The following is a 71,816-nucleotide window of genomic DNA, read 5'->3' as shown; positions in this document are numbered from 1 at the left end:
AATCAAACCGGTTGCGTCTCTTCTAGAATGCACAAGTCATCGTGGTACAATAGGTGTTGGAGTGGGAATGGTTAACTGAATCTGTTTGCTCGAATACTAACTATTGTCTCGCTTATGGATTTACCGTCAGCTTCCAAGAATGTTAATTGTCACTCTGGAGGCTTTGCAACTTCCATTAATAAGTGATTTCTCTCAATCAATTATCACTTCGAGCAACCTGCGAATCGAGAGAGAGTAAGACGGGAGGTCAGTATCTGGGAGAGAAAATTGAATATAACACCAATAGAACGAATCTTTAGCACAACCCAAGAGCAGCTAGATAACAACACAGACGTCTATAGCTCAGATAGATTAACTGAATTACACTGGATCCCAGGAGCGACTCTCGCTCATGGAAGTCTTGCCATTTTCAAGTCGGCCTTCTTGACGTCCGTCAGTATGGGATCAGGTCTTGCTTCCAGGCTGGACGGGATTCGGTTCTAGGATTCCACGAGTAGGTTAGACTTGCAGGACGTTGGTAGACCCTTAGGTGTGGTGGGCTTGTGTTTGTTTCCACCAACAGGAGTCGAGTTTGTAGCTCATGGAAACTTTAAACCTTAAGGCAGATTTAAGAGAACATTGATAGTAATTCAGACAGACAAGGAATTACGCTTTAGAATCAATTTGAATAATTACTTTAAATAATTATAAAATAGTTTAAAGCATGGACGTAAACGATCTTCCCTAGTCAGCTCACAAAATGTCACCATGTTCCAGCACAGTCTTGAATGTGATTTATTATTGTGTAGTATGGTATGTAATTTAGTCATAGCAGTGTTAGGGGAGGCGATGTACAAAATCTTTCCAGCTGCTGCGTTTGCAGCGACAGCATGCATTCTTGGTAGTCATTAGACTTGGTGAGCTATTTCAGTGTGTGTATTGAGGGTTGTAATTACACAGTATCTTTGTCTGAAGCAAAACAAAAAAAGTGCAAGAATAGAGTCATAGAGCATCATAGAAGCTTCATAGAAGCTTCAGCAATGAAGACGACTTGAAAGAGAAATTGGAAGGATTGAAAGTTTCCTACCTGATGTGCTCTAGGTTCATCTTAAGACCCCACAAGAATTCAGAGAAGAGGATCTCTTACTCTTGATTGCTCCTGACTATTATGCATCCACGTTTACCTTGAGCTGCTACATCTTATTTGGCAATATGACTACTGCATGCAGGAAGGAAACTCATAATTTAAATCCAGGATTAATTACGCATTTTAAATGCATAATTTTGCCACCGTTGAGGCATCTGTTCAGTTAGGTAGGCATCACTCCCAGTAAATTGAAATTGTCGTCCAGAACGAAAATTTCGTTTCAACTAGAAAGAAATCAGCAACAATGTGTGGTGCCCAAAGTATTGTCCCATATTCCATGCTGATGGCAACAGGCAAATGTGTGAAATTATCCTCGAAAATGTATTGTAGACGTCTAAATGCGTTTCTTCTGCTCAGCGCAGACGCAGTTGGCCAAAGGACCTTCTCTGTTTTGTTGTTCTTCTTGACATTGTGACTATCGGCTAGCAGTAAATAAGTCCGTCATTATCTGAGGGACTGCACTGTCTGTCGTATGTCCCACATGTTCCACCTGAAATAGGGTAATGTTAGCGAAATCGTTGCCTCCTTTGTAATATCCTAAATTAAAGGTATGATGCCCAAACACCAATTATTGTGATGCATTCAATTCAGAATGTTGAGAGTTTGACTGTGACTGAACCATGCTTTGGAAGAGGGAATAATTCGAAATGACCCAATATGTGGTTGACAAATTTCACTATGACTCTGTTTAAAAGAAAGTGTTCTATTTTACATCCCAACATATTACTTTATAGAAATAGTCCCAGACAAAATTATTTTATCGCACGATATAAAACAGGAGCAAATGTAGTGATACCAAGAAATAGTGAATCAAAGTTGATGCAAAGTAACGTACAATTCCTCTTTTTTCTCCCCTAACAGTTAATATACTAACAGTTGTGATACTGAGTCGGCGAAAATGTGGTCTCTCCAAATGTACCATACGATACATCGTGGCTATGGCAGCGGCGGACCTACTTATTATTATCTTGGACTTGATATTAAGACATATTGTACTTGTCTATATTGAACAATATAGTGGGCGGCACGGTGGCCCAGTGGTTAGCACTGCTGCCTCACAGCGCCTGTAGACCCGGGTTCAATTCCCGACTCAGGCGACTGACTGTGTGGAGTTTGCACATTCTCCCCGTGTCTGCGTGGGTTTCCTCCGGGTGCTCCGGTTTCCTCCCACAGTCCAAAAGATGTGCGGGTCAGGTGAATTGGCCATGCTAAATTGCCCGTAGTGTTAGGTTAAAGGGGTAAAGATAGGGGTATGGATGGGTTGCGCTTCGGCGGGTCGGTGTGGACTTGTTGGGCCGAAGGGCCTGTTTCCACACTGTAAGTAATCTAATCTAATCTAAAAGTAATCTAATCTAATCTAAACATTTCCTTTTCCTACGGAACATCCCCATGTGTAATATACATGCTACATTGATAAATACGGCCACAGATGCATCCGTCTGGTTTACTGTTGCTTTTACTTTCGATCGATTTGTTACCATCTCTTCCAGGAAGTGGAGAAGTAAATATTGCACCATAAAGACGGCAGATATCGTTCTTGGAACACTTGGAGTACTATGCTGTTTAAAAAACGTCAGCTGATATTTCATGCTAACGGGTTCCTACAAAACGTGGAATACACCGTTGTTTTGTGTCATGAAAAAGGAAGTCCAATTCTCTTTCTTTGGGCAGCAATAGAGTTCTTGCATCACGTTCTATCACTGGTAGTTCCATTCGTGCTTATTGCACTGCTCTACGTTTTCACTATCAGACAGGTTTTAATGAGCAGACAAAACCGCAAAAGGCTGCAGGCTCATAGAATTTTGGAGGCTTATGGAGATTCAGAGGGGAAAAGTCGAAGGAAAGATATTATTTTCCTATTTGTTATCTCAGGAACTTTCGTTCTGCTCAGTGCTTTGACAACGCTGTTCTGTTTGTGGAAACGAATATACAAGTTGAATAGCAACATGATAAATATACCTTTCGTTGTACTTGAAGCAGGCTTCATTCTACAAATATCGGCCTGCTGCACAAACGCTTGTGTTTATACTGTCATCCAACCACAATTCAGAGGACATTTGAAGAATATGCTTATGTATCCATTTTCGACACTTCTGGATTTCATTCGACGATGCAAGTAACTGAACAATTGAACATTTAGAAGTTATTTTCATTTCATTTCACGTTGTGTGACATTGAGTTGGAAATTGCCATGGTATTGTGCATGTGGTGAAGCAAACGTACTTGTGAGGCTTTTCTCCATTAGCAAATGGGGGTCATTTTACAATCTCATTGCCATTGTGACCAGGTCATGTTCTGAGGACAGACACTTTGATGACGGCCATGTTGCCTGGCGTTTGTTCAATATCATGATATGTAATGACAGCAGAATGAGAGAGGAGGGGTACTGTTTCTTTTGTCTGCAAACATTACCAAACCATGAAAACCCAATAGAATTGATCATTGAGTTAGCATAAGCTTTGGCCAGCCCTCGCTGCCAGATGTGCCCTGTTGAACAAGAAAAGCGAACATTACTGGGGAAATGAATTATGAAAATGGAATTACGTTGTCATCACCTCTGTCTAACATGTACCGTCCTTGTACAGGGTAATTCACCTGAAAGGATTCCTCAAGGTTTTTTTTTGTTCTCTCCACAAGTCTGTACATTTTACATAGTAATTGAATATTTTCCGTTACTTTGACTTAAACTGCAATGGTTACACTTCCCAGATGGCCGTGTGGTATCGTGTTCTATTCTTCCACGAGAAAAAGTTTCATAATTTCTATAAGATTTTTATTTTCAATAATTTTACATTCACACCTTGTACTGCTGTAAATCGAGGCATTTTTACTAATTAGAATTCAAGTTTTCCATCCCTAAATTTCAGAATCCATACAGTGTGGAAACAGTCTTTTCGGCAGGAAAGAAACTCATAATTTAATCCCAGGATTAATTATGCACTGCACTGGGGGATCCCTGCACTGCCTTCCGGTTCCCTTTCCGTTCCCTGATGGTAACACATCTACCTTTATGTTTTGCCTGTGGTGTGACGACGTCCCTGTAACTCCTCTCAAAAACCCCCTCCGTCTCCCTAATGATCTGAAGTTCATTCAGCTCCAGCTTCCATTCCCTAACGCGGTTTCCGAAGAGTTTAAGTGCATCTGCACTTCCCATAGATACAGTCAGCAGGAACACTGCTGGTGACCCTTACCTCCTACATTCTGTGGGTGGAACATTCCTCTACCTCCTTCAGTAGTTTTGTGAAAACATTCACGTTTCCCTCCCTGAATGTCATTTATGAGCCTATTCAGTTTTAATGATCATCCACTAGTTTCCTTAAGTATCATCTCCACAAGTGACCAGATTAATTTCTCTTAGTTTCACACCCTATGTGTTTTTATGGTTTCTCCTAATACATTTGTTTTCTGTTTGACAGGTTGTTTTGCAATGAGAGATTTCAAACGAAACCACATCCAGATATGACAGTCACTCTGTAATAATCTAATTGTCTCACACTGGGAAAAAAAACATTCACTCATAGAGTCATACAGTCTATAAGCACAGAGACAGGCCCTTTGGCCCAAACTGGCCCATGTCAACCAAAATGCCTGTCCACGCTAACGCCATTTCCCATCATATGGCCCATATGCTTCTAATCCTTTCCTATCCATGCATTTGTCTAAATTACTTTTAAATGTTGTCATGCACCTCAACCACTTTCACTAGCGGCTCATTCCATATGTGTGCCATATGTATTACGCGCTGTCACACGCGCTGCAAAGCAGGAGAGGGAGAGAGAAACAACACACTTAACGATTCCAGTCCATAGAGTATCTTCTTCTGAACTCAGTGCCCAGGAGCTGCAGTCGACTGGGCGATAGCTTTTACAGTAACTTCACCCACAGGTGATATTTGCAACAAACAGCAGTCTACGTTAATCCCAGGATTTCTCTGGAGTGAATATCTTTAACGAACCTGTTCTCATGTGTTATGACCACATTTCTGGAACAGATGGGACTTCAGAATCCAGCCATCCTTAGCCAAAGTAGTTTTCCTCAGGGTCGAGTTCTTGGCCCAACTGTCTTCAGCTGCTTCATCAATAACATTCCCTTCTGAGTTAAAAATCACACAACACCAGGTCACCAAGTTCAACACCGGCATCTCCAAATCATTTCCCTTCAGAAGTAGGGATACTGGCTGAAGATTGCATCATTTGTGACTGCTCACACACTGAAGTAGTGCATATCCATAGATAGCAAGACCTGGACAGCAGACAGTGGGGAGAAACCATTCGTGTGCTCCGTGTGTGGGAAGGCTCGTTCATCCAGCCTCATGGCACATCACTGTGTTCACACTGACAAGAGATTAAATGCTCTGACTGTAGAAAAAGCTTTAAAAGCTCGAAAGATCTAATTCAACATTAACCTGATCACACAGGGAAGAAATCATTCAGCTGTTTTACAGTGGGAAGGAATTCACTTGGGGATTTAGCCTAATGTCACATAAATGTCTTCACCACAGGGAGAGAATCTTCATCTGCTCTGTGTGGGGGGAGGATACACTTCACGCTCCAGCCTAATGTTACGCAATCAAGTTCACAGTGAATAGAGACCATTCATCTGTTCTATGTGTGGGAGGAGATTCACTCGATCATCCATCCTAATGTCACACAGTCACATTCACACTGGAGAGAGAACTTTTAACTGCTCTGTGTGTGGGAGGGGATGCACATCATCATCTAGCCAAAGGTCACATAAGCCATCTCACACTGGACAGAGACCGTTTATCTGCTCTTAGTGTTGGAAGAGCTCCAGCCAGTTATCCAGCCTCACTAAACATCGACGTGTTCGCAGTGGGTGAAGCCATTCACTTGCTCCATGTGTGGGAATCGATTCACTTCTTCTTTCCACCTCACTTACCACAGGTGTGTTCACACAGGAGAGCGGTCTGCTCTGTGTGTGGGAAGGGTTTTATTAAATCAGCACAGCGTCAGATACACCAGCGTGGTCACACTGGGGAGAAACCTTTTACCTGCTCTGTGTGTGCGACGCGATTCACTCAATTTCCAATCTCAGCACAAACGGAGATATTCACACCGATGACAGAGCATTTAAGTGTTGTGAATGTGAGAAGATCTTTAGAAGCAGCAATGATTTGATGAAACACCAGCAAACTCATTCTCGGGAGAGTCGATTCACATGCTCTGTGTGTGGGTAAGGGATTCAATGTTTCTTCCATATGTCTGCGACACCAGCGAGGTCACGTGATTATATTCGGCTGGTACTACACCCAGGACTGAATCCTGATAGCTGGGGTTCACTCTGATAGCTAGGGTTTATTGCAGCGGATATGAATATTCTGTTTAATTGGACCTGTGTTGAATTGTCCTGCTATCAACCTCATCAGATACAGAGTTTGTGTCACTGATTTCTCTCAGATTAGAGGAGACTGAGAGATATGTTGCTACTGACCTTGTGAAGTGCAGTCACTGTTGTAGGAGATACAGCAGCTAAATTTTGTGCAACAAACTCTTGCAAACAGAAAGAAAAACATGCTAGAAATAATCAGCAGGTCAGGCAGCATGTGTAGGGAGCACAGTTGATAACAGAAAAATGACTATGACACGCACTCTGTTCAGGGGTGATTATTGAGGGATGCACATTGAGTAGCAAAACTGACAGACCTGCTCTGCTCTTTGAAATAGCTTCATTGGATCTTTCAAATCCACCTGTGAGGGCAGATGTGGGTCCAACTAAAGGTTCCCTCCGAAAGATAGGATCTCTGACAATGCAGTTCTTCCTCAGTCCTGCAGCACAATATCAGCCGGGATTTTACAGTGAAGATTCTGGATGGGGTGTTTGAGCTCACAAAATCCTGACACAGAGATAAACGTGGAACCACTGAACATTAACACCACATCATTAGTTAAGATTATTTCCGATCTGAAACTTTTGTATGACAGACTTTTTATGGTACAGAAGATGGCCATTCAACTCATCGTATTATTACTGACTGTTGGAGCTTTATTCTAGCTTTTACATCTTTGTTTATTCTCATGGCCACGTTCACCCATTGGGCTCTTGGTCAACACGAGGTAATGATTTGCAGAGCAACACAAGAGCTGATTCTGTGGCAGGAGTAGTGGAACATTTTATTAAATCATGAAGAAAACGACAGATATCAAACATTACAAACTGGTGCTGATAGGAACTAAAAAGGCTTAACCATTCAGGCTTTTTTTTACTTTAAAAATATATAAAGTTATTTTAAAAGACAAATGCAAGTATAAGAAACAAAAACGTAAATTTCAACCCAACTATTAACTATTAATCTACCCTACAAAATGAAACAAAACCAAACAATGTGCAAAATAACACTAATAATTACGTGAGTGACAGAAAAAAAAGAGAGCACACAACTCAGAATAACAATGTTTGGCACGTAGCTCCCAAACAAAAAATGGGAGCATTGTACATATACCTATATTCACTCAGGAGTCGCCCTTCCAGGGCCCAGAGCTCAGCAAACCTAACCATCCGATTTAAACAAACGCCCTAGTTGAGGTAGCAGACAAATCTGTATCCAAATAACTCAAAAATGGCCGCAATGTCTTATAAAAAAAGCTTTGTTTTGTGGTGCACCATATTCGTGAAACAATCCAAGGGAATTTGCTCCATAATTACTTTTTGCCATCCCAGCAAGCCCGACTGGTTCTCATACACCCAATTCATCAGGAATATTCTTCCGTGTACAGTAAGTAAGAATATTGAATAGTTTCTTCCCATGCCCGTCTAAAGATGATAAATTTGGTAGACCTAGAATGAGATGTCGTGTCTACTTTAACTTCAATCCTCAATACCCTCTCTATCTCTGTCGCCATAGCATTCCAATAAACATGGAGCCTGTGGCATGTCCAGAAGCAATGGGTAAGAGTACCTACAATTATTTAATATTTGGGGCACGTTGGAGGTTCGCCTTTTTAAAAACTTCACCAGATGGTCTGGTGCCAAATGAACCTTGTGTATAACTTTTAACTGCATAGCATTATGTCTTATTACAGATTGAGATCTTTTGTGTGTTCTTCCATATGTCCTCCTACGTTTCAGAAGAGATCTCCACTCGTGGCTCTTGATCCCAGACTTACATAGCTGATTAATATCTTGGCAGGCCCTACCACCCAGCGGGCGATAGAGAGCATTAACCAACTTGTGGCACATAACAACAATCTCTCTGTATCTGGCTTATAGGGATTAACAAGAAGCGTAGTCTTCTTCTGGATCAAATCCCTTACCTAAAAAAAATGAAAATAACTCTACTGGGCAGTCCGTATTTGTGGCTCAATTGCTTGAAGGACACCATAACCTCCCTCTCAAAAAAGTCTCCAAACTAGAAATCCCTCTCTCTACCCATAGTTTGAACCCTGAGTCCATCATCCCTGGTCGGGACCCTAACATACCAACCATGGGGGTGAGTGGCAAAGGCTTGGATAAACAATCTTCACTCTGATGCATTGCCCTCCATGCCTTGATCGTCCTAATAACAATAGGGTTCTGGCAATGGCCTATGTAAAGATGAGGCATGAAGGTTCAATTGGGGCGATTGAGAGTTATAAGGTAGACAGGAAGGATCTGAAGAGAGAACTAAGAGCAGCAAGGAGGGGACATGAAAAGTCCTTAGTTGGTCGGATTAGGGAAAACCCTAAGGCTTTCTATAGGTATGACAGGAATAAAATAATGACTAGGGTAGGAATAGGTCCAGTCAAGGATAGTAGTGGGAAGTTGAGTGTGGAGGCTGAAGAGATTGGGGAGACACTGAATGAATACTTTTCGTCAGTATTCACTCAGGAACAGGACATTGTTGCCGATGTGAATACTGAGTCACAATTAATTAGAATGGATGGCTTTGAGGTATGTAGGGAAGAGGTGTTGGAAATTCTGGAAAGGGTGAAAATAGATAAGACCCCTGGGCCTGGTGGCATTTATCCTAGGATTCTCTGTGAAGCAAGGGAGGAGATTGCAGAGCCATTGGCCTTGATTTTTATGTCCTCGTTGTCTACAGGAATAGTGCCAGAAGACTGGAGGACAGCAAATGTGGTTCCCTTGTTCAAGAGTGGGAGTAGGGATAACCCTAGTAACTATAGGCCGGTGAGTCTCACGGGCATTGGATAGGCATATGGAGGATAGTGGGCTAGTGTAGGTTAGGTGGGCTTGGATCGGTGCAACATCGAGGGCCAAAGGGCCTGTACTGCGCTGTATTTTTCTATGTTCTATGTTCTATAACTCTCCTTATCCATGAACAACAGGTTAATGAGAGAGCTCTTTTTCTGAGAAACCTCAATATCCAGTCACATTAAACCTGGATCGTTACCTGCCCAATCAAACAACAAAGGACAGCAGTGAACTCAATTGACATCTAACCATGGTTCTGAAATAGGTGGCATGAATCTCCCTGACGTTTCAGTGAAATCTCTGTAGAATGCAACCTCCATGTTTTGGCCCTATGCTTCAGGTATGTTGAGAAGTTCTCAGAGAGGTCAGTTAAGATTCAATCACATTGGTGTGGGTCTGGAGTCATACACAGGCAACACCAAGTATTGGCAACAGATATGCCTCAGAAACAAAAATGGAAATTGCTGGAAAAAGCTCAGCAGGTCTGGCAGCATTGAAGAGAAATGAGAGTTAATGTTTTAGATGCAATTAGCCTTCCTCTGAGGAAGTTTTTCCGGCAATTTCTGCTTTTGTTTCTGATTTCCAGCACCTGAAATTCTTTCAGGTTTTATTGGATATGACTCAGTGTTGGTCAGGGTCCTCAGTAGGAGCATGCTCAATATTCCCACCTGTCACAAGGGAGACTGGGATTTAATTCCCAACCAGGGAGAGTGCAGCATTTTTAGGAGCCTGTTGTGGTGCAGTGGCATTGGTAGTGTACCTGACCCTGAATTGAGAGGCCTAGGTACAACTGCCAGCTGTCCCAGAGATTTGGAACAACATCACCCAACAGACTCCTGGGAAAGAAACAATACAAGCTCATGGGGGCTTGCCAATTCATTGCCCCATTCCTCATTGTCTCCCATTGTCAGAAGACCATCCATTCCTGTTAGGTCTTCCAGCCACGCCCAGAGCCTCTAGGAACAGACTGACGTCAGGCCGCCAGTACACTTGGTAGCATGGAGCAGGACAGAGGTGGAGCCACCGGGTGTGGGAGAGGAATGGAACCGGTGGCTGGGCGGGAGAGGGCATCCCGCACCTACACCCTGGAAGGGTTTGTGAGACAAGATGGGAAGGTAAACTGGACGGGGGATAGGAGGAGGAGGGGGCTCAAGGAGGTTATAAACTCGAGCGGGAGACCTGAGGCTGCAGTGGGGTGAACTGGCCATCATCTTGGTGAGGGCAGGAATTCTTATCGGGTAACTGTCCGGCAACTCGGTATGAGGAAAAGGCGTGTCTGACTTTTGCGAAAATCCATGAGGCTGTGATCAAGAAGGAAACCCTCGAGGTAGGTAGGCCAGTGGGAGGATTTACCAACACCACTTGGAAACCCCAAACCCCAATCACACTCAGTGCTTTAATTTTCAGTTTGCAGCCAGAAGCTGGAGAACTGAATCCAGGATCAGGATAGAAAACTGGGAATGGGGAAAAGAGATTAGACTCCCTACAGTGTGGAAACAGGCCCTTCAGCCCAACAGATCCACACCAACCCTCCAAAGAGCAATCCACCCAGATCTATTCCCCTACATTTACCCCTTCACCTAACACTATAAGCAATTTAGCTCAGCCAATTCACCTAACCTGCACATCTTTGGACTGTGAGAGGAAACCAGAGGAAACCCACACAGACACAAGGAGAATGTACAAATTCCACACAGACAGTTGCCTGAGGTAGGAATTGAACTTAGGTCCCTGTGAGGCAGCAGTGCTAACCACTGCGCCACCTGCTGCTCTTGCTGTTGTTGATCACTTCCAAGATTGACAGTCTGACTGATTTGTTTCAATTTGATGTTACCACAACTATAACTCGCTAGAGTTTGGTAACCTGGATATGTTGCTGATTTTTGGGACTGCAGTGTCCCTTTTTAAAAGCACCAATGTTGATCCTGGATTCGAGATCTGTGTTTGGAGAGAGGAACACATATTCTGTGGAAGGGAAAAACAAAATCATCAATATTCCAACAGAAAGCTGACAAAGGAGATCACCAAAAACGCTTTATCTAACAAAGCTCCCAGGGCCAACTGCTCTGTTCATTGCCCTCTATTGCGCAGATTGACAGCATCATAATTTGTGATAGGAACTGGATGAAGAATGAAGTGAAATCGAGCTGTATCGGAGCCCCCACTTGGTTTTCCAATACATTCTCCATTCTCTTCACTTTGGCATTCTCCACTGATGTGGGGAAATTACTTGAATACCAGGTCAGAAGTCAACTCTACAATCAATCCAGACTGAAAACAAAGACAAAAATAAAGCATGTATTTAGTCAGAGAATTCCTCTACCTTACACCGTCGACAGTGCACTGATCACTCTCACAAACTGATTTACAATGAATCAATTGTAGATCAATTTTTCTGGGAAGCATGGAAGCAAGCAAGGGAGGAGATTGCAGAGCCATTGGCCTTGATTTTTTTGTCCTCGTTGTCTACAGGAGTAGTGCCAGAAGATTGGAGGCTAGCAAATGTGGTTCCCTTGTTCAAGAAGGGGAGTAGGGATAATCCTAGTAACTATAGGCCGGTGAGTCTCACTTCTGTTGTGGGCAAAGTCTAAGAGAGAATTGTAAGGGATAGGATTTATGAACATCTGGATAGGAATAATGTGATCAAGGATAGTCAGCATGGTTTTGTGAAGGGCAGGTCGTGCCTCACAAACCTTATTGAATTCTTTGAGAAGGTGACTAAGGAGGTGGACGAGGGGAAAGCGGTAGATGTGGTGTATATGGATTTTAGTAAGGCATTTGATAAGGTTCCCCATGGTAGACTACTGCAAAAAATACGGAGGTATGGCATTGAGGGTGAATTGGAGGTTTGGATTAGGAGTTGGCTGGATGGAAGAAGACAGAGGGTAGTAGTTGATGGCAAAGGTTCATCTTGGAGTGCCGTCACTAGCGGTGTTCCGCAAGGATCTGTTTTGGGACCATTGCTGTTTGTCATTTTTATAAATGACCTGGAGGAGGGGTTAGAAGTTTGGGTGAGCAAGTTTGCGGATGATACGAAAGTCGGAGGAGTTGTAGACAGTGAGGAAGGATGTGGCAGATTACAGCGGGATATAGATAAGCTGCAGAGCTGGGCAGAAAGGTGGCAAATGGAGTTCAATGTAGCTAAGTGTGAGGTGATTCACTTTGGTAAGAGTAACAAAAAGATGGGGTACTGGGCTAATGGTCGGATACTTGGTAGTGTGGATGAGCAGAGGGATCTTGGTGTCCATGTACATAGATCTTTGAAAGTTGCCACCAGGTAAATAGTGCGGTGAAGAAGGCATATGGCGTACTGGCTTTTATTGGTAGAGGAATTGAGTTCCGGAGTCCTGAGGTCATGTTGCAGTTCTATAAGACTCTGGTGCGGCCACATCTGGAGTATTGTGTGCAGTTTTGGTCGCTATACTATAGGAAGGATGTGGAGGCACTGGAACGGGTGCAGAGGAGGTTTACCAGGATGTTGCCTGGTATGGTAGGAAGATCGTATGAGGAAAGGCTGAGGCACTTGGGGTTGTTTTCATTGGAGAAAAGAAGGTTTAGGGGTGACTTGATAGAGGTGTACAAGATGATTAGGGGTTTAGATAGGGTTGACAGTGAGAATCTTTTTCCACGTATGGAGTCAGCTATTACAAGGGGGCATAGCTTTAAATTAAGGGGGGGTAGGTATAGGACAGATGTTAGGGGTAGGTTCTTTACTCAGCGAGTCGTGAGTTCATGGAATGCCCTGCCAGTAGCAGTGGTGGACTCTCCCTCATTATGGGCATTTAAGCGGGCATTGGATAGGCATATGGAGGATAGTGGGCTAGTGTAGGTTAGGTGGGCTTGGATCGGTGCAACATCGAGGGCCGAAGGGCCTGTACTGCGCTGTATTCTTCTATGTTCTATGTTCAATTATTCATCTGTCCTATGTTTAAACATAACAGATCCACACTTGGATCAGGGTAAAGACCATCCTTCTGTGACTTTGAGACTGTCGTGACCTAACCTGTTTCCTACAGCAGAACTCAGTACACATGCTGGGAAAGCAGGGATCACCTTTGGCTGTCCCCTTGAGTTCTACATAGAATAACCACGCCCCGACTCTGAGCATGTTGCTTTCTGAGGTCTGTGCTCTCAGAACCTTGTTGTCTGGAATTGGAAAACAGAGGACTGAGAGCAATTTTGGTCTAATGTCTATATTATAGATGTTATATATGTAGATATTATTTATACATATATATAAATTATCTATTTTAGAGTTTGGATTTTGAACTAGCATCTTTACGCTTTGATCTGTTAATGTGAAGGCATTTAATTTTTTTTAAAAATTGTTCATTTGTGGAATGTGGGCATCACTGGCTGGGTCTGCATTTATTTCCCATCCTGGGTTACACTTGAGAAGATGGTAGTGAGCTGCCTTATATAGAGAATCCCACCAGTGTGGAAGCAGGCCATTCCACCCAATATTTCCTGACCAACCCTCTGAAGAGCATGCCACGCAGACTCTGACCCATCCCCCTAATGCTGCACTTCCCATGGCTAACCAACCTAACCTGCACATGCCTGGACACCATGGGTAATTAGGTTATCCAATCCACCTAACCTGCACATCTTTAGACTATAGGAGGAAACCGATGCACCCAGAAGAAACCCCATGCAGACATGGGAAGAATGCACAAACTCCACACAGATGGTTATGTGAGGCTGGAATTGAAACCCAGGTCCCTGGCAATCTGAGTGAGTAACACTAACCACTGAGCCACTACTCCTTCTTGACCTGACCTGTGCCTTGCATATGGTGGACAGGTTTTGAGGAATCAGGAGGTGAGTTGCTCACTGCAGTATTCCTAACTTCTGACCTGTTCTTGTAGCCACTGTGCTTATATGGCAAATCCAGTTGCATTCCTAGTCAATGGTAACCCTCAGGATGCTGGTAGTGGGGTTTTCCGTGATGGTAATACAGTTGAATAGCAAGGGGCGGTAGTTAGATTGTCTCTTATTGGTGATGGTCATAGCCTGGCATTTGTGTGGCACAAATGTTACTTGCCACTTGTCAGTCCAAGCTCTGATATTATCCAACCTTGTTGCATTTAAGCATGGACTGCTACAGTATCTGAGTTGTGAATGGTGCTAAGCATTGTACAATCATTGGCGAACATCGCCAATTCTGACCTTATGACGGAAGGAAGATCATTGATGAAGCAGCTGAAGATGGTTGAGCCCAGGATACTCCTCTGAGGGACTCCTGCAGACATGTCTTGGAGCTCAGATGATTGACCCTACAACAAAGATGACCATCTTTCTGTGTGCTAGGTATGACTCCAACCAGTGGAGGATTTGCCCCCAGTACCCATTGATTCCAGTTTTGCCACAGCTCCTTGATGCCACACTAGGTCAAATGCAGCCTTGATGCATTCTCCCTTCCCTTCTGCAATTCAGCTCTTTTGTCCATGCTTGAACCAAGGCTATAATGAGGTCAGGAGCTGAGTGGCCCTGAGAGAACCCAATCTGGGCATCACTGAGCATGTTATTGCTGAGCAGCTGCTGCTTGATAGCATTGTTGATGACTCCTTCCATGATTTCCCTGATGATCGACAGTCGACTGATGGGACGGTAATCGGCTGAGTTGGATCCGTGGTGTTTGTGAACAGGACATACCTGGACAGTGTTGCACACTGTTGGGTAAATGCCAATGTCATCATTAGACTGGAGGAGCATAGCCAGGGAAACAGGAAGTCCTGGAGTGCCTCCTCAGTCTGTTTTACTGGAATGTTGTCAGGAACTACAGCTTTTGCCTTCAACTGTTTCTTGATATCACATGGAGTGCATCGAATTGGCTGAAGACTAGTATCGGTAATTCTTGAAACACTGGAGAATGCTCAGATAGTCACTTTTACCAATACTGTCATGGACAGATATATCTGCAACCTATAAGCATGAGGTCAAGTGTGTTCTTGTTGGTTCCCTTACTGCCTGCCGCAGATCCAGTCTGGCAGCTGTGTCCTTTAGGACCTGAACAGCTCAGTCAGTCACACTGCTGCCAAGTCACTCTTGGTAGTGGACAGTGAAATCCCCACCCAGTGGATATTCTGTGCCCTTGTCATCCTCAGTGCTTCATTCAAGTTTTATTCAACATGAAGATGGGCCGATTAATCAGCCGAGGGAGGATGGAACGTTGTAATCTGTAGGAAGATTCTGTACCCACGTTTAACCGGAAGCCATAAGACCTCAGGGGGTCCGCAGTCAATGTTGAGAACAATGACAGCAACTCACTCCTGGCTGCATCCCACTGTTCCACCACCTCTGCTGGGTCTGCCATGTCAGTGAACAGCACATATCGAGAGACAGTGATAGTAGTGTTCTGGGACATTATCTGTAAGGTATGGTTCTGTGAGCATGATCTATATCCTGATGTATTGTTTGACAACCTTCCCCACTATTCTCAACTCCACTAATTCTCATGGCATTATCAGAGGCGAGAGTGGTGCTGGAAGAGCACAGCTCTTGCCTAAAACATCAAATTTCCTGCTCCTCAGATACTGCCTGATCGTCTGAACCCAGTCCCACATGTCAGCAGTGTGAATATGCTGATATCTCATCAGTTGTGCTACAAAGTGGAATCCACTCCCCCCTAATAATTAAAACCAAAACACCCAGAGATAGTTTTGTTTCGTAATCTGATAGAGAAGTGTTACAAGGGGTATAACCTACCTCTTACACCCAATCTGTTAGAAAGAAGTGGTTAAATGAAATAGAATCCTTTCACCCATACTATAATTAACAATTTATTTATCTAACAGTGAACAAATTGACAGAATTACTGACAAATTTTCCCTAAGCACTAAATATTCCCTAACTGAACAAAATTCTACTGGAATGAAAGTTGTTCAAATTAACACAAGTCCCATTTATATAAACCCAATTAATAAGAAAACAGTCAATTAAAATTTAATCTCTCCAAGTTCACGCAGTCTATGTCTTCTTGGCTTTATCTCCAATCTTCCTTCTGCTGATCTCACGTCACAAAACCTTTCCTTCCCATGATTGCTGTATCAGGATCTTGAGATGCAAATACTGAGTCCTTTGATGTGCTTTTTTAAGAGAATTGAACCATTTTTGTCTAAAACCCAGATTTTTTTTTCCTCTCAGATTGCAGACTTGCTTTTGCTGCGGCTTCAACTTGGCTCCCCCTTCAGTCAGCAGGGGGCTCTGTGTCCGGGGGCGAGGCACTTTGTGTTCAGGTTGACAATGAGGCTCTATGTTCAGGGGGCAGGGCTCTGTGCTCAGAGGTGGGTTGCTGTGTTCGGGGCTGGGAGTTCTGGGGGCTCTCTGTTCAAAGGGTGGAGCTCTGTGTTTTGGGGGAGAGGGGCTCTGTGCTCAATGCGCGGTGGGTTCAGGGGATGGGTAGCTGTGTTTGGGGGCAGAGAGCTCTGTGTTCAGGGGCCGGAAGGGCTCTATGACCTAGGGCAGAGCGCTGTGTGTCATAGAACATAGAACAGTACAGCACAGAACAGGCTCTTCAACCCACCATGCTGTGCCAACCATTGATCCTCATGTAAGGTAAACCTAATGTACGAACCCTCAAATTTCTGTGACCATATGTATGTCCAGCAGTCTCTTAAATATCCCCAATGACCTCGCTTCCACAACTGCTGCTGGCAACGTATTCCATGCTCTCACAACTCTCTGCGTAAAGAACCCACCTCTGACATCTCCTCTATACTTTCCGCCAAACAGCTTAAAACTATGACCCCTCGTGTTAACAATTTCTGCCCTGGGAAATAGTCTCTGGCCATCAACACTATCTATACCTCTCATTATCTTGTACACCTCAATTAGGTCCCCACTCTTCCTTCTTTTTTCCAATGAAAAGCGTCCGAGCTCAGTCAACCTCTCTTCCTAAGATAAGCCCTCCATTCCAGGCAGCATCCTGGAAAACCTCCTCTGAACCCTCTCCAAAGCATCCACATCTTTCCTATAATAGGGTGAACAGAACTGGATACAGTATTCCAAGTGCGGTCTAACCAAAGTTTTATAGAGCTGCAACAAGATCTCACGGCTCTTAAACTGAATCCCCCTGTTAATGAAAGCCAAAACACCATATGCTTTCTTAACAACCCTGTCCACTTGGGTAGCAATTTTAAGGGATCGATGTACCTGCACACCAAAATCCCACTCTTCCTCCATACTGCCAAGAATCCTGTACTCAACTTTCAAGTTCAACCTTCCAAAATGCATCACTTCTCATTTATCCAGGTTGAACTCCATCTATCACCTCTCAGCCCATCTCTGCATCCTGTCAATGTCACTCTGCCGCCTACAACAGTCCTCTATACTGTCAACGACACCTCCAACCTTTGTGTCATCTGCAAACTTTGTTAACCCATCCTTCAATCTCCTCATCCAAGTCATTAATAAAAATTACAAAGAGTAGAGGCCCAAGACCAGAGCCCTGCGAAACACCACTCACCATTGACTTCCAGACAGGATAATTTCCTTCCACTACCACTCGTTGTCTTCTGTCGACCAGCCAATTCTGTATCCAGACAGCTAAATTTCCCTGTATCCCATTCCTTCTGACCTTCTGAACGAGCCTACCATGGGGAACCTTATCAAATGCCTTGCTGGCATGGTGGCTCTGTGTTTGGGGGCTGTGGGGGTGGGGGGCTCTGTATTGAGGCAGCGGGTGGCTCTGAGTTCTGGGAGTTGTGTTCAGGGGTGGGGGGTTTATGTTCTGGGACCGGGCGGCTCTGTGTTCTGGGGGTGAGGGACTCTCTCTGTCTCGATTTTCAAAACACACTTCCTTAAATACCAAAAATGCAAAAACAATTTCACATAAAATGATTGGTTCAAGGTAGTCAACACGAAGAGATTAGAATTTAATTGCTCCTTAATCTCAAAGCGCTTTTTAAAAAATGAATTGGCTGAATTTAAACTTGGGCCTGCTAAATGAAAAGTCTTTTGATACACGTGTTGGGACTCATTCCTAATGCTCGCAAACTTCCATACACAAACAAAGCATAATTTCCTAAAGGGATCACAGCTTTTCAATTCTTTTTACAGTTTTGCCATTTTTGCACACCAGCTTCATGACAGTTGTCCAGAACCTTTGAAGCACTTCCCACAGTTTGAACATTAAAAAGTCTCCAGTCAGTGTGAACCAGCTTGTGTGTCAACACTGTGGATAACCAAGTGAATTCCCTCCCATGATCAAGGTTTGTGTTGTGTCAGTCGAGATAGTTGTCTAAACCCACGTGCAAACACAGAACACATGTACGGTTTCTCCACACTATGAACAGTACTTTCTCCTTCCATGTTCAAAGTCTGGTGATATTCAGATTACGCTAAACTGGGGGGCGATCAAACCCTGGGATGATGACTGGTGTCAGTTTACCTGTGAAATTGATTGAAGACACGACAATGTGAGTGAGATTGAGCCCCACACAAACACCAGGCTGCTGTGAAATTCAGCTGGTAATCAATGTGGTAATTGTTAGGATTTATGATGCACAATGAGAAAGTGACCACGGAATCTGCTGGATTGTCATAAAACCCAAATGTTAATCAGGGAATGGAACATTTTACCTTGTCTGGTCCTACACCAAACTCTAGCCTCTATGTGAGTGGACAGACCAAGTAAGAAAACAGGGAGAAAGCACAGTGTGGTGGGTCAGTAATGAGCACTGCTGCCTCACAGCATCAGGGACCCAGGTTCAATTCTTGCCTCAGGCAACTATGTGGAGTTTGCACATTTCTCCCCCCACTCAGGGCCATGTGAATTTCCTCCCACAGTCCAAAGATCTGCAGGTTAGGGGAATTGGCCATGCTAAATTGCCCACAGTGCTAGGTACATTAGTCAGGCATAAACATAGGGTGGAGGAATAGATCTGGGTGGGTTCCTCCTTAGAAGGTTGGTGTGGATCTGTTGAGCTAAAGGACCTGCTTTCATACTGTAGAGAGCCTAATTTAAAAAAGGAGAAATACAGGAATAGAACAAATCTACAACTTAGACCAAATAACCCAACCTTCAATCTTCACCAGTGTGGAAGATCTACATGGAGAGGGTTCTCGTGGTAATGGTGTTCCAAATCACATTCCAGCCTGACCTGTTTGACATTCAGTGCAGGATGCACAGAAATTTCCTTCAATTAAACAATTGGGAAAGCTTCCTAACGTCAGTGCTGGGAAAGTTGTTGGAGAAGGTACTGAAGGATAGGAGTTATTTATCTTTGGAAAAGAATGGGCTGATCAGTAGTCAACATGGTTTTGTGCAGGGAAGATCATGCCTTACCAACATAGAGTTTTTTGAGTTGATAGATGAAGGAAAGGCTGTAAATGTCATAAACATGGACTTTAGTAAGGCGTTTGATAAGATTCCTCATAGTGAAGTCACATGGTGTGCAGGTTGTTCTAGCTAGGTGGATAAATAACTGGTTGAGCAACAGGAGACAGAGAGTAGTAGTAGTTGAAGTGAGTTTCTTGAAATGGACAAAGGTGACCAGTGGGATCAGTGCTGGGGCCACTGTTGTTTGTGATATACATAAATGATCTGGAAGAGGGCACTGTTGGTATGATCAGCAAATTTGCAGATGACACGACGGTTGATGCAGTAGCAGAAAGCATAAGGAACTGTCAAATAATACCGGAGAATATAGATAGACTGGAGAGTTGGGTGGAGAAGTGGCAGGGTTCAATCTAGGCAAATGTGAGGTGATGCATTTTGGGAAGTCTAATTCTGGAGCACATTATACAGTAAATGGAAGAGCCTTGAGAAAAGTTGATGAGCAAACAGATCTGGGAGTTCAGGTCCATTGTACCCTGAATGTTGCTGCACAGGTGGATAGAGTGGTCAAGAAGGCATATGGTACGCTTACCTTCAGTGGATGGGGTATTGAGTATAAGAGCTGCCAGGTCATGTTAAAATTATACACATTGGTTCGGCCACATTTAGAATACTGTGTACAGTTCTGGTGGCCACATTACCAAAAGGACATGGATGCTTTGGAGAGGATGCAGAGAAGGTTTACGAGGATATTGCCTGGTATGCAAGGTGCTAACTATGGAGAAGTTGAATAGGTTAGGTTTGTGTTCATTAGGAAAAAGGAGATTAAGGGAGGACCTGATTGAGGTGTACAAAATCATGAAGTGTATAGACAGGGTAGATAGAGATAAGCTTTTTCCCAGGCTGAAGGATTCAATAATGAGGTCACGCTTTCAAGATGACAGGTGAAAAGTTTAAGTGTGGTTGCTGCCTGGAATGCGTTGCCAGCAGAGGTAGTAGAGGCAGGCACGGTAGATTCATTTAATATGCGTCTGGACAGATGCATGAGTAGGTTGAGAGCAGAGGGATATAGATGTTTAGGAATTGAGCAACAGGTCTGGACATGGATTTGGATCAGCTCAGGCTTGGATGGCTGAACGGTGTGTTCCTGGGTAGTAAATTTTCTTTGTTCTTTATTTTTTATACACTACTAAAGTGCAGGGTTGTGGTTGAGAGCTCCACACTGGGTCCAGTCTGTTTAATGATTTGGTAATCCCTCTCAGTAAATCCCCTTCCTCCAGCTACTGTTGATAGGCCAAACTCTTCATCCCAACTAACAGCTTAACGAATCTCTTTTGCACTGCATTCAATGCCAACATATCTGTTTCTTAAATACCAGGACAACATGATATATGATACATCAGGAATGGCTTCACCAACATTCTGTACAGTTCTTACAAGATTCCCCCAATGTTTAAACTCCAACACCTGGCAACTCAGGCCAAGAACCCATTTTCTTTCTTCATAATTTGCAACACGAGTTTAGGAGCCTAGTCCTATTCTTGACAGTTTCCATTACAATCCTGAACAGAAAAGTGTTATAATAACTGTCTGCAAAATGTTCCCTCACTGACACTTCAACCATTTGCCCAGCTTTGTTATCTAAAAGCAATTCCAGGACCTTCTCACTTCCTTGTTGGGACTATTATATACAGGATTCAAAAGCTGTCCCAAATCTACGTTAAAAATTGTGATAATCTTTCACCCTATGACAACTACAGTTAATGTCGGGGAAATCGAAAGCCCTAGCTATCACAACTCAATTACGTTTACACTTCCCTGAAATTTACATCATTTCCTGCTCTTATCGTTCTACCCATACAGTTTATTTGAGGAGTTTTTAAGATGTCATGCCTCCTTATAGCTGTAATAGATTGTCTAGCATTAAGACCCTGTATCCTGGAATATTAAGCTGCTAAATATGTCTAAGTGACAGCAGTGTCTTCACAACCCCTTATTTTAATTCTTATCCTCAACTTATCTGCCTTCTTCATCAGGCTCCCAAGCATTAAAAGAAATACCGTCCACCTGTGACAAACTCTCTCATACCTTGTGTGCCTGTGACAATGCCTTACTGACTTTTTTATTCACTTTTTGGCCCTTCATGCCATTTGGAACATTCTCTACCCACTGCAAAGTTACTTACACGGCCCCCAAAAACACTTGAAAGCTACCCCCACCAGGATGCAGCTTCCATTCTGGTTCAGGTTCAGGTGCAACTCCGTGCACCGTGAACAAACTGCGCACAAGCAGAAAAAGACTTCTTCCCCATGCACACAATCCCAATGGCGCACAAAATGTCCAGCATTATGGGATGTTCCTGCTCCCAACTGATCATGTGAAACGTACGGATTGTTTCATTCAGTGTGACAAATCAACTACACGGGTTCCTCACACTTGTTGGAGGGAAGCTTGGAGGAGATAGGAGAGATGGAAAATCTTTCAAAATAAATCAGTCTACTTTACAGATAAGATAAAGATTTGATGTGCACAGCTTTAACAGAAAGCTGATTTATATGATTTTCCATCCCAGTGGGTAGCCAGACATGTGGTTTTTACAGACATCATCAGAAACAGGCCAAATAACATGCCTTAGATACAGATTAATAAGAGCATCAGAAAAACAATTCCTACTGATTCTTGGGAACTGACTGGTGGTTTATCAGTCCTGAGGAACCAGAAAATCCCTTTCCAAACACTATGCAGGTGGATAGTATTTACGCAATGTGAACATGTTGATATACAGCAATAATGTGATCATTTCCAATACTTACCCTACAGATACACAATTATTATTAGCATTGACGAGGTAGGACTGACCAATTAAACTGCATTTATTTCAATGCAAGAGCTCAACAAGTAAGGCAGATGAACTCCGGACATGGTTGGGAACATGGGACTGGGATATCACAGAAATGACAGAGATGTTGCTCAGAGACAGGGCTGACAGCTTAATGTTCCAGATTATAGATGCTATAGGAAGGATAAAAGGGTGAGGGGGGGGGGGGGGAGAAAAGAGGAGGGGGAGTAACATTTTGATTACTGTTAACATTACGGCTGGACTTCAGAGTGATATTCATAAAAACTGGGTGAAACCGAGAAATAAGAAATGGATGATCACTTTATTAGGATTGTGCTAAACACCATATAATAGTCAACGGAAAATTGAGAAACAAATTTGTAAAGGAGATCGCCATTATCTGTAAGGATGATAGGGTGGTTATGGTAGGGGATTTTAACTTTCCAAATGCAGACTGGGTCTGCCATTGTGTTAAGGTTGAGATGGGGAGGAATTTGTTAAGTGTACAAGAAAATTTTCTGATTCAATATATGGATGTACCAACGAAAGAAGGTGCAAAACTTGACCTACTTGTGGGAACTAAGGCAGGGCAGGTGACTGAGGTGTCAGTGGGGGGGGGGGGGGGGGCACTTTGGTAAGGTGCCCACAATTCTATTAGTTTTAAAATAGTGATGGAGAAGGATATACCAGATCTAAAGGTTAAAATTCAAAATTGGAGGAAGGCCTATTTTGATGGTACGAGGCAAGAATTTCCAAAAATTGGTTAGATGTGGATATTCGCTGGTAAAGTGATGGCTGGAAAATGTGAATAATGAGAGTCCAAAGACAATGTGTTCCTCTTAGGGTGAAAGGCAAGGTTGGTAGGTGCAGGGAATGCTGGGACTAACGAAATCGCGGTTTGGTTGGACCGAAGGGTCTGTTTCTATGCTGTACATCTCTATGACTCTATAATGAAGGAAGCATATGTCAGGTATATACAACAGGGATCCAGTGAATTTTAGAAGAGTATAAAGGCTGTGGGAGTATACTTAAAAGGGAAATCACAAGTGCAAAATTGGGACAAGAGATAATTTTTGTAAATAGGATTAAAGAGAATCCAACTGGATTTTATAAAGACATTAAAGACAAAAGGGGAACTAGGAAGAGAATAGGACCCCTCAAAGATCAGTAAGGCTGCCTATGTGTGGAATCACAGGAGATGGGGGAGATACTAAACATCAGTGCTTACTGGGGAGAAGAACATGGAAGATAAAAAAAAGTAAAGAAATAGCAAAATACGGAAAAACATCGGAATTACTGAGGTGATGGTGCTGGACGTCTTACAATGCATAAAGGTGGATAAATCCCCAGGTGTACCCTAGAACTATGAGAGGTTAGGGAACTGATTGGAGGACCCCTTGCTGAGATATTTGTATCATTGATAGTCCCAGATGAGGTGCCAGAAGACTTAAGGTTAGCTAACATGGTGCCACTATTTAAGGAAAAGCCAGGGAACTATGGACTGGTGAGCCTGACATTGGTGGTGGGCAAGTTGTTGGAGGAAAACCTATGGGACAGGATTTACATGTATTTGGAAAGGCAAGACTGATTAGGATCAGTCAACATGGCTTTGCACGTTGCAAATCATGTCTCACTAACTTGATTAATTTTTTTTCTCAAAACGTAACGCAGAGGATTGATGCAGGCAGAGCAGTAAACATCATCTCAAAAGGACTGCAGTAAGGCATTCGTCAAGGTTCCTCATGGGAGGCTGGTTAGCAAGGTTACATGGAATACAGGGAGAACTAGCCATTTGGATACAGAACTGGTTCAAAGGTAGAAGGCAGAGGGTGGTGGTGGAGGGCTGCTTTTCAGGCTAGAGGCCTGTGACCAGTGAAGTGCCACAAGGATCGGTGCTGGGTCCACTGGTTTTCATTATTTTATATACTTGGATGTGAACACCGGAATTATGGTTAGTAAGTTACAGATGACACCAAAATTGGAGCTAAAGTGGACAGTGAAAATGATTACTTTAGAGTACAATGGGATCTTGATCAGATGGGCCAATGGGTGGCAGATGGAGTTTGATTTAGATATTGCATTTTGGAAAGACAAATCAGGGCTTACACACTTAACAGTAAGGTCATGGGGAGTGTTGCTGAACAAAGAGACCTTTGAGTGCAGATTCAAAGTTCCTTGAAAGTGGAAGGTAAGGAGGATAGTGAAGCTGTTTGGTATGCTTGCCTTTATTGGTTACTGTGTTATTATAGGAGTTGGCGGGTCATGTTGCGGCTGTACAGGACTTTGGTTAGGCCACTTTTGGAATATTGTGCGCAATTCTGGTCTCCCTCGTATAGGAAGGATGTTGTGAAATTTGAAAGGGTTCAGAAAAGTTTTACAAGTGTGTTGCCAGGGTTGGAAGATTTGAGCTATAGGAGGAGCTGGATAGGCTGGGGCTGTTTGCCCTGGAGCATCAGAGGGTGAGGGGTGACTGTATAGAGGTTTATAAAATCATAAGGGACATGGAGAGGGTGAATAGACAAGGTCTTTTCCCTTGGGTGGGAAAATCCAAAAGGTATAGGGCACAGGTTTAAAGTGAAAGAGGAAAGATTTAAAAGGAACCTAAGGGGCACCTTTTTCACACAGAGAGTTGTATGTGTACAGCTGGCAAATGGGACTGGATTTATCTCGGATATCTGGTTAGCATGGTCAAGTTGGACTGAAGGGTCTGTTTCTGTGCTGTACATTTCTATGACTCTATGTTATCTATAATACTCTCAGAGACGTACAGCACGGAAACAGACCCTTCTGTCAAACTAGTCCATACTGACCAGATGTCCTAAATCAATAGAATCCCATTTGACAGCACTTGGCCCATATCCCTCTAAACCCTTCTTATTCATATACCCACTCAGATGCCTTTTAAAATGTTGTAATTGTACCAGCCTCCACCACTTCCTCTGGCAGTTCATTCCATAGACCTCTGCGACTCCACCTTGGAAGAATTATGAGTTCCCCATAGTCTCTTTATTCAGCAACACTCTGCAGGAGCCTACCATTAAGTGTAGAAGTCCTGCTCTGATTTGTCTTTCCAAAATGCAGCACCTCACATTTATCTAAATTAAACTTTGTGGGCGGCACGGTGGCACAGTGGTTAGCACTGTTCCCTTACAGCGCCAGAGACCCGGGTTCAATTCCCGCCTCAGGCGACTGACTGTGTGGAGTTTGCACGTTCTCCCATTGTCTGCGTGGGTTTCCTCCGGGTGCTCTGGGTTCCTCCCACAGTCCAAAGATGTGCAGGTCAGGTGAATTGGCCATGCTAAATTGCCCGTAGTGTTAGGTATAGGGGTAAATGTAGGGGTATGGGTGGGTTGCGCTTCGGTGGGTCGGTGTGGACTTGTTGGGCCGAAGGGCCTGTTTCCACACTGTAATGTAATCTTAATCTGCCACTCCCTGGCCTATTTTATTAAGGTCCCATTCTATTCAGAGATAACCTTCCTCACTGTCTACTATCTGCAAACTGAGAAACCATTCCTCCAATGTTTAAATCATTTATATAAAATGACAAAAAGCAGTGGACTCAGCACCGATCCTTGTGGCACACCATTGGTCACAGGTCTCTAGCTGAAAAACAGACCTGTGACCAATTCGTTAACCTGTCTCTTACTTTTTGTATCTCAATGGATAACTCTCCCTGAATTCCATGTGATCTAACCTTGCTAATCATGTGGAAACTGATCAAAAACCTTACTGAAATCCATACAGATAACATCCACCACTCTGCAGTCAATTTTATTTGTCATTTCTTCAAACAACTCAATAAAGTTCATGAGGTGCAAACTCTCACATTCAAATCAATGTTGACTATCCCTAAATCGGTCCTCATCAGTTTTCAAATTCAGTTGTAAATCCTGTCCCTCAGAATCCCCTCCAACAAAATACCGAAAACTGACGTCAAGATCACCGGTCTATAGTTCCTTGCCTTTTCCTAACCACATTTCTTAAACAATGCTAACCTTCAATTTTCTAGCACCTCACCGCTGGCTATCAATGGGATAAATATCTCAGCAAGGGACCCAGCAATGACTTCCCTAGCTTACCCAAAGTTCTACGATACAGGCCCTGGTGATTTATCCACCTTTATGCTTTTTAAGGCATCCATCACCTGCTCCTCTGCAATATGGCCATTTTTAAAGTTATCGCTATTTATTTCTCCCATATTTTTTCTCCCAAGTTTTTTAGCTCCCATATTTTTTTCCCCACGTAAGTACAGATGTGAAATACCTGTTTAGCATCTCAGCCATTTCCTGCATTTCCACTTCTAAGCAGCCTTGCTGATTTTTAACAGGTTTGGAATCATAGAATCCCTACAGTGTGGAAGCAGGCCCTTCAGCCCAACAAGTCCACACTAACTTCTGAGGAGTAGCCCACCCAAACCCATTCACCTATTACTCTACTTTCACCCTTGACTAATGCACCTAACCTACACATCCCTGCACACTATTGGCAATTTAGCATGGCCAATTCACCTAACCAGCACATCTTTGGATTATGGGAGGAAACCGGGGCACCTGGAGGAAACCCATACAGACACGGGTGAATGTGCAAACTCCACGCAGAAAGTCGCCCGAGGCTGGAATCAAACCCAGGTCCCTGGCACTGTAAGCAGCATGCTAACCACTGAGCCACTGTGCCGCCCAATGACTGTGTCAAAATTGACCTTACCCCAATTTAGAATTTTAACTTTTAGATGAGGTCTATCCTTTTCTACAACTGTTTAAAACTAATAGAATTATGATCACTGGCCCCAAAGTATTCACCCACTGACAACTCTGTCAAACGTCTGGCCTTAATTTCCAAGAGAAGGGAAAATTTTGTGCAGGGATGAACATGAGTACAAACAGCCCAAAGATTTCAGTTCATTCCTTGATGTGAGTAAGAGCAAAACCGTTCAATTATGGTTTTTGGTGAACCTGCTGGTGTCTCAGCAGGTTGCATGACTGAGTGAATCCCTTCCCACACACAGAGCAAGTGAATGGTCTCTCCCCAGTGTGAACTCGCTGGTGTATCAGCAGCTGCATTCTCTGAGTGAATGCTTTCCCACACTCGGAACAGGTGAATGGCTTCTCCCCACTGTGAACTCGCTGGTGCCTCAGCAGGTTAGATGATTCAGTAAATCCCTTCCCACACTCGGAACAGGTGAATGGCTTTTCCCCAGTGTGAACTCGTTGGTGTACCAATAGTTTAGATGAGCGAGTGAATCCTTTCCCACACACAGAACAGTAGAATGTTCTCTTCCCAGTGTGAACTTGCTGGTGTTCTAGTAGGTAGAATGATTGACCGAATCCTTTCCCACAAACAGAACAGGTGAACGGTCTCTCCCCAGTGTGAACTCGTTGATGTTTTAGCAGGTAGGACGACTGACTGAATCCTTTCCCACACACAGAGCAGGTGAACAGTCTCTCTGCAGTATGAACTCGCTGATGTTTGAACAGGTAAGAAGTCAGCATGAATCCTTTCCCACACACAGAGCAGGTGAAAGGTCTCTCTGCAGTGTGAAGTCGTTGGTGTACCTGCAGGTTTGATGACTGACTGAATCTTTTCCCACACACAGAGCAGGTGAATGGCTTCTCCCCAGTGTGAACTCGCTGATGTTTGAGCAGGTAAGAAGTCAGCATAAATCCTTTCCCACACACAGAGCAGGTGAATGGCTTCTCCGCAGTGTGAACTCGCTGATGTTTAAGCAGGTGAGAAGTCAACATAAATCCTTTCCCACACACAGAGCAGGTGAATGGCTTCTCCCCAGTGTGAACTCGCTGGTGTATCTGCAGGTTGGATGACTGAGTGAACCCTTTCCCACACACAGAGCAGGTGAATGGCTTCTCCCCAGTGTGAACTCGCTGGTGCATTTCCAGCTGGGACGGGTAAAGAAATCCCTTCCCACAATCCCCACATTTCCACTGTCTCTCCCCAGTGTGACTGCGGTGGCGTTTGGACATTTCAGATGAATCGCCACAGACCCTTTCACACACAAACAGTACGTGTTTCTCCCTGGTGCGAACAGGGTTTTTTCCTTCAATGTTCAAAATCCTGAGATACTGAGGTCATTGCAAACAGAGTGACTGTCAGATCCGGATATTGTTTTGGTCGATTTCTCTAACTGCAATCAAAATTTCAAACAGAAAAAAAAGTTAGAGAGACAGAAAGAAAGAGGAAAAAAAGACAGAGAGAGAGAGATAAAACTGAACTGGTTCATAAATATCCTTCAGGGAAGGGAACAAGTTAGTGTCTGCACAAAACTACTGAAATAGAGAGAGGTGGAAAAGACAGGTACGGAGCAGAGACGTTTTATACATCTGCAGCTCAAACCAATTCCTATTTCTCTCCATACCTTTTGATCCATTTGAAGGACTAAGAATAAGAAACAAAATACCTGAAATAAAAGCAGAAAAAGATGGAGATACACAGCAGGTCTTGAAGCATCCAAAAGGGTGACGAATTCAGGAACTATTGTTATCTTTACAAAATGTTTAAATGGTCACCCATTGCACTGCAATATAGGTTGCACGCTCACTGCTGGAAAATGGGATTAGTGTAAATAGGTGCTTGATGACCAACATGGACAAGATAAGAACATTGAGTTCAACAGTATTATATCAGAGACTCTGACCACATTTAGTCTCATGTTTCTCTGTGACTCTCTCTTTTAGGAAGCAGGCAGGAGCAGCAAGCAGTGAAGAATGCAAATGATACGTTGGCCTTCATAGTTTGAGTATTCGAGTACAGAAGCAGGGATATCTTTCTGGAAGGGCTTTGGTGAGACCACACCTGGAATCTTGTGGACACCTTTGTTATTCCTTCCCAAGGAAGGATGCCCTGGCTACTGAGACAGAATAATGAAGGATCACCAGACTGATTTCTGGGATGTCAGGACTGATGTATGAAGAGAGACTCTATCCTTATTAAATCTTCCTTTCTTTTGTCTTTCTGAGCCACTGACTGCATCACCAACTAATATTCTACTTCCAAATTCCTGATCAGAGTCTGATAAGTCCAAGCCTACACTTTGGTTCTCATCCCCCCTGACAGACTAGTTTAAACCCTCACAATCGAACTAGCGAAAGCATCCACAAGAATATTCTCCCAGCTTTGCCTGGGAGCAAGTGGTCAGGCCTATACATGTTAGACCTTCTCCAGAAAGAGTCCCAATGCCTCAGGAATCTAAACTCTCTCTGGTACACCATTTCTCCAGCCACACATTCAGCTGATCTATTCCCTTCTTTGTGCTCTGAGCAACACGTGTTATAGCTGTCCATGATTAAACATGGCCAAAAGGGTTGGCAGCTACAGAAAGCAGCTGTTCAGTCAGACTTGTGCTCTCCATACAAAGCTACTGGAATAGATAATGAAAGGTCCTGTGGGGGTCATAAAAGAGTCCTGGTGAGAAGAAACATTAGGGAATTTACTTTGGTTTCTGTAAGCAGACAGTTCAAAACACATCAGCATTTTTAATAACAAGCATTTTTGAAAGGCCTAGTTAAGCCCCAGTCCAAAGTTTGTTGTTAATTAAAGAGTAGAAGGATCCCACAGCATTCTGAACTGTTTGGGTAGTGGTAAGCTAGAAATGCAAACAACAAATTAATGTGAAAGGGTTAGTTGCATTCATTGAGCAAATGTTTGAAGGCATCATTAGGGAAGACAAAGCAATAAATGGTGTAAACACAACCCAGAAAAGATCATCAGCACAGGAAGATGGGAAAGAAAGCTTGTAAAATGAGAGGGGTCAGGATAGCAGGAGACAAATACAATCAAAGCTCAAGTGCAGATGTGGATAATTTGAACAAGTTCTTACATGCAAAGATCAAGGGAAGAGAGACAGATAGATTACAAAATACAAAGTAGTTATTTATGGAGTCAAAAACAAATATTGTTTAACAGAATTAAACAAAACACTGGAATTTGAATAGATGTTTTTTTTAAAAGAAAGTAATAATGGAAAGTATTTAGAGTAGTAACAGTAAAGATTTATTTAAAAATGAAAGTTTAGTTTAAAATTTACTTACAGTGTGCGTACAGCAGGAATTGTAAACTGCAGCTACAAATCAGAAGGATTGTTTGTTTGATCTCTCAGACTGACGTGAGAAAGGGCTGTTCTCAATGTCTCAGCTGTGTCGCAGAATTGTAGTCACTTCATAATAGGGTTGATTGCAACATCCCAAAGACAGATGAAGAAAATTTCTGGTAAATATCATGAGATTATGGGAGGACCTAGGGCTATCCATAGTATTATCTACGATTGTATGTGTACTGGATTGAATGCATTAGTTAGGGGTGTGTATCTAACTATGACATCAATATTGCATGTAAATATTGTCACCTAAAAGGTACAAAAATGTTGTATTCAGCCAGGGAGGTTTGAGTATCATTAACCTCTCCTCCAATCTGAAGTGTAAATCAGACAGCCCCCATGTGAAAGCCAGATTCAGACAGGGCTCTGGTCACTTCCATGTGTGGTAAAAGCGCTCTGAATAAAGGTCGCTTGTACAGCTGAACACACAGCTCAACACTCCTCTTCAATATTTCTCCCTACAACAACGTAGCACTGACTGTAAGTCTGACATTACTAGATTGTGAGGTCTTGTATTTTAATATTTTTCTTCGGCTTTCAGGTCCTCACCCCATTATTTTCCTATGTCACTGGTAGCTAGGTGTAGTTGTTCACCCTCCCACTCCTGACGGTCCTGCAGCTGCTCCAACATACCATCTTGGATTCACGTCTGTCTGTTGGATCCCCTGCCACTATAGTCCTGCTGCTTGTTTTCCTCCGCTTCTGTACAACAGAGCCACCAGTGGGGCCATGAACTTGGCTGATGCTGCTATCCCACCCCTCACCACCTCACTCCAAACAGTACCCAAAGCAGAAGGGGATGACCACTGGGGTCTTCTGCACTTCCTTCCTAAGCCTTTTACTTTATCTGATGGTCACCCATTCCCTTTCTGCCTGTGAAATCCTCACCTGCAGTGTAAGCAATGCACTAACTGTGCTGTCCATAACATTCTCAGTCTCACAGATGCTCCGCAGTGATTCCATCTACAGCTCCAGCTGTGAAAAGCAGTTACCCAGTAGCTGCAGATGGACACACCTCAGGCACATGTAGCCAGCAGGGACATTGGAAGCATCCCTTATTTCCCACATTTTGCAAGGAGAGCACACCATGGGTCTGAGGTCTCCGGTCAAAAAACTTCTCTCCAGGTTCAGCTAGTTACTCCCTTTAAGAAATTTTAATTAAGCTGGGACCTGCCCCTTCATTTCAAACACTTCTATTGTAATCAAAAGTGCCTGACTTTATTTAAGTTGATATATAATTTAAACCCTAAGAAAGTTCTCTACAGGTATCACTTACCGATTGGCTGTTTTCATTAGGACCATGTGACTTTCTGAACAGCCTGAACGGAGACTGAACACCAAAGAGTCTTTCAGCTTTAACTTCTCCCTGTCTCACCTCACTCTCTGGTTTCACCCAATTCCAAAGCACTCTCATTGAGCCAGGAGGCACTCACAGTGCAGCCTTGTCAGCTAATTGGCTGTTCACATCCACACTGCCCTCAGCCTCCTGTGCTGTTCCAATGCAGCTCAATGAGAGCTCAGGGAACAACATCTCACCTTTCAATTCAGCCCTTTATAACCCCAGACTCAACGTGGACTTCAGCAGTTTTTGGATCAACAGAGAGTTGTCAGGATCTGGAATATCCCACCTGAAGGGGTGTTGGAATTTGAGTGCAGAATGAACTTTAAAAGAAATTTGCAGGTATTTGACAATGAGGAATTTATGGGTTAAAATCAGGAAGTGGATGATTGGGACTAAATATGACAGTGCCTTCAAAGAGACGAGGTGTAATTTGGATAAATCTGTGCTCCCCTTCTCTTTCCTCAGCTGCAGGGCCCAGAACTGAGCACACAACCAAAGGTAATCTAAACAAAAATCTGAATATCCAAATTACAAACATATCAGAAATATTTTCCCACAGACAGAATAGACAAACCTCTTTCCTTCCACAGTTAAATGCCAGTGATATTCAGATCCTTATGACTCCACTTACTGTCAGAACTGGTTTTGGGATCCTGGTCTGCAATTTATTTTCAATTATTTTCCTGCAAAACAAATTCACAAAAGAAAAGTCACTGTCAGCCCAGGATAGAAATCTTGCAACACCCTCGAAACACCCCATCCATGCCCCTCATGATTTTACAAACCTCTCAGATTGTCTAGAAATGACAAACATTTATTTTGGTTTCAGTTTGCAGTGTGTAAATCCTCCTCTTCAAATTACCCTACTCCCCCACCAGAAAGATGCAGAGTGAAAATACACCCATGATGAGAGATTGAGGAAGTCAGATATTGACAAAGAGTTGATCAAGTAGCACAGAAGTGAATGAGAGCTTTTCCAGTGTTCCAATCCCAATTGGATGAACACTGAACAAATGGATATGCTTTGACAGATCATAATGTTTAAAGCAGGGCTTCCTACATTGAGTCTGCCATAGGTAACACGGAGCTGTAACCGGTTTACACGCAATGCTCCTCCACTAAGTACCTAAAGTGTAACAGCAGCAGTGATGCTACCTAAAGCAAGTATTCCGCCAGCATCAACACACCCCCCCTGTTCCTTTACTGTGCCTTGCATCTTTCTGTAAGTGCTCGAGCCTCACACAAAGCAATAGTGCAGACAACGACAAGTTACGTGACATCCACTATTCCTTCTGTCACTCACTGATTGGATGGAGGAGCAGTGCTTCCGCTCAGTCCTCCAGGCCCACCCTCTACCCTCCTAATGGACCAGAGCTTACGTCAATCACATGGGCTACCACTGAGAGCTGAAGCATGCGCAATGCTTTCTGTTTTTGCTGCTGTTCATCAGCTCGGAGTGACGGTGAGAGTTCATAGAGTCATAGAGATGTACAGCAAGGAAACAGACTCGTTCAATTCGTTCATGCCGACCAGATACCCTAACCTAATCTAGTCCCATTTGCCAGCCCTTGGCCCATACCCCTTTAAACCCTTCCTATTCATATACCATCCAGATGCCTTTTAAATACTGTAATTGTACCAGCCTCCACCACTTCCTCTGGCAGCCCATTCCATACACGCACCACCTTCTGTGTGAAAACATTGCCCCTTAGGTCCCTTTTATATCTTGCTCCTCTCACGTTGAACCTATTCCCTCTATTTCTGGACTCCTCCACCCCAGGGAAAAGACCTTGTCTATTTACCCTATCCATGCCCCTCATGATTTTACAAACCTCTGTAAGGTCACCCCTCAGCCTCCAATGCTCTAGGGAAAACAGCCTCAGCCTATTCAGCCTCTCCCAATAGCTCAAACCCTCCAATCCTGGCAAAATCCTTGTAGATCTTTTCTGAACCTTTTCAAGTTTCATAACATCCTTCCTATAGGAGGGGGACCAGAACTGCACACAATATTCCAAAAGTGGCCGCACCAATGTCCTGTACAGCTGCAACATGACCTCCCAACTCCTATACTCAATGCTCTGACCAACAGCTAGTGTACAAAATGCCTTCTTCACTATCCTATCAACCTGAGTCTGCACTTTCAAGGAACTGTAAAGCTGCACTCCAAGGTCTCTTTGTTCAGCAACACTGCCCAGAGGCCTTACCATTAAGCGCATAAGTCCTGCTCTGATTCGCCTTTCCAAAATGCAACACCTCAGATTTATCTAAATTAAACTCCATTAGCCACTCTTCAGCTCATTGATCAATCTGATCAAGTTTCCACTGTACTCTGAGGTAACCTTCTGCACATCCACACCACCTTCAATTTTGGTATCATCTGCAAACTTACTAACCATACTTCCTGTTAAGGAACAGGCCAGACTCAAAAACATTTCAAGAAAGTCACCCGAATTTTGTTAGTTGCTTTAAGCAGGTGTACAGTGAATATTCCAGAAGTGATGCAGTTGGTCAGACCACTTTGTTTTAAACAAAACAGAATTTATTTGCAAGATTACTGAAAGAAATATAAACAACAGAAAACAAAATACAGAATAACCTAAACTATCTGAAACCCCAACAGATTAGCATGATGCTATTCCCGATACTTGCAACAATCCCCACAAACACCCCTTGGCACAAAAGGTAAAATCAAACACAGGGTCTTACAGGAGAGAGGGAGGATCAGCATGGACCTGCTTCTTTGGGTCCAGCAGCTACAAAGCTTCACTGCTAAAACCCAAACCAAACCTCAGCCCGGGAGAACTGGTCATTTTACAAGTTTTTTTTTTAAACATGCCTGAGGCAGTATCTGTAAGCTATAATCAAACTGGCCCTAAAACCCTTCAACTTAAACTTTTCAGAGTCTGTCTTTTACGATCTCTCTGAAAAAAATCCAAGGACAGCATAACCTTGTTAAAGGAGCAGTATCGTCACACCCCTATGCTCACATCCAAATCATTTTTATAAATGACGAAAAGCAGTGGACTTAGAAACAATCCTTGGCACAGCATTGGTCACAGGCCTCCACTCTGAAAAGCAACCGTCCTCCACCACCACCCTCTGTATTGTGAGATGGGGAAGCAGTATGTCATTCCTGATTCTCCCAATGTAAGGCTATTACAACAACAACTTACAGTTTATGGAACCTGTCACATTGTCACTCTCCTAAGATTCCTCACAGGTGATGAACATGCTGATTAAAGATATCGATTTTAATGACACACTATCTTGAATGAGAGAGATGTCTAAGGAGGAAATTCTGGAACTTGTATTGTAGGCAGCTCAAAGCCTGGAGTGATGTAAGTGGGGTGAGTGAGAAAGGCTATTTGGAAAGGGGAATAAAAACTAAGAACTGTGGATGCTGTAAATCAGAGACAAAAATAGAAGTATCTGCTGAGTTCAGAGGAAGGGTCACTCGACCTGAAACATTAACTCCGATTTCTCTCCACAAATGCTGCCAGACTTGCTGTGCTTTTCCAGCAATTTCTGTTTTTGTGTAGAAAGGCAAGGAGTGAATTGGGTTTTAAAGTTGGCAAAGGTTCCAGATACTGTCTGTGATAGGCAGGAGGGTTGCCTCACGGAGCTTGAAGTATGGCAGTGCAAGCCCTGACCACAGTGGGACAGGAGATTTCTGCTGCTTTATACAGAATGACAGATCTTGTATCCGTGGGCTTATAAAATGTTACTGATCACCAGCAATCTGCTCTGAGGTAGAGTTGGGGTATGATGCTGCTAAGTGAAAAGGGATAGGTAACAGGGGGCTCCATACAAAGCTCTCCCCTCTTCTTACTATTTTCACCCCCAAAACCAAACGCGTACCTGTCACACTACTTCTATTCCAACCACAATACCTTGTCCCACAGTAGATGTGTTGGGCCTTGCACAAGTAAAGAGAAACAGTCATTGCTGGATTCTCCAGGGCTCAAACTCTCAGTGAACAGCAAAAGCAGCTGAGTAGTGAAAGCAGAGATTTCAGAAAACTGTTTGCACCTTCGCTAAGACCCGCAAAGTGCACCAGGAAAAACAAGAAGCAGCATCTGGACTACAAAATGGAATCAATCAATCACTTCGGGGGAGGCAGTAGGGGGCAGGTGGGCTGAGTTCACAAAATACTCAGTTTCCTTTGCTGGGTAATCCAAGATAGAGGATGGGAAAAATTGTGGCTGCTTTTTTTTGATGTATTTTCGTCAATTCTATGAGTGGTAATTACAGTTTGATAAGCTGTTGCATTGTCTATCTTCCTTCTTCCAAAACAAAGGCCAATGACTACATGGGAATTGGTTCAAACAGCAAAATACACTGTCTTACCCAGCAGTGAATCCACAAAGCTAACTGTTCTGCTGTTTGATTTCAAGTATCTCCAAACCACCAGAATCATTGAAAAAAAATTAACCAACAGTGAAATTCATAGCTGACCATGTTAGCCACCTTTGTTAGCTAAGTGGCTTTTTAAAGTGTAACCTTACCTTTCCTTTGTAAATTTACACTAGTGAGTAGACTGGGCTCCTTTTTGATGGAAAGTTTTATTTAGATTTGTCTCTTAATTAAACTTAAAAACTATAAAACATTGGTACTAATTTAATCTGGAGCAGTGTTTTTTTAAGAGCAGTAAGACTGCTGTTTTCTGGGTTTGTAGACTGCTAAGATGGCCCTTAGTAGAGTGGCATGCTCTTCCTGTCAGACGTGGGAGGTTAGGGAGAGTTTCCATGTTACTGATGATTATGTCTGCAGGAAGTGTGCTCATTGGAAATCCTATCGGATCACATAGATTGGTTGGAGAGGCAATGAGGTATTTACTGGAGCTGGGGGTATGATGGATAGTATTTATAGGAAGGGAGAAAAACTACAGATACAGTCAGGTAGATGGGTGACCTTCAGAAAAGGTAGAAGGGGTAGACAGGTTGTGCAGGAGTCTCCTGTGGCTATCCCCATCTGAAACAAGTATGCTGTTTTGGAAAATGTAGAGGGTGATGGACTTTAAGGGGAATGCAGTATTGACAGCCAGGTTTCTGATGCCGACACTGGCACTAATGTAACAAGGGATATCACAGGTTCCAAATGATTGACTGAGATAGGGGACTCTCTAGTCAGAGGCACAGACAGAGGTTTCTACCGCCGACAAGGAGACATCAGAATAGGGTACTGCCTCCCTGGTGCCAGGATCAAGGATATTTTGGAGAGGGTACAGAATATTCTCAACAGGGAGAGGGACTACCAGGAAGCCATTGTACACAATGGAGCTAGAAACATGGGAAGAGAAAAGGACGAGATTCTGAGGAGAGAACATAGAAAGTTAGGCAGGAACTTAAAAAAGGAGGTCCTCGAGGGTACTAATACCTGGATTACCTTGGTGCTTAGAGCTAGTGAGGGTATGAAATGGAGGATAGAGCAGATGAATGTGTGGCTGAGGAGCTGGTGCAGGGGAGAAGGGTTCACATTTTTAGATCATTGGAATTGCTTCTCAGGGGGAAGTGACCTGTGCAAGAAGCTCAGATTGCATCTGAATTGGAAGGGTACTAGTACACTGGCAAGATGATTTGCTAGACCTGCTTGAGAGGATTTAAACTATGGGACAGGAGGGGCACCCAGGGAGATAACGAGGTAAGAAATCAGTCTGAGATTGATAGTATTAAGAAAAGTCGAACAGTTAAGGCAGGCAGGAACAAAATAGTGAACAAGATAGGACTGACAAACTCATTTATTTCAATGCAAGAGGTCAAACAGGGAAAGGAGATGAACTCATGGTATGGTTGGGAACATGGGAATGGAATATCACATCGATTACAGAGGCGTGGCTCAGGGATGGATTGGACTGACAGTATTTGTATCCTACAACATCCTTCTATCCTTCTGATAGATTAGAGGGAAAGAGAGGAGGAGTGATGTTTTTGACTAATGTTTAACGTTATGACTATACTTCAGCAGGATATTCCTGGGAATACATCCAGGGAAATTATTTGGGTGATACGGAGAAAAAAAGAAAGGGATAGTCATCAGGAAGTTGAGAAACAAATTTCTAAGGAGATCTCAGTTAACTGTGAGAATAATAGGGTGGTTATGGTAGGGGATTTTAACTTTCCAAACATAGACTGCCATAGTGTTAAGGTCTTTTATACAGACATGAATACAGGAACATTTTCTGATTCAGTATGTGGATGTATCTACTAGAGAAGGTGGAAAACATGATCTACTCTTGGGAAATAAGGCAGGGTAGGTGACTAAGGTGTCAGTGGGGGAGCACTTTGGGGCCAGCTCCTGTAATTCTATTAGTTTCAAAGCAGTGAGGGAAAAGGAGAGACTGGATTTAAGAGTTGAAGTTCTAAATTGAACAAAGGCTAATTTTGACGGTACGAGGCAAGATCTTGTAAAAGCTGATTGGGGGGGGGGGGGCTGATGTTCGCAGGTAAAGTGATGGCTGGAAAATCGGAAACTTTCAAAAATAAGATATTGATAGTCCAGAGACAATATGTTCCTGTTAGGGTGAAAGGGAAGGCTGGTAGGTGGTGGGAATGCTGGGACTAGAGAAATTGAGATTTTGGTCAAAAAAAAAGGAAGCATATGTCAGGTATGGACAGCAGAGACTGAGTGAATCCTTAGGAGAGTATAAAAGCAGTAGCAGTGTACTTAAGAGGGAAATCAGGGGGGCAAAAAGGGGACTGAGATTGCTTTGGCAAGAAGGGTTAAGGAGAATTCAAAGGGATCTTATAAAGACATTAAGGACAAAAAGGGAATAGGGAGAGAATAGGGCCCCTTAAAGATCAACAAGGCAACCTTTGTGTGGAACCACAGGAGATTGGGGGGGCGGGAAAGAACCTAAACAAGTATTTTGCATGAGGGTTTACTGTGGAAAAGGATGTGGGAGATATAGAACATAGGGAAATAAACAGCAACATCTTGGAAAATGTCAAAATTACAGAAGTGGCGGTGCTGAACGTCTCACAACGCATAAAGGTGGATAAATCCTCAGGACCTGACCAGGTGCACCCTAGAACTATGCGGAAAGCTAGGGAACTGATTGCTGAGCCACTTGCTGAGATATTTGTATCACCGATAGTCACAGGTGAGATGCCGGAAGACTGGAGGTTGACTAACGTGATGCCACTATTTGAGAAAGTTGGTAGGGAAAAGTCAGGCAACTACAGACTGGTGAGCCTGACCTCGGTGGTGGGCAAGTTGTTGGAGGAACCCTGAGGGACAGGATTCACATGTATTTGGAAAGGCAAGGACTGGTTCGGGATAGTCAGTATGGTTTTGTGTATGGAAAATCATGTCTCACCAACTGGATTGCATTTTTTGAAGAAGTAACAAAAAAAAAGGGCAGAGCAGTGGACGTGATCTATGTGGAATTCAGTAAGGCATTCCCAAGGTTCCTCATAGGAGACTGGTGAGCAAGGTTACATAGAATCCAGGGAGAACTAGCCATTTGGATACAGAACTGGCTCAAAAGGTAGAAGGGTGGTGGTGGAGGGTTGCTTTTCAGACTGGAGGCCTGTTACAAGTGGAGTGCCACAAGGATAGGTGCTGGGTCGACTACTTTTCATCATTTATATAAATAATTTGGATGTGAGCATAAGAGGTATAGTTAGTAAGTTTGCAGATGACACCAAAATTTGAGGCAGTGGACAGCACAGAAGATACCCTAAGACAAGGCCAGAATCTTGATCAGATGGGCATTTGGAGTTCAATTTAGATAAATGTGAAGCGCTGTAGTTTGGAAATGCAAATCAGGGCAGGATTTATCCACTGAATAGCAAGGCATGGGTGTGTTGCTGAACAAAAGAGACCTTAGAATGCAGGTTCATAGTTTCTTGAAAGTAGAATCCCAGGTAGATAGGGTAGCTAAGGTATTTGGTATGCTTTCCCTTGTTGGTCATTGTGTGTGTTGCAGTTGTACAGGACATTGGTTCGGCCACTTTTGGAATACTGCGTGTAATTCTGATCTCCCTCCTATCAGAAGGATGTTGTGAAACTTGAAATGGTTCAGAAAAGATTTACAAGGACGTTGTCAGGATTGGAAGGTTTCAGCTGCAGGGTGAGGCTGAATAGGCTGGGGCTGTTTTCCCTGGAGTATCGGAAGCTGAGGGGTGACCTTATAGAGGTTTATAAAATCATGAGGGGCATGGACAGGGTGAATAGACAAGATCTTTTCCCTTTGGGTGGAGAAGTCCAAACGTACAGGGCATCGTTTAGGGTGAGAGGGGCAAGATTTAAAAGGGACCTATGAGCTGCCAGAAAAAGTGGTGGAGGCTCGTATAATCACAACATTTAAAAGGCATCTGGATGGATATATGAATAGGAAGGGTTAAGAGGGATATGGGCCAAGTGCTGGCAAAAGGGACTAGATTTATTGAGGATATCTGGTCAGTGTGGACAAGTTGGACCAAAGGATCTGTTTCTGTGCTGTACATCTCTATGACTCTATGTTCAAGAACATTTTCTTCATCAATGTAAATGTTCCTACTACAGAAAGAAGAAAATGTGACCTTCTCTTGTTTAATAAGGCAGGGCAAGTGACTGAAATGATAGTTGGGGAACACTTTGAGTCGAGTGATCATAATTCTATTAGTTTCAAAGTAGTTATGGAAAAGGATAAGGCTTCATTAGAAGGCATGGTTACTGAGTTAGCGGATGACACCAAAATTGGTGGTATATTGGACAGGAAAGAAGGTTGTCTAAGATTACAAAGCGATCTTGATCAATTGGATCAATGGGCTGAGGAATGGCAGAGTTTAAATTGAATAAATGCAAGGTATTGCATTTTGTAAAACAAACAAGGGTGGAACTTATACAATTAAAAGTAGAGTCTCAGATAGTGCTGTCAACAGAAAGACCTTGGGGTTCAGGTACAAAATTCTTTGAAGTTTGTGTCACATGTAGAGAGGGTGGTTAAGGCAGCATTCAATAGGCTAACCTTATTGCTCAGACCTTTGAGCATCGGAGTTAGGATATCATTGTTGAGGTTATGCAGGTTGTTGATGAGGCCTCTTCTGGAATACTATGTTCACTTCTGATCAGCCTGTTGTAGGAAAGATATCATTAAGCTGGAGATGGTTCAGAAGAGATCTAGCAGGGTGCTGCAGGGAACGGAGGTTTGCTTTCTAAAAAAACAGGCTGGAATCTTTTTTAGTGGACAGTAGGGGATTGAAGGGTGACCTTATATAGGTTTGTAAAATCACGAGGGACTTACATAAGGTGAATGGCAGGTGTCCTTCCCATAGAGTGGAAAACCTTAAGACTAGGAGGCATATTTTAAAGGTGAGAGGAGAACGATTTAAAAAAAAAGAGATGAGGGGCATGGACAGGGTGAATAGACAAGATCTTTTCCCTTCGGGTGGAGATGTTTCATACCGAGAATAGACTTCCAGAGGAAATGGTGGATCTGGGTTATAATGTTTCTAAAAGATATTTGATTAAGTACATGAATATGGAATGTTTGGAGGGACATGGGCCAAAGGCAAGCAGGTGGGATGAATTTAGTTTGGGATTACGGTTGGCATGAACTGGATGGACTGCAGGATCTGTTTCCATTCTGTACGAACGTATCTATGATTCACGAGGAAACTCAAATCTCTTTGCTCCAAAGTTGTAGATGACATGAAGCTGGGTTGGACAGTGAACTGTGAGCAGGATGCAGATATGCTTCAGTGTTGTCAGCAAAGTGATAGAAGGTGTCATCAACAGTGCCATCAAACAGCTCCTGCTCAGCAATAACCTGCTCAGCTCCTGAACTCATTGCAGCCTTGGTTCAAACATGGACAAAAAAGGTGATTTCCAGAGGGGAGAGTGACAGTCCTTGACATCAAGGTTGCATTCAACCAACTGTGGCATCAAGGAGCCCTCACGAAACTGGAATCCATGGGAATAAGGGGGCAAACTCTATCATAAAGTCAGAAGTAGGGATGTTCACCAATGATTGTGCAATGTTCAGCACCATTCGCCACTTCTCAGATACTGAAGCAGTCCGTGTTCAAATGCAACAAGATCTGAACAGTATTTAGACTTGGGCTGACAAGTGCAAGTAACATTCACGCTACACAAATGCCAAGCTACGACCACCACCAATGAGACAATCTAACCACTGCCCTTTGGCATTCAACTGTGTTACCATCACGGAATCCCCCACTACCAACATCTTGGGGGTTAGGAATATAATGGAATACTCCCCACTTGCCTGGATGGGTGCAGCTCCAACAACATTCAAGAAGCTAACACCAGATGAAGGATAATGTAGATAAATGGGAGATTATCCAGTTTGATCACAAAACATGAAGGCAGATTAATTTCTGAATGGCAAGAGGCTGGAAAAAGAGGAGGTGAAATAAGATCTAGTGTTCTTGTCCACGAGTCGCTGAAAGTAAGCACGCAGGTGTAGCAGGAGGTGAAAGTGGCAAACGGTGTATTGGCGAGAAGCAGGGATGTCTTGTTTCAATTGTACAGTCTTGGTTATTCCACATTGTGTGCAGGTTTTGAAATCTTACCTGATGAAGGATGCTTGCTTAATGGAGGGTGTACAACAAAGGTTTACCAGACTGATTGCTGGGTTGGCAGCACTGATGGATAAGGACAAAACGAATTGGTTAGGGTGAAACCCACTGGAAGGAAAGAGAATCTCACAGAAACCCTAAAACATTCTGACAGGACTAACAAGGTAAATACAGGAAGGATCTTCTAATGAGTGGGTAGTCAAAGGTTAAGGATATGGGGTAGGCCATTTAGGACTGAGATGAGGAAATATTTATTTTCTCAGAGTCTGGTGGTCTGCAGAATTCGCTGCAACACAAAGCAATTTAGGCCCAAACACAATGTTTCCAAATTGAAGATAGATATAGTTCTGAGGGCTAAAGGGATCAAAGGATATAGTCTAAAGGGAACAAGCTACTGAGTAGAATGATCAGCCATCATCATACTGAATAGAGGAGCAAGATCGAATGCCACAACAGTGTACTCCTGTTCCTATTTTCTATGTTTCTATTGTGTTAAAGGTGGGATATAAAAACAAAATGATTGTAACTGACACAAATATCTGCACTACATTTTCACTACTGGATGAAAATTCTGTAACTCCTTACTGAACAGCAATGTGGGCGCAGCTTTGCAACACAGACTGAAATGGTTCAAGAGGGTCAAGAAGGTGCAGAGTGAGTTCTGAACTGGCTGCTCTGTCTCTCGTTTTCTACCCAGCTCTCAAATTTTTCAATGTTCTGAGAAAAGCAAGAACAAAGTATATAGATCAAAGTAAATATTTACAGGAGTTTGCTGAAACTGTTTCCATTGACTGCTGCCTTGGAAATTAGATAAAGTTTACGTGCCTGTGAAAATTTCATTATCCAAGAATTGCACAAAGGCTTGGCATCCATTGTTGACAAGTATTTACTTGAACTGACAATTTATATTAATTTCAATTTCTGTTTCATCTATCCCTACGTGTCTGTCAGTCAGTGAGAGTGGAGGTTGTGAATGAAGAAAAAAAATGTGTTTAAATCACAGATATTGATGAGATTTTGTTGCTTATATTTGTTTTGCTCAAGTTATTATTTCTTCTTTCTATAAACTCAGTGTCCAAGATCTGTTACTCAAAGACTAGTTAAGAATGTTTGGGCAATGTGGTCATTCAATGTTTTAATTTCACTGTGTTGTGAATCCAGTGTTAGTGAAGCTGGTTTGCTTTGGGCTGCTATCCTTGTGTCATAAAAAGTGATGGTCAATATTAGCTCAGAAAAAGAAATGATCTCCAGTGCAGGACAAACAATTCCTGACCATGGGAAGATAAAGCTGGGAAATCACAACATATACTGGGAGATGGGCAGCAATAGAAACCTCATTTGCACACAGTCAGCAGAAATAACAACAAAATACTAATAAAGGTTCAAATAATCCTGGAATTAGAGACAGAGAGATGATGTGGAGAGGTATAAGAGAGCACTAGATGGGATACAGATTCAGATCCACAGGAAAGGTGCCACATCAACCCCAGGACTATGGAAGCACGACAGTGCACAACAAGATTGAAATTGTAGATGAATGCTCAAAAATACTCACCTGCCAAAGAATCCCACTATTTTCAAATATCCTGCTGGAGCCTGGAGCTGGAAAGATATCAGAAGCAAAGAAAAGAAATTCTTGCTGCCTTCAAATCTTATAAATCCCTGGGAAAGGAGATGACAGAAATCAGAAGTTCCAGTGAGGTTAGAAATGTAGCAAAGATAGGGTTACAGGGAATTGAAAGGAAAGTGGAATTGAGGTCAGAATCAGATCAACCATGAGCTCAATGAGCCAAATAAGACTATAAGATATCGCAGCAGAAACAGGCCACTCTGCCCATTGAGTCTGCTCCACCATTCGATCATGGCTGATTTGTTTCTCAAGCCCATTCTCCTGCCTTCTCCCTTTAACCCTTGATCCCCTCACAAATCAAATACACTCATAGACTAGGCCTTCACAGTCTTCTGCGGCAAAGCATTCCACAGATTCACCACCTTCTGAGTGAAGAAACTCCTCCTCGTCTCCATTCTAAAAGGGTATTCCCTGTACTGTAAGGCTGTGTCCTCAGTCCAGGGGGAGTAAGGGACAGGGGGGATGTGAGGAATGGGGTAGGGGTGGGGGTGGGCTCAGTAACGGATGGACAAAGGGGGAAGGAAGGAATGGGGGGGGGTGAAGGAGGAAGCCGTACGGTGTGAGGGGGCAGTGGTGGAGAGGGGGGGCCAAGGGAGTGGGAAGTGTGGTGTAAGAGGGAAAGGGGGAGGTAGAAGGAGTCAGTGGAGGGGAGTGGGGGGGTGAGAGAAGTGGTGAACTGACAATAACCCCAACGTCCGAAGGGCCCACACCGCTCAATTTTCTCCCTGTCACTCCCTGGTCTGCTCTCAAAGTCTCCTCCTAATTGGCAACCAGTTCAGTGAAACAGTTTTGTAAGTGGTCACTTTTCAATCAATCGCACATACACAAGTGCCTCCCAACACCATACTGCATATACTCCTCAGCAAATGTGGCTCAGTGGGTAGTACTGCTGCCTCACAGTCCCAGGGATCTGGGTTAGAGTCCTCCCATGGTTGACTGTCGGTGTGGAGTTTGCATGTTCTCCCCGTGACTGCACAAGCCTCCTCCAGATGCTCCGGTTTCCTCCCACAGTTCAAAGATGTGCAGATTCGGTGAGTTGCCCAAAATAATTGCCCCATTGTGTCCAGGATTTTTCAGGGTGGGTGGGTTAACCATGAGAAATTCAGGGTTACAGTAAAAAGGTGAGGCTGGGTGCGATGCTCTTCCGAGAATCATTGTGGACTAGATGGGCTGAATAGCCTTTTTCCACACTGTAGGTATTCTAGGATCACTGCAATGATTGAATTCAATCATTTGTTTAAAGCCCTATTCATACCAAAGACAGACAAACAGTCATTGAGTAATCTAGCATGGAAACAGACCCCTTGATCCAACCACTTCATGCTGACCATAATGTCAAACTATACTAATCCCACCAGTGTCTGCTTGGCCCATATCCCTTGAAACATATCTTATTCATGTACTTATCCAAATGTCTTTTAAACGTTGTAACTGTATCTGCCTCCACCACTTCCCTCTGAAACTTCATTCCACACACAAACCATTTTCACCTCTCTGTGAAAAAGAAGTGTCCCTCACCTTATTAAAATCTTTCTCCTCTCACGTTAAAACTACATCCCTCATCTAGAAATCACCCACTGTGGGATATAAATGAATTAATGTTATTTCTGCAAGTATAAATTCTGATACAGAATAGGAATGAGAAAATACATATTCAGCAAAAAGAAAGGATATGTGAGCATGAGACATGAATACAGAACAATGGTGGATATATGGGCAAACAGGAAAGCATCTGTTTCCCCTCCTCAAGTCACAGGAACTAACCCTAATCAAAGAGGTCAAAGTGGCCTCTGGATGGAAATAGATGCTGATAGAAGAAAAGATATGCCCAATCAATAATCTATAATAGACTGACGTCAAACACCCTTATGGGAGTCAGAGATAAGAGTTTGTCACGGACAAAACAGGATAAACAGAAGTTGTGGGATACGTCTTAAGGAAATGAGTGACGTAAGCGAAGCAGGGAACAGACAATGGAATAAGGAAAACATATGATATAAATTGCGAGGGTTTTTTGGATATAGTGTGCATTCTGTAATTACCTTACCTGGTAATTAGACAAGGCACCCACCTATAGGTGTATAAATAAAAAAGAAGCTGTTATTCAGATATTTGTCTCGGACTGAAATTATTAAAGTGAGTGAGCTTTTGTTTCTCACAATTGGGGGCTCGTCCGGGATTTTCTTCCATCACCGGGGGGAGTGGCTGGCCTTGGACACTGGGAAGACGCGTCCCGTTCCCCATTGAGGAGCGGTCTCGTGTCCCGGTTTGGTCTGCTCCCTTGGGTGACTGATGTGAATCCTATAAGAGAGACATCTGAATCAGACAGTGATAGGAACTTGATAGAAGATACGGTGACAAAAGGGGCCAGACAATTCTGTGCACAGACCAAGGTAAGAAAATTGACTTTTAAGTATTGCCTTGGTGGCCGGGAAAAGAGGAATTTACTCGCTGGGGGACTAGCGAGGGCCCCGGGAAAATGGGGGGTAGGCAGAGTAGCTGTCACGGAGTAAGGGATGAAAAAGTCCCTGGTAACATTCCTCCTGAAAGTCCGTTGGGGAGGATGTTGCGGGATTGGACAAGTAATACTTGTACAAGGGCAAAAGATAAAAAGAAAATGATTAAATATTGTTGTTTCGTATGGACCAAAGAACCAATCCTTCGTCCGGCTGTCTTCTGGCCAAAGTATGGTTCGGACGAGGATTGGGTCTGTCAGTATTTAGGGTTGTATGTGAATGGAAAACAACCTTTTAGTCAAGAGGAGGCGGATTATGCGTCCTGTTGGAAGGGCAGTTTGGGAATGATGTTAGTAAAGAGAAAGGATTCCCCCTCTGCCCCACCCAGTCCCTGGGATCCTCTTAACTGTTTGCCCCCCCCCCCCCACCGTATCATAAAATCAGGTTAGGTGAACAAGGTGAAGGAGGACAGACAGACAGACAGGGAACAGATGATTCACAAGAGGAGGACGAAGGGACAGGGGCTGGGGATGTTGTTGTTCCTGACCCTCAATTCTCAGCAAAAGAAAGGGAAGCTACAGTAGATGTAGAGGAGGCCTCCGGAGAATCTAAATCAAAGTCTAAGGGGGGAAAACAAAAGAAAAAGGGGAAAAACGTAACGACTTATCCCCTTCGGGAGGTACCCATAGGGGACAAAGACATTGGTTTGTAAGTGCCCCCCTCACCAGTGGGGAGGTCAGAACATTTAAAAAGGAAATGAAGGTCCTGGTTGAGGATCCGGTGGGGTTGTCTGAACAAATTGATCAATTTTTGGGGCCCAGTCTGTATACCTGGGCTGAATTAATGTCTATTTTGAATATACTATTTACTGGGGAGGAGAGGGGACTTATACGAGGAGCTGCCATTAAAATATGGGACAGGGAACACCCGATTGGAGATGGGGATGCTGGACAGGGAGAGGTGAAGTTTCCCCTCAGAGACCCCCAGTGGGAAAACCAAAACCCGGAGCATAGAGAAGAAATGAGGGAATTGAAAGACCTGATTCTAAAAGGGATAAGGGAGGCAGTTCCGAAGTCACAGAATTTGATTAAAGCCTTTGAAATTAGACAGGAGAAAGATGAGACTCCCTCAGCTTTCTTGCAAAGATTAAGGGACTCAATGCGGAAATACTCTGGAATGAACCCTGAGGACCCAGTGGCACAGGGTCTTTTGAAAGTACATTTTGTGACAAAAGCATGGCCAGACATACAGAGAAAGATACAGAAGATAGAAGGATGGAGCGAAAAACCATTAGATGAATTGTTGAGAGAGGCACAGAAAGTGTTTGTAAAGAGGGAGGATGAGAGACAAAAACAGAAGGCGAAAATGATGGTAGCTACGGTTGAGGAGGTAATTAAGAGGAGAATGGAACCAATAGTGAGCAACCGGAGTGGCAGGAGGCAGCATGTAGGGCAGAGAGGAAGAGGAAGAGGGAGAGGACAAGGGGGAACATTTGATAGAGGGTTTGAGCGACAGGGGCAGAGATGGAAGTCGCTACAGGCAGGATGCTATTATTGTGGAAAGATAGGGCATTTTAAGCGGGAGTGTCCTGATTTACAAAGGAAAGAAAAGGCAATTCCGCTTATGAATTATGATGAAGAATAGGGGTGTCAGGGGTTCCTGTCCTCGGGGGCCCACCAGGAACCCTTGATAAACTTGAAGGTGGGACCCTGTAGGGAAGAGGTAGTCTTCCTAGTAGATACGGGGGCAGCACGGTCATCGCTGAATTTTAAACCAAAGAAAGTAGAAATGTTAACACGGTCAATTACTGTTTCGGGGGTGAAAGGGGAAGGATTTACTGTTCCACTATTTGAACCTATGATGATAGAAGGTCCTAAAGGTAGGGTTACAGGGGAACTGCTGTATATCCCTGATATAGGAAGTAACTTACTGGGGAGAGACCTAATTATCCTTTTAGGACTGGAGATTGGAATTCAGGAAAAAGAATTAGTTGTACAACTGGCAATATTGACAGAGGATGCAGAGAGAGAGATATAGACCCTATAGTATGGGCTAGAGAAGGGAATCGTGGAAAACTACAGATCCCTCCCCTTTTAATAAATTTAAAACGGAAAGGGGACGTTGTCTGTGAACGACAATATCCTATTTCCATAGAAGGTAAACGGGGACTGCAGCCAGTAATTGAGGGACTGATTAGAGATGGACTGTTGGAACCATGTATGTCTCCTTATAATACCCCAATTCTACCAGTACGGAAATCTGATGGAACTAATCGATTGGTGCAAGATTTGAGAACATTAAATCGGATAGTACAGGTCAGGCACCCAGTGGTGCCAAACCCCTATACGTTATTAAGTAAGATCCCTCATGACCACAAATGGTTTAGTGTGATAGATTTAAAGGATGCCTTTTGGGCTTGTCCCTTGGCGGAGGAAAGTAGGAATTTGTTTGCCTTTGAATGGGAGGATCCCAAGACAGGGCGGAAACAGCAATACCGATGGACTGTGCTCCCCCAGGGGTTTACGGAATCCCCGAATTTATTTGGACAGAAGTTAGAACAAATATTGGAGAAATTTAGCAGCGACAAGGGGACTACCCTGTTGCAGTATGTAGACGACCTCTTAGTATCAGGAATAAGAAGAGACAGAGTAGTAGAAGCCACTAACAAATTATTGAATTTTCTGGGCCAGCAGGGCCTGCGAGTATCTAAAAACAAATTACAATATGTGGAGCAAGAAGTAAAATACTTGGGACATTTAGTGAGTGAGGGTAAGCGAAAGATAAGCCCGGAGCGGATAGAGGGAATAGTGGGGATGCCACTGCCCAGCACTAAACGAGAGTTACGCAAATGTTTGGGTCTAACGGGATATTGCAGATTGTGGATAGATTCCTATGCTCAGAAGACTAGGAAATTATATCTCAAACTAATAGAGGGGGAGCCAGAACATCTAAATTGGAATGATGAGGAAAAAGAACTAGTCGAGAAACTCAAAAGAGATTTGATTTATGCCCCCGTGTTAGCCTTACCCTCCCTAGATAAACCCTTCCACCTCTTTGTCACTGTAGATAAGGGAGCGGCTTTAGGAGTATTAACCCAGAGGTGCGGAGGGATTAAACAGCCAGTAGCATATCTTTCAAAGCTATTGGATCCAGTATCCCTAGGGTGGCCTGAGTGTGTGCAGGCTGTGGCTGCCACTGCACTGTTGGTGGAGGAAAGCAGAAAGCTTACATTTGGGGGAGCCCTAATAGTAATCACTCCACATCAAGTGAGAACAATCCTAAACCAAAAAGCTGGGCGATGGTTGACAGACTCGCGGATTTTGAAATATGAGGCGATACTGATAGAAAAGGATGATTTAGTGTTGGTCACCGACAATTGTTTAAATCCAGCTGCTTTTCTTTGGAAAGGGGAAGGAGACTCTCCTCAGAATCCAGGGCACGACTGCCTTGACATTATTGAATACCAAACTAAGGTCCGTATGGACCTGAGAGATGTTCCACTTCATGCAGGGGCTAGACTTTTTATAGACGGGTTGTCCCGGGTGATTGAAGGGAAAAGGCATAATGGGTATGCAGTCGTAGACGGGACAGAAGGTCGTGTGGTGGAGGCAGGAAGGTTGCCAAATGGGTGGTCAGCTCAGACCTGCGAACTCTATGCATTGGAGAGAGCCCTTAGGACATTAGAAAATAAAGAGGGAACAGTATACACTGATTCTAAATATGCATTTGGTGTTGTGCACATGTTCGGAAAGATATGGCAGGAAAGAGGATTGATCAATAGCCGGGGGAAGGAATTAGTTCATGAAGAATTGATTAAACGGGTCTTGGAATCTTTATTACTCCCCCAAGAGATAGCCGTAGTGCACGTAAATGGTCATCAGAAAGGAAATGAACCAGAGGTTAGGGGAAATAGATTAGCTGATGAAGTGGCTAGGGAAGCCGCCCTGAACCCACAAGAAGTGGTGATTCATTCCCTAATACCTACTGTTCCAGGTCCTAGGGAAGCTCCTATATTTACTGAAAAAGAAGAAAGAGAATTGAGAGATTTAGGGGCTACAAAGACAGCTGACGGGCATTGGAAGTTATCTGATGGAAGGGAAATGTTAAACAAAATGATGATGCGAGAGATTATGGCTATCCTACACCAAGACAGTCACTGGGGAGTACAAGCAATGTGTGATTTAGTTCTTAGGGAATATGGATGTAAAGGGATATATACCATTGCTAAACAAATATGTGAGGGATGCATAATATGCAGAAAGGTAAATAAAAAAGTTCTGAGAAAACAGGCCCAGGGAGGAAGAGACCCAGGATTATACTGAACTACCTAGAGTAGGAAGATTAAAATATATGTTGGTCATAGTAGATCATTTATCTGGTTGGGTTGAAGCATACCCCCTGGCTACCGCCACTGCAAATGGGGTGTCTAAAACAATATTAGAGCACATAATTCCCCGATATGGGTTAGTGAACCGTATAGATTCCGACCAAGGAACTCATTTTACCTCTAAAGTGTTACAGGGGGTAATGAAGGGGTTGGGGATTTCCTGGGAATTCCATACTCCATGGCATCCACCATCATCAGGAAGAGTCGAGAGAATGAACCAAACACTCAAACGACAGCTCTCTAAATTGATCATAGAAACCATACTCCCTTGGACCAAATGTTTACCTATAGCTCTCTTGCGAGTACGAACAGCCCCGAGGAAAGATTTGGGACTATCCCCCTATGAAATTTTATTTGGATTACCTTATTTGGGAACGCAGGGAGAATTGCCAATTCCTGAAACTAAAGATTTGTTTTTAAAGAAGTATATACTGGGCTTGTCCTCCTCTTTATCTTTCCTTAGAAAACAGGGTCTATTGGCACAGACTCCGCCCCTTGAATTTGCTGTTCATCCCATCCGGCCAGGAGATTGGGTCTTAATAAAATCATGGACAGAGACTAAGCTGCAGCCAGACTGGGAAGGGCTGTACCAGGCTCTTTTGACTACCGAAACGGCAATAAGGACGGCGGAAAAAGGCTGGACTCATTACACTCGGATCAAAGGGCCAGTGGACCCTCCAGTTGAGGAAGAAGTCTGGACAGCCGAATCAACGCAAGACCCGCTGAAACTCAGACTAAAGAGACTTTGAGTAATTGACTATACAGTGGCGACGCGGGCGCGGGATTATTTCCGTAAGATTGTATATTAAGCCTTTTTGTGTTTTAGCATAGCGATTAGAATACTGGGAATGCTTAGAGTTATGATGCTAGTCCTCTTCGTATTAGGATTTTGTCAAATATCATTTTCATATGTATTATTAATGGTTCCTGAGTCTGATAATCCACAAGTAATAGACACTGATGTATGTAGCTTAGTAAATTGTGGGAATGTAGCTAATCAGAGACAATACCGCAACTCAGAGATACATCTTAAGTCCTATGGGGATGGCCTCGGGGATGGTACCTGGTATAATGGTCTTGTCACAATACACCGGCCCCCTTCCGACCAGCACGCGATTGTCCCAATAAAAAGTGTAACCCCATATATTTAACGATAAGGAAAACCACATGGCACGAAGCAGTTTTGGGAGGTGGCACTTATGAGATACAATTAAATGAAACATTTGGGATTGAAATGAAAGCAAATGGGAAGGAGTTTGTGGGCTGTTGTTTTCGAATTAGCGTAGGACAGGGAAAACGGGTAGAATTACTGGGTAATGAGATACAACCTTTCACCCCTCCCGATGATCCTAAAGTAGTAAAAATTATAGAGGTAAAGGATTTGAAACAGACCATCGAGATAGAGACTGGGTACGGGGATACAAATGCCTGGGTTGAATGGGTAAAGTATACTGTAAAAAGTCTGAACAAAAGCAATTGCTATGCATGTGCCTCCGGTAGGCCAGTGGCCCAGGTGGTTCCCTTTCCGCTCGGGTGGAAGCGAGACAGGAAGGGCATGAAATGTATGATAGCCCTGTATCAGGATGAGACTGCATGGAATGATAGGAATTGTACCTCCCTATCTCTGATGTTCCCTCCCTTGGAGGAGAAAGATGCAAAAGTTCCCCCCACATTTTCCGCCGCAGTTGGAAATCACACGTCATGTGTGCACAGGCGAGGTACGAGCCGGTCGAGAGATTTGGGGGAGCTGAAATTATGTACAGAGATTAAGAATGTTACCGAAACGGAGAAGGGAGGGAACTACTCAGCATTAAAGGTTGCCCGAGCGGATCTGTGGTGGTACTGTGGAGGAAAAATATTGAGACCCACCCTACCTCCGGATTGGAAAGGGATATGCGCAATTGTACAATTGGCAATTCCATTTACCTTGGCATTTGAGAAGGAGAAGATAGTAAGAAAAAGGGGAAGGGGTAAGAGATTACTGTTAGATACTTCTTTTGATGACAGGATTTATCTTGATTCGGTAGGAGTTCCTAGGGCAGTACCTGATGAATTCAAGGCTCGTAACCAGATTGCAGCAGGCTTTGAGTCAGCTCTCTTTTGGTGGGTAACAATTAATAAAAATGTAGATTGGATAAATTACATTTTCTATAATCAACAGCGATTTATAAATTATACAAGAGAGGGGGTTAAAGGAATATCAGAACAGCTTGATGCGACGAGTAGGATGGCATGGGAAAATAGAATAGCCCTTGATATGATTTTAGCAGAGAAAGGGGGTGTATGTGTGATGTTAGGAGGAAGCTGTTGTACCTTTATTCCTAATAACACTGCGCCAGATGGTTCGATTACTCGGACCTTACGGGGATTGACTACCTTAGCAGAGGAACTGGCTGAGAATTCAGGAGTAGACACATCTCTCACAGGGTGGCTTGAATCCTGGTTTGGAAACTGGAAGGGGGTGGTGGTTTCTATCCTTACTTCCCTGATAGTAGTAGTCGGGGTATTGGTGGCCATTGGCTGTTGTATCATACCCTGTATACGAGGGCTCACCCAGAGGCTGATTGAAACAGCCTTGATGAAACGAATGCCCCTGAGGGGAAATTTGACAGAGGGACTTTATCAACTAAATAATAAGGAGATGAGTGAGACTAAGATGGATGAAATCTCTGAAATGATGCTTGCGAATTTTGGGAACAATGTTTAAAAAAAAAAAAGAGGGAGACAAAAATGCAGAAGATAACAGATAGTAATGAAAAGAAAAAGGGGAAATTGTGGGATATAAATGAATTAATGTTATTTCTGCAAGTATAAATTCTGATACAGAATAGGAATGAGAAAATACATATTCAGCAAAAAGAAAGGATATGTGAGCATGAGACATGAATACAGAACAATGGTGGATATATGGGCAAACAGGAAAGCATCTGTTTCCCCTCCTCAAGACACAGGAACTAACCCTAATCAAAGAGGTCAAAGTGGCCTCTGGATGGAAATAGGTGCTGATAGAAGAAAAGATATGCCTAATCAATAATCTATAATAGACTGACGTCAAAACACCCTTATGGGAGTCAGAGATAAGAGTTTGTCACGGACAAAACAGGATAAACAGAAGTTGTGGGATACGTCTTAAGGAAATGAGTGACGTAAGCGAAGCAGGGAACAGACAATGGAATAAGGAAAACATATGGTATAAATTGCGAGGGTTTTTTGGATATAGTGTGCATTCTGTAATTACCTTACCTGGTAATTAGACAAGGCACCCACCTTTTGGTGTATAAATAAAAAAGAAGCTGTTATTCAGATATTCGTCTCGGACTGAAATTATTAAAGTGAGTGAGCTTTTGTTTCTCACACCCACCACCTGCCATTCACCTTATCTATACCCCTTATGATTTTATAAACCTCCATACGGTCAACTTTCAACCTACTACACTCCAGTGAAAAAAGGCCTAGCCTTTCCAGCCTATCCTTATACGTAGCGCCTCGACATACGAACGACCCCGTTCACGAACAAATCCGTTTACGAACAGGATTGTTTGTAAAACTTTGCTTCAACGTACGTACAAAATTCAAGGTACGAACGAAGGTACAAATGCAAAAAGCCAGTGGCTTCATTGTCATTGTTCTGCTTTGCTACGTGCGCTTTGAATATCCGAACAATGGGAAAATTGATTCAGTTCGCGAACTTTTCGGTTCACGAACCGGGTCCCGGAACGGATTAAGTTCGTAAGTCGAGACGCTACTGTAAATTCAAACATTCCATATCCTGGCAACATCTTGGTAAATATCTGCTGAACCCTCTCTAATTTAATGGCATTCTTCCTGTAGCACAGCAACCAGAACTGGACACAGCACACCAGAAGAGGCCTCACCAACATCCTGTATGACCTCAATATAATGTCCCAATGCCTACACTCGATGGTCTGAGCAATGAAGGAAGCGTACTAATATCTTCTTGAGGTTTAAGGGATAAATTAGAAAAAGTTCAAAAATTACAAAACTGGCCAGAATACTTCAGTAGTTTCCATGATGCATTATTTCACAGATACTAACGTTGCCAAATCCTCAGACTGTCGCATCAATAGACAAAATTCTTCTCTCAAAAAACCAAAAGGTCAAAAATAGATTAGATTAGATTACTTACAGTGTGGAAACAAAAATCTCCAGCTTGCTTCTGTTTGATCACATCCTCTCCCAGACTTGCTGGCACCAGTTCCCAGACACTAACCTCATTAATAGTCAAACATCTCCTATCTGGTTAAGCACACTGCCATCCTCTAGTGTCTACAGAGTTTTTAAATCAAGAAACAACCTGCAATTAACATCCAGGCTCAGCCTTAACAACAAACACCAGCTGGTTTACTCTTTTCAAAACAAGCTACTGCTCACAATCCAGAGGTCCACCATTGACCTCATTTTCAAAACAAAAATGATTTTAAAATTCAGCAAAAGTTCTCTCACAGTGTACTGACTGTGGAAAGAACTTTAACCAGTGATTAAGTGAATAAAACACAACACATTAGAGTTTAGAACAATGATAGATCTCATTGAAGCAATTCAGATTTTGAATTATCTAGACAGGGTGTGAGAGGATATTCCCATTCATGCAAGAATACAAGACTAGAAAGTATAATCTCAGAATGAAGGGATATCAAAAATGAGAGGAGGAATTTCTCCTTGTTGGAACTCTTTGCCACAGTGCTGTGGGGGCAGAGTCTGTTTGTACCTTTAAGGCTGAGATAGACAGATTCTTGATCAGTAGGGGAAACAAAGATTCCAAGAAAATGCTGGAAAGACGACATGAGGAATATTTGATCAGCCACAATCCTATTGAATGATGTAACTGGCTTGAGGGGCCAAATGTTCTGATTACATATGGTCTTCCAGTGGACTTAGAAATAACTGAGTTACACAGCATGAGTAAAAGTATACCAGGGAACCGACTGCAGAAAGAGCTTTAAGAGCTCATTAGCACCTATGGAATTCACTGCCCAGTGAAGCAGTTGACACTACCTCTTTGAATGTTTTTGAGGCAAAGATAGACTTGTGAACTGTAAAGGAATTAAAGATTGTGGTGAGCAGGTGCGTAAGTAGTGCTGAGTTCATGAAAAGATTAGCCAGGCTGATATTGAACGGCAGAGCAGGCTCAGTGAGTCAGATGGCCTACTCCTGTTCATCTTTCTTATGTTAACCTAGACTGAAAGAGAAATTATATGGATGTTCTGTCCACTCAGTTAGAATTTACCTGACTATCCGGCCAGCAGAGACACTATTGATGTCCTGTGGAAATATCAGGATAATGACAGAGACACTCAGTTACCCATCTGAGTTGCCCACCCAATGGTGCAGTCACATTCCCCTGCTCCATGTGCAGGAAGGACTCAGTCAGACATCCAGCTGCTGAAAGCCTTGTAAAGTTTTCAGGGGGACGACAGTGGTTAGATTCTGGTGGGATTGCTGCTTTTTTAAATCCCAGCCAGCTACATCTCCCCTTCGTAAGCCCGCCCTCCGACGGGGAGAAACCAAACAAACCAGAAGGGCCCCAGATGGAGTCATTGGCTCAGATGTAAAGGAAGGAGGGGGAGAATGGAAAGGCTACACACGGCTCCGCCCACTCACGGTGACATCACCGCGCTAACGGCGCCTGCAGACCCCCCCAACCCGACCAAAACAAATACTACTGGCCTTCAACGGGGGCCTGTGGCAGGAAGAGGCCTGAGACTCTCTGCGGCACCGGAACACCCGATTTGAGCATTGCGACCTAAACTTCGCAATCGTGAATTCTTCTTTTCAGAATGTTTCTCCGAGCACTGGCCTTTTTAACCTTTACTTACCGCCCGTGGATGTGATAAACAAACATTCACTTCCAACCGTCACTCCCGGCACACGCATATTCAATATCCCAACCAACTGTGCGCATGCGTCGCTCTTCCTCCCGCATGATTGACAACGCCTCAGGGCAAATAGGAAGCAGAAGGCGTGATAGTAGCTGCCAGCCATCCAATCAGAGTAAACATCAGGTGACACTTGCCCAATCAGAGATAGTGGGCGGGCTGCAGTCTTAACCTATCGAAGGGTGTGAGGGGCGGGATTAGTTCTCCAACCAATCTGTGAATGAGGAGTTAATCATCACACAACCAAGGCGAGAGTCCAACAGGTTAACTTGGAAGCACTAGCTTTGACAGCGCTGCTCCTTTATCAGGTAGTTGTGGAGTATCCTGATGAACGAGCGGGGCTCAGAATGCTAGTGCTTCCAAGTAAACCTGTTGGACTATAACCTGGTGGTGTGTGATTTTTAACTTAGTATATCCCAGTCCAACACCGGCATCTGCAAATCGTGAATGAGGAGGCGGTCCTGGACTGACGGGAGAGGCGGGGCTGCTTTTTCTCACTGTTTCTGCAGCACATTTAATGGAAGCATTTCCAGATCGTCAATTTCAAACAGATATCAAGCAATATCAAATAAAGTCACTCCCCATTCTTTAACTCCTCAATATCATCGGCCTTTCACTGTGCAAGATAAAAGGGTGTGTGCGAAAAGATTTCCGGGGTTAGTGTCACCCCAAAAACTCAGATTTAACAGCCGGCGCAGGAGGTTGTCCAGGTCTGGGCACCTCACCTGTGGAAGGAAAGGCAAGGGAAAAGCACAAATATACCCAATTAATCCCTGGATCATATTAAGAGCAGGGTATTGCAAAAATTTAATTCCCCTGCTCCCTTTCCAAAGCTCTGCAAGATTATTTGCCTTAAATTCTTGTTTAATTTCCTTTTTTAAACTGTCGATTCTTTTGGTTTCCACCCAAAAGCAGAGAGGACTGGAAAAGATGCTTTATTCCCCCGTGTGTCTTGCCTGTCTTGTAAGTGATTGGTCTAATACACTAGAAGAAAGTGAGGACTGCAGATGCTGGAGATCAGAGCTGAAAATGTGTTGCTGGAAAAGCGCAGCAGGTCAGGCAGCATCCAAGGAAAAGGAGAATTGACATTTCGGGCATAAGCCCTTCTTCAGGGATGAGGAAAGTGTGTCCAGCAGGCTAAGATAAAAGGTAGGGAGGAGGGACTTGGGGGAGGGGCGTTGGAAATGCGATAGGTGGAAGGAGGTCAAGGTGAGGGTGATAGGCCGGAGTGGGGTGGGGTCAGAGAGGTCAGGAAGAAGATTGCAGGTTAGGAAGGCGGTGCTGAGTTTGAGGGATTTGACTGAGACAAGGTGGGTGGAGGGGAAATGAGGAAACTGGAGAAATCTGAGTTCATCCCTTGTGGTTGGAGGGTTCCTAGGTGGAAGATGAGGCGCTCTTCCTCCAACCATCGTGTTGCTATTGTCTGGCGATGGAGAAGTCCAAGGACCTGCATGTCCTTGGTGGAGTGTGAGGGGGAATTGAAGTGTTGAGCCACAGGGTGGTTGAGTTGGTTGGTCCGCGTGTCCCAGAGGTGTTCTCTGAAACGTTCCGCAAGTAGGCGGCCTGTCTCCCCAATATAGAGGAGGCCATATCGGGTGCAGCGGATGCAATAAATGATGTGTGTGAAGGTGCAGGTGAATTTGTGGCAGATATGGAAGTATCCCTTAGGGCCTTGGAGGGAAGTAAGGGGGGAGGTGTGGGGGCAAGTTTTGCATTTCTTGTGGTTGCAGGGAAAGGTGCTGGGAGTGGAGGTTGGGTTGGTGGGGGGTGTGGACCTGACGAGGGAGTCACGGAGGGAGTGGTCTTTTCGGAACGCTGATAGGGGAGGGGAGGGAAATATATCCCTGGTGGTGGGGTCCGTTTGGAGGTGGCAGAAATGACGGTGGATGATACGCTGTATATGGAGGTTGGTGGGGTGGTAGGTGAGGACGAGTGGGGTTCTGTCCTGGTGGCGGTTGGAGGGGCGGGGCTCAAGGGCGGAGGAGCGGGAAGTGGAGGAGATGCGGTAGAGGGCATCGTCGACCACGTCTGGGGGGAAATTGTGGTCTTTGAAGAAGGAGGCCATCTGGGTTGTACGGTGTTGGAACTGGTCCTCCTGGGAGCAGATGCGGCGGAGATGAAGGAATTGGGAATATGGGCTGGCGTTTTTACAGGGGGCAGGGTGGGAGGAGGTGTAGTCGAAGTTGCTGTGGGAGTTGGTCGGTTTATAGTAAATGTCCGTGTTGATTCGGACGCCCGAGATAGAAATGGAAAGATCTAGGAAGGGGAGGAAGGAGTCTGAGACGGTCCAGGTGAATTTGAGGTTGGGGAGGAAGGTGTTGGTAAAGTGGATGAACTATTCAACCTCCTCGTGGGAGCTCAAGGCAGCGCCGATACAGTCATCGATGTAGCAGAGGAAAAGGTGGGGGGTGGTGCCAGTGTAGCTGCGGAAGATGGACTGTTCCACATATCCTACAAAGAGGCAGGCATAGCTGGGGCCCATGCGGGTGCCCATGGCTACTCCTTTGGTTTGGAGGAAGTGGGAGGATTGGAAAGAGAAGTTGTTCAGGGTGCGGACCAGTTCAGTCAGTCGAAGGAGGGTGTCAGTGGAAGGGTACTGGTTGGTACGGCAGGAAAGGAAGAAGCGGAGGGCTTTGAGTCCTTTGTGATGGGGGATGGAGGTGTACATGGACTGGATGTCCATGGTGAAGATAAGGCGTTGGGGACCGGGGAAGCGAAAATCATGGAGGAGGTGGAGGGCGTGGGTGGTGTGCCGAACATAGGTGGGGAGTTCTTGGACTAAGGGGGACAGGACCGTGTCGAGGTATGCAGAGATGAGTTCGGTGGGGTAGGAGCAGGCTGAGACAATGGGTCTGCCGGGGCAGTCAGGTTTGTGGATTTTGAGCAGGAGGTAGAAAGGGGCGGTGCGGGGTTGTGGGACTATGAGGTTGGAGGCGGTGGATGGGAGATCCCCTGAGGTGATGAGGTTATGGATGGTCTGGGAGATGATGGTTTTGTGGTGGTAGGTGGGGTCATGGTCAGTTGTAGATACTGGTTGTCCTGGTTGTGTCCAAATTTTGTTGGTCGGAACGTAGTCCGGAGTCCGTGCGGGATCAGTCAGTTCCATCGGTAGGTGCTGAGGAAGGAGATGTGGCTGTGGTAGCAAGTCTGTTTGAGGACGTGGCTGAAGAGCTTCTGTGCAGAGGAGATGTCTTGGGGTGTGCAGTGAGAGAGGGACTCACTGAAATCCTTGTAGAGGGAGGAAGAGAGCTTCTTCAAGGAAGGCATCCTTGCAAGAGGATTCGCAGTAGGTTACACACTTTCCTCATTCCTGAAGAAGGGCTTACGCCCGAAACGTCGATTCTCCTGTTCCTTGGATGCTGCCTGACCTGCTGCGCTTTTCCAGCAACACATTTTCAGGTCTAATACACTAGCCAACCTTTAAAAATGTGTATAAATCACTTAAACAAGAGAATTGCAGACATGGTAGCTAACGATGGATAGAAAATATTTTTAATACATTCATGGGATGAGGGTGACAGTGTCTGCCCATCCCTAATTGCCTAGAGGCCAGTTAAGACACAACCACATTGCTACAGGTCTGGAGTTACATGTAGGCCAGACCAGGTAAGGGTGGCAGTTTCTGTCCCTCAAGAACATTAGTGAACCAGATGTGTTTTTCCAACAATCTGTAATTCATGGTCATCATCAGACTCTTGATTCCAGGTATTTATTGAATTCAAATTCAACAGTCTGCTGTGGCGGGATTTAAACCCAGGTCCCCAGAACATTATCTGGGTCTCTGGATTAGCAGTCTAGCATAATACTGCTAGGCTGTTGCTTCCCCCATAAATATGTTATGATGAAGACATAAGGAGTTTATGGACCCACACGGACGAATTTTGTGAATAGAAAAAAATAATGCAGATGGAGTATAATGTAGGAAAATGTAAAGTCGTTCACATTGGCATGAAGAATAAATAAGAGCAGAACATTACTTTTAAATGGAGAATGGCTGCAGAATTGTGAAGCTTGGAAGGATTGAAAGCACCGGTGACAGAGAGTTAGTGCACAGATGCACCACGTAATCAAGGGACCTAATGGGCTACTATCCTTTATTAATGCAGGAACTGAACATAAATGTAAAGATGTTATGCTTCATTTGTGCAGGAAATTGGTAAGATTCACATCGCAAATACTGTATGCTGTTTTTATCTTTGTCGAGGAAGTGTGTACATTTATTGGAGTGATTCAGAGGAAGTTTACTAGATTGATACCTGGATTAGGTTACTGTGACAGTGAACTCGAGAAGTATCTTCAGGGAAGGAGATGTTGGGTGAAAGCAAGGAGATAATCTGATGGATTAGCATTCCAAACTTAGATAAAGAGGGAATATGCAGGACATAGTCATTTATACTTGCACAATAAATATATTCACAACGTCCAGAATAATGTGGTCTCAATGTCTATCCTGGATGATACCTCTTGTAAAACCATATTCTTCTTCATGAGCAGATGGGGAGGATTGATAATGGCTCCCTTCTGCTTCAGTCTTGTGGGTCCTGAGGCTATTAAATAGTTCAAGGCTGGATCCACAAGCACTGCCACATATGGGGCAGATAATATTTGCTCAAGCACATAGGAATACTGCTTGGATTTTCACATGTTCCAATTTAGTAGTTTAACTTTTAGGATCCAGTCCATCCTTTTACATCACTATTTTAAAGCTAGTAGAATTATGGTGGCTGGCCCCAAAGTGCGCCCCCACTGACAACTCAGGCACCTGCCCTGCCTTATTTCCCAACAGTAGGTTAAGTTTTACACCTTCTCTAGTAGATACATCCACATATTAATCAGCAAATTTTCTCATACACACTTAAATTCCTCTACCTCCAAGCCTTTTACACCATGGCAGCCCCAGTCTATGTTTTGAAAGTTCAAATCCCCTAGCCAAACCAGCTTATTATTCTTACAAATAACTGAGATCTCCTTCCAAATTTGTTTCTCAGTTTCCCACTGATGAATTGGGGGGGGGGGGGTCTATAGTACAAGAAGTTGATTATCCATTTCTTATTAGTTCCATCCAAATAACGTCCCTGGACATATTCCCAGGAATATCCTGTCGAACATAGAACATTACAGCATAGTACAGGCCCTTCAGCCCTCAATGTTGCGCCAACCTGTGAAACCAATCTGAAGTCCATCTAATCAGCACTATTCCATTATTATCCGTATGTTTATCCAGTGACCATTTAAGTGCCCTTAAAGTTGGTGTTCTACTACTGTTGCAGGCAGGGCATTCCACACCCATACAACTCGGAGTAAAGAACATCTGTCATCTGTCCTATATTTATCAACCCTCAATTCAAAGCTCTGTTCCCTCATGCTAGCCAACACCATTTCAGGAAAAAGACTCTCACTGTTCACTCTACACAATCCTCTGATCATCTTGTATGTCTCTATTAAGTCACCTCCTTAACTATCTTCTCTCTAGCAAAAATAGAGAGAAGTCCCTCAACCTTTCCTCACAAGGCATTCCCTCCATATCAGGCAACATGCTGGTAAATCTCCTCTGCATTCTTTCCAATGTTTCCACATCCTTCCTGTAATGCAGCGACCAGAACTGTGCACAATACTCCAAGTACAGCCACACCAGAAGTTTGTACAGCTGCAGCATGACCTCATGGTTCCGAAACTCAATCCCTCTACCAATAAAAGCTACACAACATACGCATTCTTCATAACCCTATCAACCTGGTGGTAACTTTCAGGGATCCATGAACATGGATACTGAGATCTCTCTGTTCACCTACACACTGCCAAGAATCTTACCATTAGCCCAGTACTCTGTATTCCTGTTACTCCTTCCAAAGTAAATCATCTCACACTTGTGTGTATTAAACTGCATTTGCCACCTCTCAGCCCAGCTCTGCAGCTTATCTATGTCCCTGTGTAACCTGCAACATCCTTCAGCACTAGCCACAACCTTAGTGTCATCTGCAAATTGACTAACACATCCTTCCATGCGCTCATCCAAGTCATTTATCAAAATGACAAACAGCAGTGGCCCTAAAATAGATCCTTGCAGTACACCACTAGTAACCAGGATGAACATTTCCCATCAACCACCACCTTGGTTTTCCTTCAGCTAGCCAATTTCTGATCAAAACTGCTAAATCACCCTCAATCCCATCAACAACAATGTTATCCCTAATCAAAAATGCCACATCTCTCTTCTCTTGCTCCCCTCCCCCTTCTATCCTTTCTATAGCATCAATAATTTGGAACAATAAGCTGCCAGTCCTTCCATCCCTGAGCTACATCTCTGTACTCACTGTGAGATCCCAGTCCCACATTCCCATCCATGCTGAGTTCATCTGCCATGCCTGTTAGGCTCTTGCATTGAAATAAATGCAGTTTAATTAATCAGTCCTACCTCTTCAATGTTAATGACAATCGTGTATCTGTAGTGTAGGTTTTGGAAATAATCACTTTATTACTGTACATCACATATTCACCCTGGGTAAAGACAGCCACCTGCACAGTGTGTGGAAAGGGATTTCCTGGTTCCTCAGGACTGGTTAACCATTAGTCAGTTCCTAACAATCTATAGGAATTGCTTTTCTGATGCTCCTGTTATTCTGTGTCTAAGCCATGTTATTGGGGCCTGTGCCAGATAATGTTTGTAAACACCACAATGTCTGGTTACATATTTGGGAGAAAACTGATAAAGATCAGCTTTCTGTTGAAGCTGTGCACATCAAATCCCTCCTTCCCTCTCCCCGCTTGTATGGAGTTAGATGGGGAGAGTTTGGGGCGGGAGGGGGGAGGGAGGGAGAAGGCGAGAGTGGAGGGGGGAAGAGGGGAATGGGAAGGGAGGGATGGGGATGGGGTAGGAGTATGGGATGGGAGTGGGAGGAGGGAGGGAGGAGAAAAGACGGAGGGAGGGGAAGGGAAATGGAAAGGGGGGATATAGAAAGAGAAAGGGGGAGGGGAAGGAAAGGGAAGGGGAGGAGAAAGGAAAGGAAAGGGGGAAAGGAAAGGGAAGGGGGAGAAAGGAAAGGGAAGGGAAGGGAGGGGGAAAGGGAAGGGAAGGGAGGGAGAAAGGAAAGGGGTGAGAAGGAAAAGGAGGGGGGAAGGAAAAGGAGGGGGAAGGGGAAGGAAAAGGAGGGGGAAGGGGGAAAGAAAAGGAGGGGGGAGGGGGGAAGGTAAAGGAGGGGGAGGGGGGAAGGAAAAGGAGGGGGGGGGGAAGGTAAAGGAGGGGGAGGGGGGAAGGTAAAGGAGGGGGAGGGGGGAAGGAAAAGGAGGGGGAGGGGGAAGGAGGGTGGAGGGGGAAGGAGGGTGGAGGGGGAAGGAGGGTGGAGGGGGAAGGAGGGTGGAGGGGGAAGGAGAGGGGGAGGGGAAGGAGGGGGAAGGGGAAGGAGGGGGGAACAAGAGGGGTGGGGGAAGGAAAAGGGGAGGGGAGTGGGGAAGGAAGAGGAGGGGGAGTGGGGAAGGAAAAGGAGGGGGAGGGACGAAGGAAAAGGAGGGGGGAGGGGGAGGGGGAGGGGGAAAAGGAGGGGGGAGGGGGGAGGGGGGAGGGGGGAGGGGGAGGGGGGAGGGGGAGGGGGGAGGGGGGAGGGGGAGGGGGAGGGGGGAGGGGGGAGGGGGGAGGGGGGAGGGGGGAGGGGGAGGGGGAGGGGGGAGGGGGAGGGGGAGGGGGGAGGGGGGAGGGGGAAGGAAAAGGAGGGGTCTTGGGGGAAGGAAAAGGAGGGGGAGGAGAGGGGAGAAGGTAGAAGGGAAAGGAGGGAGAGGGGAGGGGAAGGGGAAGAGGAAGGGAAAGGAGCAGGGTGGGGGGGAAGGGAAAGGAGGGGTAGGGAAAGGGGGAAAGAGAAAGGAGGGGGAGGGAAAGGATTGGGGAGGGGCAAGGGAAAGATTGGGTGGGGAAGGGAAAGGTGGGGGGAGGGGGAGAAGGGAAAGGGGAGGAGAAGGGAAAGGGGGAGGAGAAGGGAAAGGGGGGGAGAAGGGAAAGGAAGGGGGAGAAGGGAAAGGAAGGGGAGAAGGGAAAGGATGGGGAGAAGGGAAAGGATGGGGAGAAGGGAAAGGAGGGGGGAGAAGGGAAAGGAGGGGGGAGAATGGAAAGGAGGGGGAGAAGGGTGTTGGGGAGATTTCACTGGGGTGTTTAATGTAGGGCTAGGGAGGGTGACCCTAGTTCTGCAGCAGACACTTCTAGTTCCAGCCCTGAAATGGTTAACAACAGCCAAGCGAGCTGCTGCTGGCGACTGCATGACTACCTGGCTGGAGCTTGTAAGGGCTATGCATAATGTTAATTAAATCTTGGAGCCTGTAAATACCAGCCAGTATCAATTGCCCCATCGAAACTCGGGATTAATAAAGAAACCGATCGGAATCTGTAACTGTTAGACAAGTGTGAATTGCTCTATCGGAACCTGCAACTGTTAAGTGTGAATGGCTCTATTTAAGTCTAAAGTGGATAAGTGTAATTGTCAATTTAGTTAAACTGAAACTATTGAAAATGGCTAGCCTGTCAGACGCATAGTAATTCCTTGAAACAATGAACTATTGAATACGGGATCGGAACCGCTCCCGGGGATGGCTGAGCCATTGTCAAGCACAGCAGGAACTGGACAGGCACTTCGATGCGGCCAATAGGAGGACGGATCCCCAGCGCGCGCAGATGAATAGACCAATGGGGAAGGCGAACGGACCGGGGACTCCAGGCAGCGCGAAGTATAATTGTGTCAAGTTTGAACGAGAAGGGAGAACGCCTTCTGCAATGAATGCATGCTTGTAGATTCGTTGTACCAGTTAAGATTCTGTGAATAAACGGCTGTCTGCGTCTAACCATAGTTGCCAGTGTGAGTCTCTCCTTCCGAAAGAACACGCAAAGACGGGACCCCGCGGGTCCGTCTTAACAAGGGAAAGGGAGAGAAGGGAAAGGAGGGGGGAGAAGGGAAAGGGGGAGAAGGGAAAGGAGGGGGGAGAAGGTGACTGGGTCCAACTTGAGATGAGTTACTTGGCACATTGCTTCTCATATTAGAGAAAACATGAAGCTCTACAATTCTCAATTCAACTTTTGCATTGATAGATCAATGCTGATGTACTTTTTTTTCCCAGTCCCAGTGTTCTATGAAATTGTGGGTCCACAAACATCGACTGAGAGGTTTATAGAGAGAGCCAGGGTGACAGGTAATGTGATGGAGAGAAATGAAGAGATAAATAAAAGAAACTGCAGTGGAAACAGCCAAAAGGGTAGATATGAAGATGGAGAGAAAATAAAGTGAAAGAAACAATGGTGTGTGTGGGTGAGATTGCGAGAGAAAGAGATGTAAACTGATAGGACACACCTCACGTCCAATTCCCTGCCCTTTCCCTGTCTCCCTTAATTCTCCTACTGATCAAGAATCTACCTCAGCCTTAAATATACACAACGGCTCTGCCCCCTCAGTTCTCTGTGGCAAAAGTTTGCAAAAACCCAGTACCTTCTAGGAAAAGAAATTCTTCCTTACCTCACTGTTAGCTTGATCTACAACTAGATAGAAAGATGGTGTGCTCTATTTGTGACGCGAGAGGAGTGCTAGCACAAATTCTGAGAAAAGGGATGCAGAGAGAACTAGAAAACATAAGAATTTGGACAACCACAAAACCATTGGGCCACTCGATCCCTGTTTGGCCATCCATAAGATCATTCGTTCTCAGTGTTTTCAATTCCACTTTCACACCTTACTCTAATGATCTTCTCTCTCAAGATTATCCATCTCCGCCTTAACATTCAAGGTAATTGCCTCTACGGCCTTGTGAGGCAGAAATTCCAGTGTCAAACTGTGAGAGAAAAAATACCCTAATCTGTCCAGAAAGAGGGACACCTAATTTTGAAACATTGCCCCTATCTCTGTACTAACCCACAAGATTAAACATCCTTTCCTCGTCTGTCCAGTAAAAAAAATCTTGAACTTTATAATGCAGTCATTGCTGACTGCTGTGAATCACAGTGAACAGCAGGAGAGTCTGTGCAACGTTATCTCAAGAGACAGCCTGTCAATTAAAGGTGTCAACTTAGGAAGCACATTCCACACTATCTCCAACATATCTGCATCCTACCTGCACCAAGAAGACCAAAACCACATAGAGTATTCCAGTCTTGGCCTCACCACTTCATGCAGAACTGAAGCAGAACATTGTTACTCATCTTTGTGCAGTTCCTCCTGCAATAAATCACAGAATGCCACTAGCTGCCTTAATAATTTGCTGTAGCTTCATTTTATTTTACTTTGATTCACTATTTGCCTCAATGTCACAAGTGATCATGATAGATAGATGGATAAGAGCATAAGAACCAGGAGCAAGAGTAGGCCGACTGACCCTTCAAGTCTGGTCTGCCATTCAGTAAGATCATGGCTGTTCTTTTCATGGACTTAGATCCACTTCCTCACGCTCTCACTGATAAGAACATAAAAATAATTTCACTGTGATTCAGCGCAGTTAACAATGATGCATTATAAGTTTCGGAATGAGTTTGACTAGATGGACAGGGAAAGGATGTTCCCATGACATTTCAAAACTGTGCATCATTATGGCTCATGAAGGGGAGGTAAGGAGGCTTTGGAATTATATAAACAAGGTCAGTAAATTGGTAAACACGTGCAAGGTGCAAATGTGAAGTGGTCCACGTTGAAAGAAAAAAAATTAGAAAGGCAGAGAATGATTCAAATTATGATAGAATGGAGTAATATTGGCATCAGTAAGGAGAGGAGGGATAGAACATTTTTTCACTGGAGCATAGGAGGTTGAGGTGTGACATTACAGAGGTTTATAAATTCCTGAAGGGCATAAATGAGGTTAAATGGCAAAGGTCTTTTCCCGAGTGCAGAGGAGTTCAAAACTAGAGGACAGCGTATTTAGGTGAGAGGTGAGAGGTATAGGGGACTGGTAGGGTAACCTTTTCACACAGAGGGTGGTTCATATGTGAATTGAACTGCCAGAGAAAGAGTCAGATGCTGGTACAGATGCAAGATTTATAGAACATTACTGGGCAGTAGAGGCCCTTTGTCCCTCAATGTTGCGCTGACCTGTGGAACCAATCTGAAACCCATTGAACCTACACTATTCCAGTCTTGTCCATATGGCTATCCAATAACCACTTAAATGCCTTAAAGTTGGCGAGTCCGTTCTACGCACCTACTACTCTCTGAGTAAAGAACCTACCTCTGACATCCGCCCGAAACTATCACACCTCAATTTAAAGCTTTGTCTCCTCATGCTTGCCATTGCTATCCAAGGAAAAAGGCTCTCATTGTGCAACCTATCTAACCCTCTTATATGTCTCGATTGAGTCAGCTCTCAACCTTCTTCTCTCTAACGAAAACAGCCTCAACCTTTCCTCATGAGACCTACCCTGCGCATCAGGCAACATACTTGTAAATCTCCTCTGAATCCTTACCAAAGCTTCCACATCATTCCTGTAGTGTGGTAACCAGAACTGTATGCAATACTCCAACTTTGGCTGCACCAGAGTTCTGTACAGCTGCCGCATGATGTTCCGAAACTCAATCCCTCTACCAATAAAAGCTAACACATCGTATGCCTTCTCAAGAACCATATCAACCTGGGTGGCAACTTTCAAGGATTTATGTATGTGGACACCAAGACCTCTCTGCTCAACTACACTACAAAGAATCTTACCATCAGCCCACTACTCTGCATTGCTGTTACTCCTTCCAAAGTGAATAATCTCACAATTTGCTGCATTAAACTCTATTTACCAACTCTAAGCCCAGCTCTGTAGCTTATCTATGCCTCTCTGTAACCTATAACATCCTTTGTTACTATCCATGACTCTACTGGCTTTATTGCCATCCACAAATTTACTAACCCATCCTCCTGTGCCCTCATCCAAGTCATTTCTAAAAATTACAAACAATAGTGGACCCAAAGCATATCTTTGCAGTACCCCACTAGTAACTGAACTCCAGGATAAATATTTCCCATCAACCACCTACCTCTGTCTTCTTTCATTCAGCCAATTTCTGATCCAAAATGCTAAATCACCCTCAATCCCATGCCTCCATATTTTGTGCAATAGCCTCCCATGGGGAACCTTATCAAATGTCTTACTGAAATCCATGTACAGCACATCAACTGTTTCATCCTCATCCACCTGCTTGGTCACCTTCTCAAAAAACTCAATTAGGTTTGTGAGACATGACCTACTCTTCACAAAACCATGTTGACTACCCCTAATCAACTTATTCCTTTCTAGATGATTACAATTCCTATCTCTTATAACCCTTTCCAACACTTTACCCACAACCGAAGCAAGGCTCATAAGTCTATAATTTCCAGAGTTGTCTCCACTCCCCTTCTTGAAAAAGGGAAGAACATTAGTTATCCTCCAGTCTTCTGGCACTATTCTTGTACACAATGATAACATAAAGATCAAAGCCAAAGGCTCCACATTTTAAATGACGTTTGGCAGACACAACTATATGAAAAGAGTATTTGCCAAATGGGAATAGTTTAGTTTGGGAAACATGCTGGACATGGACAAGTTAGAATTGTAGAATCCCTACAGTGTGGAAATAAGCACCTCAGCCCAGCATTCCACTCTGACCCTGCGAAGGGCATCCCACCTTGACCCATTCCCTTCTTACTCGACATTTACACCTGACTAATCACCTAACCTACACATTCCTGAACACTATGGGCAACTTAGCATGACCAATTCACATAACCTGCATATAAGTTTGTGGGAGGAATCTGTCCTTGCAGAATTTCATTTTACTTTCATCAAAAACAGCATGAATCCATGTAAGCTTCTGTAAATCCGTTTTTAGATTAGAATCAGTCTGACCATTGTGGCACAAACAGTCTCACCCAGGGAAGCTCACACCTTCAATACATTATTTGGGCCAACATGATGCCAATTGTAAAAGTTCACTTGAGAATGTAACTTTAAAAATGTTTTGCGATTTACATATGAAAGAACTGAAACCAACAAGGTCATTCTAACAGATGGGAAACTTAACAACAATCCAGGTCTTTTTCAATGTATAATTTCAGTTACATCACACTGTAAACGTTTGCTATAAATACTGTGTCATACAATCTTATACTCCATAACAACCTGTTGAAGGAGCAGTACTGCAAAAGCTGTTAGACCATAACCTGATGTGTGATTTTTCACTTTGTACACCCCAGTCCAACACAGGCATCTCCAAATCGTGATAGAGAGAGAAAGACAGCGATACAGACCGAGTGAGACAGTGGCAGAGTAGAAACAGAGAGAGACTTAAGGAGTAAGAGAGGGGGAAAGAACAACAAAGATGAACAGAGCGAGACAGTGAGAGAGACAACTAGTATATGTGTATGTGTGAGAATGATGGTGCAAGGGAGAGAGAAGGACAGTGAGAGAATGAGTGAGAAAGAAGAGGAGACTGACAGACAGTGAGAGACAAAGAAAGAGAGAGTGGGAGACAGTCTGTGTGTGAGAGAGACATCGGGGAAGAGTGGCAGTGAGACATCCATAGTGAGAGAGAGTGTGAGTGAGGGAGGGGCATAGAGTCATAGAGATGTACAGCATGGAAACAGACCTTTCAGTCCAACCCGTCCACGCCGACCAGATTTCCCAACCCAATCTCGTCCCACCTGCCAGCACCCAGCCCATATCCCTCCAAACCCTTCTTATTCATATACCCATCCAAATGCCTCTTAAATGTTGTAATTGTACCAGCCTCCACCACATCCTCTGGCAGCTCATTCCATACATGTACCACCCTCTGCATGAAAACGTTGCCCCTTAGGTCTCTTTTATATCTTTCCCCTCTCACCCTAAACCTATGCCCTTTAGTTCTGGACTCCCCGACCCCAGGGAAAAGACATTGCATATTTAACCGATCCATGCCCCAAAGAGAAAGATAAAAATCACAACACCAGGTCTTCTCACAGCAGAGAGCGGCGCAAGCTGGACGGAAGTGAGGTTGGAGCGCAGAGCTGGTCGGGAAGGTAAGTGATTGATATATAAAGAACTTACCTCGACACCAACGGTCTTCTCACAGCAGAGAGCTGGGCGGAAGTGAGGTTGGAGCGCAGAGCTGGTCGGGAAGGTAAGTGATTGATATATAAAGAACTTACCTCGACACCAACGGTCTTCTCACAGCAGAGAGCTGGGCGGAAGTGAGGTTGGAGCGCAGAGCTGGTCGGGAAGGTAAGTGATTGATACATAAAGAACTTACCTCGACGCCAATGGTCTTCTCACAGCAGAGAGCGGCGCGAGCTGGGCGGAAGTGAGGTTGGAGCACAGAGCTGGTCGGGAAGGGAAGTGATTGATATTTGAGTGGGTGTGTTCTAGGATGGTGTAGGAGTGAGGGCTTCAGGTATTTGGACAATTAGACTGCATTCTGGGGAAGGTGGGATCTGTACAAGCAGGACGGGTTGCACCTGAACCAGAAGGGCACCAATATCCTGGGGGGCTAGGTTTGCTAGCACTCTTCGGGGGGGTTTAAACTAATTTGGCAGGGTGATGGGATCTGGACTTGTAGTCCAGCAAGTAGGCTAGCTGTTTGTCAGGATGTTCAAGAATGTAGGGAGGCTGTGAAGAAGGTAGCACAGACAGGGAATACTTGCGGACACAGAGGTGGGTTCAAGTGCGTATACTTCAACGCAAGGAGTATCAGAAATAAGGTGGGTGAACTTAAGGCGTGGATCGGTACCTGGGACTACGATGTTGTGGCCATCACGGAAACATGGATAGAAGATGGACAGGAATGGTTGTTGGAGGTTCCTGGTTACAGATGTTACAGTAAGATTAGGGAGGGTGGTAAAAAAGGAGGGGGGATGGCGTTGCTAATTAGAAATGGTATAACGGCTGCAGAAAGGCAGTTCGAGTGGGACCTGCCTTTGGAGGTAGTATGGGCTGAAGTCAGAAATAGGAAAGGAGCAGTCACCTTGTTGGGTGTTTACTATAGACCCCCCAATAGCAGCAGAGATGTGGAGAAGCAGATTGGGAAACAGATTTGGAAGGGTGCAGAAGCCACAGGGTAGGAATCATGGGCGATTTCAACTTCCCAAATATTGATTGGAAGCTCTTCAGATCAAGTAGATTGAA

The 71,816-nt window shown here is 44.2% G+C and overlaps 1 protein-coding gene across 7 annotated transcripts; it reads right to left on the bottom strand.

Annotated features, from left to right (window-relative positions):
- Positions 1 to 11,248: 11,248 nt before the first annotated feature.
- Positions 11,249 to 56,741, bottom strand: LOC122543957 (uncharacterized). 7 transcript variants are annotated; one of them, XR_015754530.1, is made up of 10 exons: positions 56,675 to 56,735; positions 46,154 to 46,295; positions 46,042 to 46,065; positions 45,513 to 45,571; positions 43,920 to 44,026; positions 42,359 to 42,430; positions 40,792 to 40,896; positions 32,416 to 32,524; positions 30,435 to 30,559; positions 28,371 to 28,531 (listed from the first exon to the last, which is right to left on the bottom strand). XR_015754530.1 is itself a non-coding variant. In XM_087983552.1 (9 exons), the coding sequence occupies exon 9, from the start codon at positions 28,368 to 28,370 to the stop codon at positions 27,327 to 27,329; it is 1,044 nt and encodes a 347-aa protein (XP_087839678.1). In that variant the 5' UTR covers positions 28,371 to 28,531; positions 30,435 to 30,559; positions 32,416 to 32,524; positions 40,792 to 40,896; positions 42,359 to 42,430; positions 43,920 to 44,026; positions 46,042 to 46,065; positions 46,154 to 46,295; positions 56,675 to 56,741; the 3' UTR covers positions 16,044 to 27,326. The 7 variants fall into 7 exon arrangements, 1 of the variants encoding a protein (XP_087839678.1); XM_087983552.1 differs by lacking the exon at positions 45,513 to 45,571 and having other exon boundaries at positions 16,044 to 28,531; positions 56,675 to 56,741; XR_015754525.1 differs by lacking the exon at positions 45,513 to 45,571 and having other exon boundaries at positions 43,920 to 43,966.
- Between the last annotated feature and the right edge of the window lie 15,075 nt (positions 56,742 to 71,816).

This window comes from Chiloscyllium plagiosum, unplaced genomic scaffold, assembly GCF_037043375.1.
Source record: "Chiloscyllium plagiosum isolate Xiang-an unplaced genomic scaffold, Cpla_swu_hap1 HiC_scaffold_46, whole genome shotgun sequence".
NCBI lineage: Eukaryota > Metazoa > Chordata > Chondrichthyes > Orectolobiformes > Hemiscylliidae > Chiloscyllium > Chiloscyllium plagiosum.
This window is presented reverse-complemented; position numbering and strand designations above follow the sequence as displayed.

What these genes read in the sequence shown, in the direction of transcription:
- LOC122543957 (XM_087983552.1), bottom strand. Translation starts at nt 28,370, where the DNA reads ATGTCCAAACGCCACCGCAGTCACACTGGGGAGAGACAGTGGAAATGT.